The 72089-nt window shown below is 37.7% G+C and overlaps 1 pseudogene; it reads left to right on the forward strand.

Moving 5' to 3' along the window:
- Positions 14759-14865, forward strand: RNU6-99P (RNA, U6 small nuclear 99, pseudogene; annotated as a pseudogene).

Here is a 72089-nt window from a genome sequence, read left to right on the forward strand (position 1 = left end):
GCATCTCACAAGGGCTGTCCTGCTGCCTCATCCCACGGCAGAAGGGGGAGAGGCAAAAAAGAATGAGACAAAGAGCAAGAGGTGGCCAAACCCATATTTTAAAATAAGAAAACCATTCCCATAATAATGGCATTATTCTATTCATGCAGGTGGTGCCCCCATGACCCAAACGTCTCCCATCAGTTTTCATCCCCTAATGCCATCACATTATCAAGTTTCCAGTACATAAATTTGTTACTGAAACACCTGGCATTTTGTCTAGGTTCTGCTGCTCACTGCACAAAAAGCAAATCACAGAGACAAGTATTGCCAAGGAAGAAGGCTTTAATCAGGTGCTACAGCTGAGGTGATGGGAGATCAGTCTCAAATCCATCTCCCTGACCAGCTAAAACTAGGGGTTTATATAGCAGGGAAGAAATGTAGCAATGTTTTGTAAAAGAAGAACTAGGGAAGGGCAAAGAGGCAATCATGATGAATGAGGGGTCCTGCATCTCATTGTCTGAATGCAGTGATCTGGTGAGTTTCAGTTCTTTGAGTCTTTTTTTGAGAGGCCCTAAGGTGGTTTCCTGAGGAAGGAACTCAGATAAAACAAATGTAAGGTTCAAGCTTTAAGACAAGAAGGGTCAATTTCAATGTTTATTTGAAAAACTATCTATGTGACTATTGGGTCAGTTTCAGAACTTTGGGGGACACATTCAAACCATAACAACTTCCAGTGAGGAATTACACTTGCTCAAAACTATCACTCTGAGGTAGGGTTCAATTTATCCAAAGCCATTCCCCAGAGACTGGATTCTGAAAGAGATAGCCTCTTACAGAACATCAGGGAAACCCACTATGGAATAGTTTTTAAAGTAACTAACCCTATAGAGTTCTGACATGGAATATCAAGACTGGGAACAACTACAATGCTTGCATCCCCGCTGATTACATCAAGTCTGGAACCTACACTCTCATAAACATTGAACAATAAGTTGATAGAATAGGGCTCAAGATCAGTATTATGCTCAACCCTTCTGATTATGGATTCCAGTCACTGCCACATCAAAGGAGGGAATGGCTCTTCCCGAATCACACACGACAGAAGGGAAGTCTCTCATGGTGTCTAATGTCTAGCCCTGTGTTCTGTCCCATAATGCACTGGGTAGTGGGAGACCTGCACATGGGAGATGTGTATATTTGATACAGGCAATTGCCCTTGTTGACATAAAAATTTCATTCAATGCAATTTCTTAATTCTAAAATTTCATGGAGAATATGTTTTTTTTTTAAGTTTGATTTTGAAGTTTGTATTCTCCATAGTTCTAGAGCAAGGGTTTTCTAGCAGTGTAAAGAAAAATATTTTCGTATGATATCAAAATATTTTGTAATCACTATAATCTCCATTGTCAACCAGGCATTCTGTGATAGATAATAAAAGAATGTTGTTTTAGGTAACTAAATAGTCTGAGAATGTGTTACCTAATCCATGAGTAAATATATTAAAATGACATCTGAAAAAAATCTATTGTTTAATAACTTGTGAGGAAAACAAGAGTTGAAAAAAATGTTGATGACTTAGAATCCATCAACATAAATCATTGGCACAAATGAAAAAGATTAAACTTTCAAACAATTAAGAATTGTGCTTCAAGGCTATACCATTTTATCATGATTGCTTAACCTCATGCTTCTGTAACTAATAAGTTTGGATTTGACAGTCCTCTTTCTACATAGACCACTGCTCTTAACAACAACAGCAAAAATTCTGTGAGCTTCAAAATTTGAGTTATTTTGAATTGAAACAGACCCTTCATTAATTTGTCCATTTATAAATATTTGCACACATTTATACTATGGAAAGCACTATGCTACACTTTTTTTTTTTGAGACAGTCTTGCTCTTGTAGCCCAGGCTGGAGTGCAGTGCCTCCTGGGTTCAAGCAATTCTCCTGACTCAGCCTCCTGAGTAGCTGGGATTACAGGCACCCGCTATCATCCCTGGCTAATTTTTGTACTTTTAGTAGAGACAGGGTTTCGCCATGTTGGCAAGGCTGGTCTCGAACTCCTGACCTCAGGTGATCTGCCCACCTCGGCCTCCCAAAGTGTTGGGATTACAGGCGTGAGCCACCACACCCAGCCCATTCTACACTATTAAAGGCACACGAAGAATCTAACATGCATACTTACTTAAAGAAGACCAGGGAAATGGTTTACAGACAGTGATCACAGCTTTATTTGGTATGTAATCAATTTAGAGTTTCTGTAAGGAATTTTAAAATATTAATTAGAGTAAAATAGGATATGTTAGGATACCAGATTATGAGAAGAGACAGATGGATAAAAAAGAGATTTGGATAGGATAAGGTAGTGAGAAGAGACGAGAAGAGAAAACAAGAGGAAAGGATAGGAGAAGAGAGGAGAGGGGAGAAGACCCATGGGATATGTGTATTTTGCAATAGCCAGTTGTTTTGCTGACACATTAACAAAACTTATTCTCATTCCATGCAGTTTCTTAATTCCAAAATGTCACAATTTTTATCGTGGTCTGTAATAACAGGTATACTGTTCTAAGACTAGAAAACAGTAGACTAGAGTAGCCTGAATGGTAAAGGTGAGAATAAGAATGCATACTCTGGATCACCCTATAAAATGTATTCCTTAGTGAAAGTGTTAGTCAAAAAGTTTGAAAGCTAGTTGTGGTGCAAACTAAATGAATGCAAATAATTATGACATAAAGAAGAAAATATTAAATGTTTAAAGAGTCAAAATATGAGGATTCAGAGATGGGAAAAGATTACTTCACTTGGAGAAATATGATGATCATTCAAGTACCCTTGGTAGCACTTCTCTGAAATAGGAAAGACAATTTCTTCAGAGAATTAAGGGGAGGAGGCAGTGAGATAGTTTCAATGGAATAGGAAATGATCACCCTATAAATTTTCCTTTTAAAAGACATTATTTCCTATAAACATCAATAATAGCAAATACATACATAGAATTAAGATCAAAGATTTGATAAAATGTATTTCTTTACATTTTAAGTCTGCTTTGTAATAATAATGCCATAAATAAAAATAATTATCACTTTTCACTCCCTAGTATGTCTACAATATCATCCTAGATACTTTATGTAATTCATTCCGTACAAAACCATTATGAGGTAGGTATTTCGTATAACTCCCACTTCAGGTGATGAAAATTAACTCTGAAAGCTTGGGAAACTTACCTCTTGGTCACTCATGTAGCATGTGGATGAGTGGGTACAGATTTTATATGCAACTATATTTCTCCCAAGCTGCTGTTCTGAACCACCACATTCTTCTACTCTTGGCAAGTATAGGGATAATTGACTAGAGAAAAAAATGTTTCTAAGTACATACAGATGCATTAATACAGTGATGCTTCAGTTATAAAGAAACTAGAATATGTGAGAGCTGCCTACTCTAAAGAATCTCACAGTAACTAATCTACTCGTATCTTTTTATAGGTTTTCCAAGTTGGTTCAAACTAATGTGAACTTTCTGGATCTGGTCCAGTAATCCACAATGCACACACAATATGAGGAATAGTAGCTTAACCTCACTTTTCTCTAGATGGATTTCTGGGTATGAGTTTCAAGTCTTTTGGCATCAAATACTAAAACCTCCAGTAATCCCAATACACATGTGCAACAAGACAATTTTAGCTACAGCCTCATGCATAAAATACAGCTCAATTTTTATTAAAAAAGTTTGGAAGAAACATATTGGGATATCTATTTACATTTTAATGGGATATGGGTCTAGGGCTACAATTTCCATCATATGGAACTAGTTTCCTAGTAAAGTAGTTTGAATCCTGCTGACATTTTGCCTTAGTGCCTCTCAATCATTTAAATATAACATTTAAGTTTATGTAATCTTCCAACATTTTTAATTTTGTTCCGAAACTCAAAAATTAGCCCCTAGAGTATAAGTGCAACATGTAAATATGCATCTTACAAAATGCCAGAAATAAAGGATCGATGCCAATAGAATGAGAGAAGCATATTAATAATTTTCACAACTACTTACAGAGCAGTTTGTAAAGAGCAGCCTGATAGAAGCTCAGCCATTTCTCTGGCACTATGATCCTTAAATCTGGGGGAGATTTAAAGTAATGAGGTCGCCAGTATTTTTTAATATGCTCCACTCCAGTTAGAGCCTTGGGTTTTTTCTTCAATGTGACATAAACCTATAAAATTCTCTTTCATTCAATCCTGCTCCTTTTTACCTAGGTGACACCTATGAATTAAAAAAATAATTTGTGCAATATGCATCTGTATAACTTTTCTAAAACAGTTGAAGCCTCACTGTGCATGTCCTCCTTCCTCAGCATTTTCTCTTCACACCTTTCAGAGAAATTCACAATCTTGAATCTGTTTTTATCATTACCAACATATCTTTATAATTGTCCCACCTATCCGTTGTTTTGAATGTTTTGATAATATTTTAATGGTATTATTTTATACATATAAATTCATATCTATAAAAATTAACTCTGTTCTTTTCAGCAACAACTTTTGAGCAATTTTCAGCAATGAATTTCAGCATTTACATTGAATTGACTTATTTTAATTTTTGTATAGTATATTATTGCAAAAACATTCCTATATTAAGTTGTTCTCTTCTTAAGTAAACATTTAAACTTTTTCTAGTTTTATAATAATGTAAATGTCATTCTTGTGCATGTTTCCTTGTTCACGTATGTGGAAAGTTAGTGAATAAACAAAGTGAAATGGCTGAATTAAGGATTATTTGAATATATGAGTTGATTAGATATTGCTATGCCTGTATTTCTCCCCAGTGTATTTAAGTCAATTTACTTAGCTTCAGTCAATGGATGAGCATATTGGATTTTTTATTTTTCATTTCAGGTGATGTTTGCAAAAAGTTTGTTTCTCTTTTACTTATGTGATGTTTTATGTTTTGTAGCACTTTTGATCTGTTCTGAATATGAATCTATGTTCAGTTACAGGCATTGCAATATTTTCTTCCAAATTTGTCTCTAAAACTAAATTATAAAGTCTTATGATAGAATTCTTTTTTCTTGATATTGTTTGAATGTATTCAAATCAGGAATCTTTTTAAAAGTTTTATTGTGAAATAATTTTAGATTTTCACAAGAATTGTAAAGACATTGTAGAGTTCCTATAGATCTTCACTCAGCTTTCTATACTGTAAATATCTTAATTAACCAGGGCACATTTTTCAAAACTAAGAAATTAATATTGGTCAAATGCCATTAACTAACCTACAGACTTGATTCCACCGAATTTTTTACGAATTCTATTTTTCTTTGCCAGGATACCATGTTGCATTAAGTCATCTTGTCATAGTCTTCTTCAGTCTGTGACATTTTCTCATCCTATTCATGTTATTTATAACCTTAACACTTTTGAAGGGTAATTATTAAGATTTAGTAGAATAGTTTTCAATTTGGGTTTATCTGAAGTTTTCTCATGGTGAGACTGAGTATATGGATTTTGAGAAAACTGTCCTACTCATTGCATCAAACCAGGGGTATATGATATTTATGATTTAGAAACTTTGATCATTCAGTGAAAGTAGAGGTTGTTAGGCATCTCTACTTTAAAGTCAATATTTTACCTCTCCATACTCCATACCTTAGAAATTCTATTCTTTTTAAATTTTTACTTTACTTGTGTTTCTTTAGAAAAAGTTGCCTATACTGATATGATAAAATATTATTCTAGTTTTGCTCTCTCTGTTTATTAAACTACATGAAATTGGTGTTTGCTATTGATGAGAGTTATAGACCCAGAACATTCTCAAAAGAGATAATCAATTTTTCCATCAGTATTAATTTCTCTTTTTCTTCCATTCTGATCTGCAAGTGTATTTCTGCCATGTATGAAGTTTCCATAGAAATGTGGATATTTCTTTCTTGGATTTCAGTTCTGTTTAATTGGGAAATGTCTATATCCCTCCAGGATTTTGACAGGATGGTAACTAATATGATTTTATAGTAAGTTTTCTCATGTTGTGGAACAAGTTCCTCCATCATGTGCAATTTAAACATTGCCTTTGTTATATTCAGTCCTTTGCCCATGCAGATCAGTATTAGAAAGATCTGATAAACTGATTTCATTGGCAGATTAAGTTAAGGAGAATAAAGGCTTTTCTAATTTTTTAAATCTTATTTATAAGCATAGCAAATTCCTTCTATTGACGTCATTTTCTTAGTTATTTTATTTCTATCTATATTTTAATTAAAATCAATAATATTACAGGCTTTATGATTTTTTAGATTTATTAATAGACACTTTATATTTTACTGTTATAACAACAAAATGTGTCACATTTTAAAACCGTATTTTTAAAATATTTGCTGCTAGTGCAGAGGAATGCATTTGATATATTATGTTTATTGTACATTTGGCAAACATGTTAAATGGTCTTAATAATTTAAATAAATTGTTTACATACTGTCTTGAGTTTTTTACTTTGACAGTTATATCATCTAAGAAAAATAATAATTTCTTTAACTCTGTAATTTACCTTCTGCTTATTTCATTTTTATTATTATAACGACTAGGTATCCAGGGAATTTTTACATAGAAACTGAAATGGTGTGCATTTTTGATTTGTTCTAGATTTTAAGTGGAAAGCTTTTAACATTTAATAACTATATTTAATATATTATGTAGATTTTGAAAATTTTTATTAGAATAAAAATATTTCTGTTTTATATAATATGGTTAAGATTTTAAAATTCATTAGGTGTTCAATTTGATCAAACACTTTAATAAAATAACTATTTATTCCTCATTGTTCTCCCATTTTGATGAAAAACTCTGATACTTTTTTTTTTTTTTTTTTTTAAGACAGAGTCTCACTCTGTAACCCAGGCTGGAGTGCAGTGGCACGATCTGGGCTTACTGCAACCTCCGCCTCCTGGGTTCAAGCAATTCCTTGCCTCAGCCTTCCAAGTAGCTGGGATTACAGGCGCCCGCCACCATGCCCGGCTAATTTTTTCTATTTTTAGTAGGGACAGGGTTTCACCATCTTGGCCAGGCTGTTCTTGAACTCCTGACCTAGTGATCCACCCACCTCAGCCTCCTAAAGTGCTGGGATTACAGCCATGAGCCACTGCGCCTGGCCAAATTTTCTTATTTAAACACAGCATAATCATTATGCATTACTTTTATATCCCTTATTAGACAAGTTTTTAATATTTATTTAGAATTTTGCTTATATTTTATAAATGAAATTGATCTATAATTTTCCTTTTATACTGTCATTACCTAATTTTGATATTAAAGCTGTAATCACCTCATAAAGGAGAGTTTTTCTTTTCTGATGGGTTGTGTTCTGGTACATCCTGTACAAGTCTGAAAAAAAGGACCATCTTAAATTAGATCCCTGAATAAAAAAATATTATTGGCCTGGTATATTTTTGGCTAGATAACTGCACTATGAATTAGTTTGAAAAGAGTTATATAGCCATTCAGGTTTAATTTTTATTCCAAATAGGGTTGGTAATTTTCATTTTTTTTTCTGGAAACTTGTTTCCTTTTTATTCTTTGGCTGAATTCTAAATGCATGCTTATAGCAGAGGAGAGGCAATTGCTTCTTGGCCTTTTGGCTGAAGTCAAGTGGAGGAGAGGCAATATATCAATGCTAATTGCTGAGTTTCTCCAGGAAGTAAAATATGTAATAATTATTTGAGATATCTTCAAAAATCCATGTTTAATCACTGAAACCTGTAATTATGTTATCTAATACGACAAAGGGATGTTGCAGATGTGATTAGGTAGATTGAGGTAATTATTGTGGATTATCTGGGTGGCTCTAATATAATCACAACATGTCCTATTAGAGAGACATGAAGGGAGTGAGAGTAGTGACAACAAAAGCAAGAGATTGACTCAGGGTTTTCCTCAACCTCCTCAGCCTAATCTGGGAATATAGATTGGATTATCAAAAAAAAATGTGAAGAAATCTCATGTTTATTGAGAAATCCTAGTGATATATTTGCAGGAAACTATAAAGGTCTGGGGGAATGGGGGAATGTTATGCCAGAAGAAGCACTGCCAGATTGGACTAAGAGGGAAAGGCAGAGAGAGAGGGTGGGGGGAGAGAGAGAGAGAGAAACTTCTAAGCCATCAGATCTCATAAGAATTCACTGTTACAAGAACAGCAAGGAAGAAAACCTACCTCCATGATCCAATCACCTCCTAACAGGTCCCACCCTCAAAGGTGGCGATTACAATTTGAGATGAGATTTGGATGGGGACATGAGCCAAACCATATCATTTCACTCCTGACGCCTCCAAAACCTCATATCCTTTTCACATTTCAAAATCAATCACGCCTTTCAAACAGTCGCTCCGATCTTAACTCATTCCAGCATTAACTCAAAAGTCCAAGTCCAAAGTCTCATCTGAGACAAGGGAAGTCCCTTCCACTTATGAGCCTGTAAAATTAAAAACAAGTTAGTTATTTACAAGACACAATGGAGGTACAGACAGTGGGTAAATGTTGCCATTGCAAAAGGGAGAAATTGACCAAAACAAAGGGGCAACAGGCCCCATGCAAGTCAGAAACCCAGCAGGGCAGATCTTAAAACTTAAGGCTCCAAAATAATCTCCTTTGATTCCATGTCTCACATCCAGGGCATGCTGACGCAATAGGTGGGCTCCCAAGCTATTGGGCAGCTCTGCTGCTGCAACTCTGCAGGGTATAGCCCCTGAAACTTCTTTCACAGGCTGCTGTTGAATGCCTGGAGCTTTCCCAAGCACACAGTGCAAGCTGTCAATGGATCTACCATTCTGCGGTCTGGACGATGATGGCCCTCTTCTCATAGCTCTACTAGGCAGTGACCCGGTGGGGACTCAGTATGGGGGCTCCAATCCCACATTTCCCTCCTGCACTGCCCTAGCAGAGGTTCTCCATGAGGGCACTGCTACTGCAGCAGACTTCTCCCTGAGCATACAGTTGTTTCCATACCTCCTCTGATATGTAGACACAGGTTTCCAAACCTCAGTTTTTGCCATCTATGCATCCACATGCCCAATACCACATGGAAATTTCCAAGGCTTGGGGTTTTCACCCTCTGAAGCCACAGCCTGTGTTGTACCTTGTCCTATTTTAGCCTCGAGTAGAGCTGGAGCACTGGGGACACAGGGCTCTATATCCCAAAGTTTCACAGAGCAGTGAGGGCCCTGATCCCAGTCCACAAAACCATTTTTCCCTCTTAGGCCTCTGGGCTTGTGATGGGAGGGGCTTCCATTAAGATTGCTGAAATGCCCTGGAGACATTTTCCCAATGCCTTGGCTAATAATAACAGGTTCCTCATTACTTTGTGCATATTTATGCAGCTAGCTTCAATTTCTTCCCAGGAAATGGGTTTTTATTTTCTATCACATAGTCAGGCTTTGAATTTTCCAAACTTTAATGTTCCGCTTCCCTTTTAAACATAATTTCCAATTTCAGACCATATCTTTGTGAACACATATGACTGTATGCATTCAGAAACAGCCAGGTCACATCTTGAATGCTTTGCTGCTTAGAAATGTATGCTGCCAGATACCCTAAATTATCTCTCTCAAGTTCAGAGTTTCACAGATCTCTAGGGCAGGAGCTAAATGCCATCAGTCTCTTTGCTGAAGCATGGCAACCATGGCCTTTGCTCCAGTTCCCAATATGTTCCTCTCTCCATCTGAGACCACCTCAGCCTGGACTTCATTATCCATATCACTGTCAACATTTTGGTCAAAACCATTCGACAAGTCTCTAGGAAGTTTCAAACTTTCCCAAATCTTCCTGTCTTTTTCTGAACCCTGAAAACTGCTCCAACCACTCTGCTATAAAGAACTACATGAGACTAAGTAATTTATTAAGAAAAGATATTTAATTGACTTACAGTTCAGTTAAACCTGGAGGACAGCAGACCTCTTCTCACAGACCACTAGGCAGTGCCCCAGTAGGGACTCTGTGTGGCAACTCCTACCCTACATTTCCCTGCTGTACTACCCTCGAAGAGGTACTGCATAAGAGCCCCGCCCATGCAGCAAACTTATGCCTGGATACCCAGGCATTTCAATACATCCTCTCAAATCTAGGCAGAGGTTCCCAAACTTCAGTTCTTGACTTCTGTGCACTCACAGGCTCAACACCACATGAAAGCTGTCAAGGTTGGGGACTTGTACCCTCATAAGGCATGGGACAAGCTTGGCCCTTTTTAGCAATGATGGGAGTGGCTAGAACACAGGGCACTAACTTCCTAGGCTGCATACAGTACAGGGACCCTGGGCCCAACCCATGAAACCACTTTTTCCTCCTAGGCCTTCAGGCCTATGATGGGAAGGACTGCTGTGAAGACCTCTGACATGCCCTGGAGATATTCTCCCCATTGTCTTGGAGATTAACATTCAGCTCCTCATTACTTATGCAAATTTCTGCAGCTGGCTTGAATTTCTCCTCAGAAAATGGGATTTCTTTTTCTATCACAATTGTCAGGCTGCAAATTTTCCTATTTTCCTAACTTTTATGCTTTGCTTCCTTTATAAAACTGAATGCCTTTAACAGCACCCAGGTCACTTCTCATATGCTTTGCTGCTTATAAATTTCTTCCACCAGTTGACCTTAATCATTTCTCTCAAGTTCGAAATTCCACAAATCTCTAGGACAGGGGTAAAATGCTGCCAGTCTTAGGCTAGAACATAAGAGGAGTCACCCTTGCTCCAGTTCCCATCCCACCTCTTGCATCAGTATGACCTGGATATGAGTCACGGAGTCAAAGGAGATCATTTTGGAGCTTTAAGATTTGACTGCCCAGGGCCAGGCGTGGTGGTTCATGCCTGTAATCCCAGCACTTTGGGAGGCCAAGGCGGGTGGATCACGAGGTCAGGAGATTGAGACCATCCTGGCTAACGTGGTGAAACCCTGTCTCTACTAAAAATACAAAAAAATTAGCCATGCGTGGTGGTGGGCACCTGTAGTCCCAACTACTCAGGAGGCTGAGGCAGAAGAATGGTGTGAACCCAGGAGGAGGAGCTTGCAGTGAGCCGAGATTGAGCCACTGCGCTCTGGGCTGGGCAACAGAGCGAGACTTTGTCTCAAAAAAAAAAAAAAAAAAAAAAGATTTGACTGCCCAACTGGATTTTTAGACTTGCATGGGGCCTGTAGCCCTTTGTTTTGGCCAATTTCTTCCATTTGGAATGGCTGTATTTACCCAATGCCAGTACCCCCATTGTATCTAGGAAGTAACTAACTTGTTTTTGATTTTACAGGCTCATAGGTGGAAGAGACTTGCCTTGTCTTGGAGTAGACTTTGGACTGTGGAGTTTTGAGTTAATGCTGAAAAGAGTTAAAACTTTGGGGGAAAGGCATGATTGGTTTTGAGATGTGAGGACATGAGATTTGAGAGTGGCCAGGGGCAGAATGATATGGTTTGGCTGTGTCTCCACCAAAATCTCATCTTGAATTCCCATGTATTGTGGGAGGGACCCAGTGGGAGGTAATTGAATCATGGGGGCAGGTCTTTCCTATGCTGTTCTCAGGATAGCGAATAAGTCTCACAAGATCTGATGGTTTTAAAATGGGGAGTTTCCCTGCACAAGCTCTTCTGTATTCTGCCACCATGTGAGATATGCCTTTCACCTTCTGCTGTGATTGTGAGGCCTCACCTGCCTCACAGTCATGTGGAACTGTAAGTCCATTTAACCTCATTCTTTTGTAAATTGCCAGTCTCAGTTGTGTCTTTATCAGCAGCGTGAAAATGGACTGATACACATGCTTTGTGCTTAAAAATTACTAAAATTCTACTTTAGCTCAAAGAAAGAGGGCAAAAAGGGTGTAGCAGGAAATGAAGTCTGAGAATTAAAAGGCTGAGGCAGATCCTGAAGAACTTTTGGGGTCATTTACATGGATATTGGCTTTTAATCTGCACAACTTAAAAAATATTAGACATTTTTGAGCAGGAATAACACAGTGAGACTTCCATTTAAAAACACAACTTTCAACTGCTATGTTGAAAAAAGACTGTAGAAGAGAATGAAAAGATCATGGAAACCAAGCCAAAAAATATTGCTGAAATTTAAGTGAAAGAGGGTGACTTGGGCTAGTGTGATAATGGTGGAGTTGGTAAGAACTAGCCAAATTTTTTGTATTTTTAAATAAGATTTTTTTTATGAGCATGATGTGGAGTAAGAGACAAAGAGAGGAATCAAGAATAATCACAACATCTTTGGTCTCAGCCAAATAATTGATCTGATATTTACTGAGTTTAGAATGAGTACATAAGATGCAGATTTAAAGAGAAAAATCAGAATTTCATTTCCAAACCTTTTACTTTTCTAGATAGATATCTAAGTGTGGATATCAAATATGTAGTTGTAGACTAGAATTTAGCAATGTGATCTAGGCTGAAAACAACTTTTAATCCTTAAAACAGCATTTTCCAAAGTGTATTCCGTAAGTGTCTATTTCTGCAGCAGGTTAATAAGTACTAAACACACAGCTTATTTAATCAATATGTTTTAGAAATGTTGAATTACTATAAACAGGTTTCCTTACTTTAGTACTGCTCAGAATCATTAATATAATAATATAATTTTGATATCTAATGATGATAACATAGTATATAGAGTTTTCCAAACGGTTCTATCTAAAATATATCTTTTCTAGGAAAATTTGGGATAATTGTTTCAAAGAAGCATTTTGTGTAAAACAATGACAACCACCCTTGGCCTTATTTAACAAATGAAACAATTAAGTTTTAAAAAACTTGAATAGTTATTCAAGGTTATATAGCTGGCCTTCAAACCCATGTTGATCTTTCTTACTGTTTAATTGAACTCATGAAAAAGAAAAGGGTGGCAATATACTCAAGTGTGATTTCATTCCACATACAAGTAAGCAGAGTAAACCAGACAAAATTTCCCAGGACTTGGTAAAAGAGCCCTAACGGAGAAAATAAAAGTGCAGGGGCTTAGTAGATGCAAGACAAAGTGTCCTGTTCGATTCTATTTAGTTCTGACTGGAATTATTTTAATTAATAATGGCTGTATAATCCAGAGGCTTGTAGAGAGCTTGGAATATATTTTTGCACCAGTATGGATTTTTTTTCTAGCATTTATAGACTGTATGGGTTATTGAAAGCTTTTCCTAATTCAAGGTACTCTGTATATCTTTAAACACAATATTTCTGAGATGTGTGTCAACAAGGTGACTTTCCTCCAGTTAGACAGGAATCAGAGGGGTGGAGGAATGGTGGATAGTGTTAAACACAAAAAGGAATAAAATATTGGGAGACCGAGGCAGGCAGATCACCTGAGGTCGGGAGGTCGAGACCAGCCTGACCAAAATGGAGAAACCCCATCTCTACTAAAAACACAAAATTAGCCAAGTGTGGTGGTGCATACCTGTAGTCTCAGCTACTCGGGCGGCTGAGACAGGAGAATCACTTGAATCCGAGGGGCAGAGGTTGCAGTGAACCGAGATTGCACCATTGCACTCTGGCCTGGGTGACAAAGTAAAACAGTCTCAAAAAAAAAAAAAAAAGAGGAATAAAGTAGTCAATCAATACAAAGCTAATGTGAGGAAATTACTATTCTTTTTAACAATTTTGAAATGTTTAAAATTAGTATCACCTCAAGTTTTGGTCAAATTAATATATCTGACCTGTTACCCCATAGAATTATAAGGTGGTAGACATCATGGTGGGCTGAAAATTGAACGCCCAGTGACTTTAGCTTTTGCTAACAACCAATTCTTTAGATTTTAATATTGAATTCTGAACTTCAGAATATTTGCTGGTAATGTACTGAGTGATTAAGGATTATAAAATTTGCTATTAATAAGCTAATACTTTTCACATTATTATCATGTCCTGATGGCTTTAATTCCATGTTCTACAAAGAAGATTGCCTGCCATGCAATATTTGGCAACGTTACAAATTTTTTTTTTTTTTTTTTTTTTTTTTTTTTTTGAGGCAGAGTCGCGCTCTGTCGCCCAGGCTGGAGTGCGGTGGTGCAATCTTGGCTCACTGCCGCTCTGCCTCCCAGGTTCACGCCATTCTCCTGCCTCAGCCTCCCGAGTAGCTGGAACTATAGGCGCCTGCCACCAAGCCTGGCTAATTTTTTGTATTTTTAGTAGAGGCGGGGTTTCACCACGTTAGTCAGGATGGTCTCGATCTCCTGACCTTGTGATTTGCCCACCTTGGCCTCCCAAAGTGCTAGGATTACAGGTGTGAAACACCGCGCCTGGCCAACGTTACAAATCTATGTCTGTACATGTGCCAATACAAGTAACAGAAACACTAGAAATTTCAGTTTGTTGTTTGAGTTATAGAAAGTAATATCTTCAAAAATTATACAGTACTGTACTGATACCTCAGCCTGTGAAGACTCTTCAGGATATTCAGGGTAAATTTTACATTCTCCAGTTATCTATTTCCTAATGCTGTAAATTCATATTGTCACTACTACCATAGTGACAAAGCATGTGTAAGGAATCCACCCTAAAAATATACATATAAAACAAACTTAACAACGAGTACACTTATATGAGGTAATGGATATTGACTCATGAAGGGAAAGAGTTCTTTAATAGGCAGTCTAGTAATACAAGTAAGAGTATAAGTTTTGATATCAGGAAAGCATGAGTCAAAATTCTGGCTTTATAATTTATTATCTGAGTGTTCTAGGGTCAGTTATCATAACACTGTAAGCATTAAATCTCTGATATGTAAATCCAGATACAAATCACTGCTTTATGGAGTGTTAGAGTTATTGCTTACTTTAGTAGCACATATACTAAAATTGTGATAATACAGAGAAGATTTGCATGGCCCCTGTGCAACAACAACACACAGATTTGTGAAGCATTCTATGTTTTACAAATTGAAAAAAAAGGCACAGACAAAGAGAGAATTCTAAAAAGAGCAAGATAAAAGCTTCAAGTCACCTGTGAGGGAATCTCTATTAGACTATGGGAGGATTTTGCAGAAAAAAAAAATCACAGACCAGGGGGAATGGGTTGCCTTATATTCAAAGGGTTGCGAAAAATAAATACATAAAACCCTTATCAATCCTGAATACTATACCCAGCAATGCATTCAGAAATAAAAGAGAAATAAACCCTGTCCCAGAGAAACAAAAGCTGACATAATTTATCATCACTAGACTGGACTTAAAACAAATGCTTAAGGGAGAAGTTCAACTGAAAAAAAGGGATAATTACTATCATGAAAACATAAAAATGTATAAACCCAATTGGTAGAGGAAAATTCATAATCAAACCCAAAGTACTCTATTACTGTAATGGTGATGTGTTAATTTTTCAAATCTCCAGTACAAAGGTTAAAAGTCAAAATAATATAACTGTAGCTACAGTTATAGTAAAAAATAACTATAGCTACAATAAGCTTTAAAATACAAAATATAAAAAGATGTAAAATATTCTCAACATAAGCAATCACCAGGGAAATGCAAATTAAACCATTATGAGATATCATCTCATACCCATAAGGATGACTATTAATTAAAAAGAAAAAGATAAATGTTGGCAAGGGTTTGGAGATAAGGGAACCCTGGTATACTGTTGATGGGAATGTAGTTTGCTATAGCCATGATGGAAAGCAGTATGAAGGTTCCTAAAGAAGTTAAAAATAAAACTACTATGTGACCTGGCAATCCATTTTCTGAATACATACACATAAGAGATAAAATAGACACTTGCAAATATATCTGTACTCTCAAGTTGATTGCAGTATTATTTACAATAGCAACACATGTAAACAATATAAATACACATAGACAGACAAATGGGTAAAGACAATGTCACGAACACACACATAAACACACACACACACATTTCTGTGATTATTTCTAATCACCCCTAAAAAGAAGGAGGTCTACAACATGAATGGAACTACTATAGACGACATTATACTAGGTGAAATAAGCCAGACAGAGAAAGAAAATTATTGCATAATCTTACTTATATGAGGCATTTTTTTTAAATAAAAAGAGCTCAAATATGCAAGGATGATAAAGCAGTGGTTACCAGAAGTGAAGGGGATAGGAAGGAAATAGGGAGATATATGTCAAAGAATACAGAATAACAGATGTATAGGAAATGTAGAGTGTTAGCCTGTTTTCACGCTGTTGATAAAGACATACTGGAGACTGGGCTATTTACAAAAGAAAAAGATTTCATTGGACTTACAGTTCCATGTGGATGGGGAGGCCTCACAATCATGGCAGAAGGCAAGGAGGAGCAAGTCATATCCTACGTGGATGGTGGCAGGCAAAAAGAGAGCTTGTGCAGAGAAACTCCCATTTTTTCACACCATCAGATCTCGTGAGACCCATTCACTATCACGAGAACAGCATGGGAAAGACCCACCCCCATAATTCAGTAATTCTCCACCAAATCCCTCCCACAACACTTGGAAATTATAGGAGCTACAAGATGAGATTTGGGTGGGACACAGAGCCAAACTATATCATTCCACCCCAGTCCCTCCGAAATCTCATATCTTCATGTTTCAAAACAAATCATGCCTTCCCAGTGGTCCCCCAAAGTCTCAACTCATTTCAGCATTAACTCAAAAGTCTACAGTTTAAAGTCTCATCTGGGAAAAGACAAGTCCCTCCCACCTATGAGCCTGTAAAATCAAAAACAAGTTAGTTACTTCCTAGATACAATGAGGGTGCAAGAATTGGGTAAATACAGCCATTCCAAATGGAAGAAATTGGCCAGAACAAAGGGGCTACAGGCCCCATGCAAGTCCAAAATACAGAAGGGTAGTACAGTCTTAAAGCTCCAAAGTGATCTTCTTTGACTCCATGTCTCACATCTGGGTCACACTGGAGCAAGAGGTGGGTTCCCATGGTTTTGGACAGCTCCATCTCTGTGGCTTTGCAGGGTACAGCATCCTTCCCAGCATATTGTTTCTTTATGACAGACGTGTTATGAACAGCATGGGATTGGGATTGCTATCATCTATCCTTAAACTGGGTGAGATGTTCCCAGAAAGAGAGACGACATCATTGTAAGACAAACCACCTATCTTAAAATGCTGAGAAATATCAGTGAATTGGATACATGCTGATGGCCAATATTTGGTGGAGGAAGGAAAAAAAGAGAAACAAACAGGGATGAAAAATAAAATAGGGAGAACACAATTTAGAATATAGTAAAAAGAAAGAGGAGAAATAAAGGAACAAAGAGAAGAAGATTAAGAAAAGACAGAGAAATATAAATATAAAGGAAGAAAAAGAGGCAGAGAACAGAGGGAAAAAGGAATCAGAAAAGAAGAGAGAAATTTAAATTTAAAGAGAGTGAAATATGAAATAGAGCTGAAAGCAGAAATAGAGTTTGAAGAATATTATACGGAACTCAGATTTGTTTTAAAAAGAAATGGGACACTGTGTCCTCTAAGCTTGAAGACCATGAAGGACAATGTAAAGAAGCTTAAGGTACAGATTTTCAATTCATGGTTTCAATTAAAAATAATAAGTTATAGTAAAAAAGCCCCAACTATTCATGATATTCCTTGGCTAAATCTGATATTAAGATTGAATTAGGTAACCCCAAAGCAAACTGCTCAGAAGAGTGCCTGACATCTAGTAAGTACTCAATAATTGTTGGATATTATTATTTTTTATGATATAGTTTAGAGGTTTTTCAGACTGTGACCAACCAAGGCAGAATATAATTCAGCCTAAATAAATTCCAGGCAATAATCTGCAAGTGAAACAATACTCTAAATACTCTTATAACCTGAAATGTACATTTTAACGCTCTACATTTTTCTCAAAAATTTTAGAGTTATAAGCATAAAGCAAGATTCTTCAATTATATTAATTTGTAATAGAAATTATGTGATTTTATTTCAAAATTACATAATATAGGGAAGGAAATTGCTATTCTTAAATAAACATAAACTTCTAGGGTAATTTTAGTGGTAATTTTGAAGAAGAAATTACTAAAGCATGTGAGCAAGACTAAGTGGCTTCCTACATACCTCTAATAGAAATTCCTCCTTGAATTTTACAGACTTCTTTAAGGAAATAAAATAATTTTTATTCTAAAAGAGTGTTTCTTGATAGGACTAGGGTTTATTTTTCTCATGCAGTTAAAGGAATATCTTTAGAGATAAAAATTTGCAGGTATTCTAATGACTGTTATTTTCAGCAGCATCATTCACATTTTGTATGTATCAATTCAAAGAAACAGTTGCAAACATTTACTTGTCAATTATCAACAATCGGTGAGAGGGTTCTTCAAGCCTCATTTTCTTAAAGAATTTGAAAAATGGAAAAGGAAAAAAGAAACCAAAGTGAAATTATTTGTCTTGTAATTACAGGAGAGTGAAATTCATAAGAGAATACAATTTTTTATTTTTAAATTTTATTTTTAATTGCCATGTAATAATTATATATATTTATGGGGTACAGTGTGATGTTTCAATACATGTTTACATTGTATAATGATCAAATCAGGTTATTTAGCATATTTATCACCTGATACAGTTATTATTTCTTTGTGGTAAGTACATTCAAAATGCACTCTTCTACCTATTTTGAAATATACAATAAAATACTATTAACCATGGTCACCACAGTGTGTACTAGAACACCAGATCTTATTCCTCCCATCTGGCTGCAACATTGTATACACTGACCAATCTCTCCCCATTGCCAGTTCCCCCACTACCTTTTCCAGTCTCCAATAACCACTATTCTACTACGTCTATGAAATTATTATTTTTTAGATTCCATATGTAAGTGAGATCATGTGGCATTTGTATTTATGCACCTGGCTTATTTTAGTAAACATAATGCCCTCCAGGTTCACCATGTTGCCAGAAATGACAAGATTTCATTCATTTTTTATGGATGAATAATATTCCTTTGTGTATGTATACCACATTGTCTTTATCTGTTTAACCATTGATGAAAATATGTTGATTCCATATCTTGGCTATTGTGAATAGTGATGGAAGAAAACAGGGGAAACACTTTATGACATTGGTCTGGGCAAGGATTTTTTGGATAAGGCCTCCACCAGAAAGGCAACAAAAGCAAAAACAGACAAATGGGATCACATCAAACTACAAAGCTTCTGCAAAGCAAAAAAAAAACAAACAAAAAAACAAACAACAACAACAACAACAAAATATATGGAGTAAGGAGAAAACCTACAGAATGGGAGGAAATATTTGCCAACTATCCATCTGACAAGGAGTTAATATTCAGAATATAATGAACTCAATAGCAGAAAAACAAATAATCTGATTTAAAAATAGGCAAAAGACCTGAATAGACATTTTTTCAAAGGAAAACAAACAAATGACCAATAGGGATGTGAGAACATTCTCAGCAGTAATCATCAGGAAAACACAAATCAAAACCACAATGAGATATCATCTCACTTAGAATGGTCATGAATAAAAAGAAAAAATAACAAATGCTGGCATAGATGTGGACAAAGTGGAACTCTTATACATTGTTGGTGGGAATGTTCATTAGTAAGGCCATTATAGAAAAAAATATAGAAGTACTTCAAATAATTAAAAATAGAGTTGTTTTATGATCCAACAATCACATTTCCTAGTATATATCAAAAGGAAATTAAATTAGTATGTCAGAGATACCTGTACTCTCATGTTTAAAACAGATTTATTAATAATAAAATTGTCAGCAAGCAAAATTTAAGCCATTTTCAATGGAGAGCCACATTGATTCATTGTGGTTCAAAGTCCTTCAGAATTAAATGCATTACCTCTCCCATTAGAGTTCACTGAAACACGCAGCTCTCATGTCTATGTTGCTCTAATTCTTGTGATAACCTAAAATTGAAAAGGTTATGATTTTTATCCAACTCAATACAATTTCTAAGTTAGTGTTTTCTTATGTTCACCTATCAAGTTTCTCGGAACCACTTCTTATTCTGTTGGTACTTAGCAATAATTTTTATGCATTCTGAATTATCAGGTGTGATATCAGTTTTGCTACTCCAAAGGAAGGGAGATATGTCTATAGAGCCTGTGGGACGAATTGCTGTCTTAAAGGTCATTCTGTTGATATCTAATTCTCACAGCAGTCTTGAAAGGTGAGAATTTCAACCCATTTCACAAGTGAGGAAACTGAGTTTGGGGTAGTGAGTTGCTAAAGTTCATTTAGCTAGTGCTAAAGTTCATTTAGCTAGTGCTAAAATTGGAATCCATTCTATTATCTATCATAAGATTTTTTTTTTTTTTTTTGAGACGGAGTTTTGCTTTTGTTGCTCAGGCTGGAGTGCAATGGTGCCGTCTCAGCCAGCCACAACCTCCGCCTCCCGGCTTCAAGCAATTCTCCTGCCTCAGCCTCCTGAGTCGCTGGGATTAGAGGCATGCACCACCACACCCAGCTAATTTTGTATTTTTAGTAGAGACGGGGTTTCTCCATGTTGGTCAGACTGGTCTCGAACTCCCGACCCCAGGTGATCTGCCCGCCTCAGCCTCCCAAAGTGCTGGGATTACAGGCGTGAGCCACCGAGCCTGGCCAATTTCCTAGTTCTTATGCTTTTAACAATACTACATTATTTTTTTAATCAGCAGAAGAGATCATGAATTAGCTTAGAGTTTTATTATTTAGGATTCGAGCTTCTTAGTCTTTCATATGTTTCAACTAATTATTACCCCTTTTTCTTGGACGTGTCACCATAATCACATTTCTCAGTTTAAAATTGGGGAAGCTTTTTGTAGTGTCTACAATTTATTTTGAAATATATGACTTACTACTTATTCAAGTTTTGTGTGGGCAATTTAGGTTAAGCGATAATCCAGAGCAGCTAATATGCTATAAAGAAAGCAGTATCCACAAGCAATCTGTCATCCATTTATCAATGAAAATCCAATGTTTTGCTAATTACTATAATGAATGCTCAAAAATGGATTTTAAACAGTAAAAATAATAGTTTTTTGTTATGATGAGAGTATTAGAAATGGAATACCTCTGGCAAAATTAAAGGTATGCAGGTTATTGTAGATTAGCTGAAAATAATTTGATAGTGTTTATTAGTTGTGTCTATTTATCTATTATTGTAGATTGGCTGAAAATATTTTGAAGGTGTCTCCTAGTTTGTGTCTCCTAACACAGGATAAGAATTCAGTAAACCTCTGCCGGGCGTGGTGGCTGAGGCCTGTAATCCCAGCACTTTGGGAGGCCGAGGCGGGTTAATAACGAGATCAGGAGATTGAGACCATCCTGGCTAACATAGTGAAACCCCGACTCGATTAAAAGTACGAAAAATTAGCCGGGCGTGGTGGTGGGCGCCTGTAGTCCCAGCTACTCGGGAGGCAGAGGCAGGAGAATGGCGTGAACCCAGAGGCGGAGCTTGCAGTGAGCTGAGGTTGCGCCACTGCACTCTAGCCTGGGCAACAGAGCGAGACTCCGTCCAAAAAAAAGAAAAAAAAAAAAAAAAAAAAGAAATCAGTAAACCTCCATTCTTTTACTCTCAAGGATGTATCACAACGTGTGATTCCTAACTAAACGTATTGTTCACATGTGGAAGAGTCCTGTTTGCTAGATGCTAACTATACATCACAGAACATCGTCTATGGAGATTTGTTCCGTCTGCCACAGGAATAGAGCACCCGAAAGGACAAAATGAAGAGACTTCACCCAGCAGTTGGGTTAATATTTATTTTGTAAATGTTTGCTTTAATCAGACAATTTATTCTTTAGGCTTACACTTTTAACCTGGAGGTGTGGGGAGCATGGGTACACTTCATTCACCTAAAATATTGTTGGTGCTTACTAATTATCTCTTGAAAATAACTTCATAGAAGTACAGACTCCAGTTGCCTTAAGGCAGTTTGCAACAGTTTGTGCAGTGACCCATACGATACTTTCAATATATTTAGAAGCAGGAAGCAAACGCTAAAAAGTCTTTTGGTTTTAGAGAGAAATTCATTTTTTTCTCGTGTTAAGCACCACAAAGTTTACTATTTAACTGTCAATTTTGTGTTTTCTTTTTCTTTTTTTCAAACCTTTTGTTTTTAATGGCACTCTCATTGGCATAATTCCCTATTATACAGACACACTTATACCTCATAAAGCAATTTACTGACTGAAGGATTCCTTATCACTTCTGCTTCCTTACAGCAGGGCTGAAGTTTTCTAATTATGACAACATGGAGAGGAAAAACATCTGTGCAGCCAATGTTGCACAGCAGCCTCTAGTAAGTGAAGAAAAGAGCCTTCAGATACTTTAAATATTTGAGGGATTTAATGAAAGTTTGCTACTGATGTCTCCTTGAACAGTTTTTGGGAAGCCTGTGTGCATAACAAAATTAGTAGGAAATTAAGAAAAAGAAAAAAAGGAGCATTTATTGCACAATGATTTTTAATAGCCATTTACAGCCCCATGAATAAGGTTTAATAGATGTCGTCAGAGATACCAGGAAATCCTTCCACTAAATTCTATAGGCTCAGCTTTTGATTCATAAAGACATTGCAAAATGTATTAGAATTAAGTCAGATTAGTGGACCAATATGCCTTAACTGACATCCTCAATGCATACATACGTCCATTGTTCCCTATATTACTTCAGAAAAGTCCTAAAATCATTATTATGAAATGCATCACCCTTAATGATGAAAGGTGAAAATTTGAACCAGCACCTTACTGGTTTCAAACTAAATTTATTCACTAACCCAGAACTGTAAATTGTCCCCTTTCTAGTTGGAGTCCTATCTCCCTAGCAATTCACTGTATTGATTTCTTAGTCACAAAATCTGGTTGCATGAAACTGTGTGCACAGTGGCAACTGGCAGAGACACTACCACTGGCTATATTGTAATGAATACATCCTAAGCGACTATATTTTCTATGATACTAATAAGTGAGTTGCATAAATCAGCAAACGAGCAGGTGAATAATAATACCATCAACATTCTCTTTGATTAGTCTTGTGAGAGATAAAAAGCTTATCATTGTGGTAGAGCTTGGATTACCTTTCCAAATATTTTACCTTAAACTGTACTTGTACTCACTAAAACATACCCATTCCTACACATCAAATCCAGACAGCCCCAAAATACATCTCTACAGTGTATTATTAGCTACTTGACATTTCCTTACACCAAAATACAGTCTGCTGCAAGTCTGGAAATTTCTCAGTAAAACACAAATTATTTATAAGAAATGTTAAATAAAACTGTTCATATTGCTTAATCTAAAAATGACAATTTCTACATTTGTAGAACATACTGTAGAGCAAATCTACAAATTAAAAATATGAGAGAAAACATATAAAATAGTCATAAAAGGCCAAATGTGGTGCCTCATGCCTTTGAGAGGACAAGGTGGGCAGATTGCTTGAACCCAGGAGTTCCAGACCAGCCTGGACAACATGGTGAAACCCTGTCTCTACAATAAATATAACAACAACAACAAATATCAGCTTGGTGTGGTGGTGTACCCCCGCGACCCCAGCTACTTGGGAAGCTGAGCTGGGAGGACCACTTAAGGCCAGGAAGTTGAGGCTGCAGTGAGCTGTAATTGTGCCACTGCACTCCAGCCTGGACAAAAGAGTGAGACCCTACCTCAAAAAAAAAGGGCCATCAATATGTAAAGCCTTATTCTAATGTAAAATATGATAATTATAATTTGATTATACCTAACCCTCATATATTCTTTAAACAAGTCCCATGCAAGGGAAAACTGCCCAATAATTAAAGGCACCATATTTTTAAGATTGTTTTAAAAAGAATATGTACATTAAATTCATTGGATCCCGCTTGTAGTCATTCATATTTATTCTTGATTATTTATCAGGCATGAGTTTCCTACCAACTTCCAAGATGGTTCAATATTCCTTTTCTTTATCAGTATGCATGTGACATGATGGTACAGATATATTCTGAGCTTTTTCAGGTAAAAGAGTTATGATGACCAAATATAATAAAGTTTTAGCAGAAAGAATAATGTGCTCAGTGTCAGAAGGCCTAGATTCAGGTCCTGAACTTTTCATTTTCTGTGTGTGTGAATGAATGGTGATGAGGGTGATCACTTTACTTATCTGAGCCTCAATTTTCTTGTTTGTTAGTTGTAAATGATGATGCTAAACTCATTTTTATGCAGAAAAAAATTATGTATGTCAAAATGCTTTGGAATTTGTAATATATAAATATTATATATTACTATTGATTGTATTCTCCAGTCTCAGCATATATTGGAAAAGTTTAGAATAAATCAATGTCATTTAAGTCATATGTTGCATCAGATTTATTTCAGGCCAATAGAAGTAATCACTGAGTGCTCCATATGTGCCACACACCAAGCTAAATAGTTTACATGGATGATCTTAGTCAAAACTCATTAAAAACCTTTAAGAAAAATATTATCATAATTCCATTTATATTAAGTCATAGCAAGCTTAATTAATTAACCCAAATGTTGAACTAACATATTAAAATAAATTGAACCTTTTATTTATTTATTTATTTTGAGACGGAGTCTCAGGCTGAAGTGCAGTGGCATGATCTTGGCTCACTGCAAGCTCCACCTCCTGGTGAGAGGTGAAGCCAGCTGGACTTGCTGGGTGGAGTGGGGACTTGGAGAACTTTTCTGCCTAGCTAGAGGATTATAAACGCACCAATCAGCACTCTGTGTCTAGCTAAAGGATTGTAAATGCACCAATCAGCACTCTGTAAAAACACACCAATCAGCACTCTGTGTCTAGCTAAAGGATTGTAAATGCACCAATCAGCACTCTGTAAAAACACACCAATTAGCACTCTGTGTCTAGCTAAAGGATTGTAAATGCACCAATCAGCACTCTGTAAAAACACACCAATCAGCACTCTGTGTCTAGCTAAAGGATTGTAAACACACCAATTAACACTCTGTAAAAATGTACCAGTCAGCACTTTGTGTCTAGCTAAAGGACTGTAAACACACCAGTCAGCGCTCTGTAAAATGGACCAATCAGCAGGATGTGGGCGGGGCCAAATAAGGGAATAAAAGCTGGCCACCCAAGCTAGCAGTGCAACCCCACCGGTCCCCCTCCACACTGTGGAGGCTTTGTTCTTTTACTCTTCACAATAAATCTTGCTGCTGCTCACTCTTTGGGTCTGCACTACCTTTATGAGCTGTAACACTCACCAGGAGGGTCTGTGGCTTCATTCCTGAAGTCAGCAAGACCAGGAACCCACCAGGAGGAACAAACAATATGGACATGCCACCTTTAAGAGCTGTAACACTCACCAAGGGGGTCTGCAGCTTCATTCCTGAAGTCAGCAAGACCACGAACCCACCAGGAGGAATCAACAATATGGACGTGCCACCTTTAAGAGCTGTAACACTCACTGTGAAGATCTGCAGCTTCACTCCTGAAGTCAGCGAGACCACGAACCCACTGAAAGGAAGAAACTCCAGACACATCTGAACATCTGAAGGAACAAACTTGGGACACACCATCTTTAAGAGCTGTAACACTCACCGCGAAAGTCTGCGGCTTCATTCTTGAAGTCAGCGAGACCAAGAACCCACCGGAAGGAATAAAGTCCAGACACACTGGGTTCACGCCCTTCTCCTGCATCAGCCTCCCGAGTAGCTGGGACTGCAGGTGCCTGCCACTACGCCAGGCTGGTTTTGTTTTTGTATTTTTAGTAGAGACGGGGTTGCACCATGTTAGCCAGCATGGTCTTAATCTCCTTACCACGTGATCTGCCCACCTTGGCCTCCCAAAGTGCTGGGATTATAAGTATGAGCCACCCTGCCCAGCCCTTATTTTTTTTATTTTTTATTTTTTAAAAAATATATATAGGCTAAGATGTTGACGTACTTTCACAGCCAGGTAAAAGGAAGTTAAATCTTTTATGTGTGGTAATGACTATCTTCAGAAATGAGACACTTTAGAAACACAAAATAAAAATAAAAATGATTTATTTAATGCAAAACATGCAAACAAATAAAAAGAGAATTCCAGTTTCTGATATTTAATTAGAAATGCAGTTATTGTAAAATCACGTCTCAGGGGTTGTATGGCCTTTAGAGGTTACTTGTCCAGTGCCTTCTGTTTTCAGCTCATAGCTCCATCACCTTTGAAACATTCTCCAGAAACAGGCTTCTAGATCACTCATTTTCAGCTGCTATGTTTCTCTCCACCATACGTGATAAGATATTCACAGGCATAATAAACACACATAGACTCAAGAGCTGAGGCAATGAAAAGAAAAAGTTATGAGTTATATGCAATTCTTGCCAAGATTATTAAAATACTCCTTTCACATCTAAATGATAGCTATATCTTTATATAAAAACACTATATTTCATTTATTTTAAAAAGAAAGGCTTCTGAATTTTAGTGATTCAAACTATAATTGTAGCAATTTCCCTCCAACACAGCAGTCTGTTATGATGCTAATTTTAAGAATCTCTGTCCCAGCCTACATGTCTGCAAGTCAAGTGTCAGGTTATGTTAGTTTGCTTTTGGTTCCAAGTGACACAGAGCTTCAATCAAACTCACATAGAAACAAACTGGAAATTTACTTGCTGATGTAGTCACTAAGTTCAGAGATATGGCTTATTTCAGGTATTGTTTGATCCGGAGGTGCACCACGGCATCAGGCCTCCAGTTTCTTTCTTATGATATTCTTTCCTGTCTTTCCTCTTTACCCTCATCCTCATATTGCCTTCTCCTCGCACTCTGTAGCAAGCATGTTTTCAATAGTTTCAGACATTCTACTATCATACATATTGATCGTATTGTCATATTGATGAAAAAGTAGAGCACATTTGTCACAAAAGTTCCAGAACAGATCCTGAGACTGATTCTGTTACTTGCCAAACAAACATAAGCCAATAATTATACACATGAATGAAATGCATTGATCGCTTAATTTTTTTTTTTTTTTTTTTTTTATGATGGAGTCTCACACTTTTGCCCAGGCTGGAGTTCAGTGGCACGATCTTGGCTCACTGCAGCCTTTGCCTCCTGGGTTCAAGCAATTCTTCTGTCTCAGCCTCCTGAGTAGCTGGGACTACAGGCACCTGCCACCACACCCAGCTAATTTTTGTATTTTTAGGAGAGACAGGGTTTCACCATATTGTTCCGGTTGGTCTCAAACTCCTGACCTCAGGTGATCCCTCAGCCTCGGCCTTCGAAAGTGCTGGGATTACAGGCATGAGCCACCGCACCCGGTTGATTGCTTAATCTTGATTACATGTTTACACCTGGAGGAGTAAGTTGACATCCTGGTAACCACATAGACCTTCTCCAAAACTTAGAGGCTATTGGAAGAAGAAAAAGAAAGTCAGTGCTGGGAATATGAACAGAAAAGTCCACTCTTAAGAACTCCGTCTCTTGGAAAGAAAGTCTTTCTCTTTTAAGCAGCCTGATATAAAGTCCTTCTCTTCTTAAACTTAATTGTTTGCCCATGGATTGCACTCATTAGTTCATGTTTTGTCTCTGCAAATCCACAGAACAAGTTAAATCCTTGGTATACACTGAGTATGGTTGATGGATTAGGCAATTTAAGCTACTATAATAAAATATCATAGAACAGGTAGGTTATACACATCAGAAATTTGTTTCTCACAGTTCCAGAGGCTGGAAGACCAAGATTAAGACATCAGCAGAGTCTGGTGTCTTAATCTGTCTGGTGAGGGACCCATTCCTCAAAGATAGTGCCTTCTCATTGTGACCTCACATGTTGGAAGGGGTAGCTAGCTCCCTGGAGTTTCCTTTATCAGGGAATTAATCCCAGTCATGAGGGTTTTACCCAAATGACCTAATTACCTCCCCAAAGCCCCACTTCCTAATACCATTATCTCAGGGGTTAGGATTTTAGCATGTGAATTTTGAGGGGACACAGATATTTACACCACAGTAGTTGTAATTTACTAATAGGATATCTTACTCTCATAGTTTACTTTGTGAATAAACCTCCCTAGAATAGTAAAGGCTTAGCATCATGTATATTTGGTGCACTTAAATAAGAATATCCAAGGAAAATAAATGCTATATGAATATTCCACTTATGTCCTTATTTCCAAGGAAAACTAGCAATTTATGAGGTCCTATCTTGACATTACATAGAAAGAGTGTACTTACGAAATAAATATTAATCAAAATGCATTCAATATTCTCTAGCTTATGGGACAGATTATGTGACTAGGACCTTTATTTCTGGATTGGGAAAAGTAGACTTTAGCTTATTTAATGCCAGATTAATAGAGGCTCATTGGAGCAGATTAAGTCCTTGAACCTTGAGTACAATCATCTTAGGCCTTAGTTTTTCACAACAGGCAATCAGAGAAAGTGTTGTCAGTTCTCTCTTCAATTTATCGAAAGGCCTTTCCACTCTGCAAGAGTTTAGAGATGTAGCTAGATCCTTACCTCTTTCTAGGACTACAAAATGGCATCCCATTGCGGTTAATCTTTTAAGATTCCTTTATCACAGTTTAATCATTCTCTTAAAAGGGCTGTGCCTTTCTCACACGAGGTTCTGTCTCATTATTAATGGAAAGAAACTATATTTTCCTTTTCTGTGGTAGAAGAGGAATTGATCTTAAAGGAAGCAAGAAACAGAGTTAAAACTGAGGAGGCTCCTTAGAATGTTGCTATTAATTACATTGGATGTTAACCCCAGCAAAGTATTTAGAATTACACTAGTGATTTTTCTTCATCCCAAACTTGACAAATGAATTGATAGATGTGTCACAAAGAATTTCCTTCCTGGTTAACAGATGGCATGTTCCAATTAGATGTTAGAACATTTTGAATTGTGATAGGGCTACTGAAAGGAAAATCTGTGGTGTCTCAACCATAAAAAAACTACTCTAAGTTCTTTTTTTGAATAAAATGCCCTTTTTCATTCCTACTATGGGTATAACTAGCGATCAAACCTGTCCTTGCACGCACACAGAAACACATGCACACATATTTATACACACAAACTATATACTTTTAATTAAATTACTAACTCATGATAGGACAGATTCATGTATTCCATTATATAAAACATGGCATTTACCAAGAACAACATTGAAAAATTAAATCATTTAATGACTTATCAGGGAAGGAAGAAACAGTACAAAGGTGAGTTCTAGGTGTCTAAACTATCATCATTGGAAACATAAATGGACACCAAGACGACAACTTAACTTTTAAAAATTGTTAGTTCAACTCAGAATAGGCTGTTAATGGCATTGAGTTGGCAGTTTATTGTAATTAGATTAGAATACGCCTGTTTTTAAAAAGTATATAGCTGTAATTTTTGTATTGTCTATTTTAAAATATTCATTTTTAAAAGACTAGTTAAGATTATTCTATCTTTATTGAATGAATAATTAAGGCAGATATTAAAGTTCCAGAGTCCTAAAAATGGTCTTTATTATTTCTTCCTAATAGGAACAGTGAAATATATATCGTAATGAAATAAATGTGTCAGACTCCTGACGAAATAACATTCTTTACATTTGTGAGTGCTTAAGACTCAGAATACACAATTTAGACACTTTACAACCACAAATCAGCATTTTGTCTAACAACATGAATTAAAAGGTGTTTACAAGAAACTGTTTTCAATATAGTGAAACTAAAGGTACACTACTGTGATTTTTAGCTAGCTAAAACAGAAAATAACTTCTCCTGTGAACTTAGTGTTATGAGTTGAATAATGTCCTACAAACAGACATATTGATGTCCTAATATCTAGTGCCTCAGAATATAATCATATTTGTAAATAAGGTAGTTGCAGATGTAATTAGTTAAGATGAGGTCATACTGGAACAGGATGAGCCCTTAATCCAATATGAATTGTCTCCTTATAAGACAATGTGAAGACATAGAGGGAGAATGTGATGACAGAGATTGGAATTTTAAAGCTGCAAGCTGACAAACTTCTTGGATTTTTGGTTACACCAGAGCTAGGAGAAAGGCATGAAAGAGAGTCTTTCCTAGACCCTGCAACAGAGTATGGCCCTTGCCACAGAGTTTATAGTAATTTGTTATGGCAGCCCTAGGAAACTAATGCAGATTTTAAAGCAATGGAAATTTGTCCTTGAGATTTGAATTCCAAAATCAAGTTCTCAATGGGGTCATCCTTTCTCCAAACCCTTTACAGAAGGGTCCTCCTTTTCCCCTTCCAGCTTCTGGTAGCCCAGACATTTCTTGGATTTGGCATCATAACTCCAATCTCTGCCTCCATCTTCACGTAGTTATCTTTCCTCTTTGTCTTTGTGTATTCATATGGTGTTCCCCCTGTGTCTGTTCTCATATGAGGACACCAGTTACATTACATTAGGGCCCACCTTAGTTGAATATAAGCTTATTATAGTTTAATTCTATCTACAAAGACTACTTGCAGGGAAGCTCATATTCACAGATTCCTAGGGTAGGACTTTGACATATATTTTTGTGGGCCAAAATTCAATCCATAACACATAAACAAAGAAAGGTAAGGTTAAAATAGAATTTTAGTATGTTAACTTTTAGTTATCCATCTAATTTAACTGTATGCTCTTCACCACCTTCTTTAGATGGTAGCACAGTATAGAACCTAAATCATATTTCATAAAATATAAGATTAAATTGCTATTGAAGCATAAGTTTATTTACCATTTGAAAGATAAAAAAGAGACACTGCCAATTAAACTTTGATACAGTGTTTTCCCAGAATTTAAGTTCTATATTTATTAAAGCCTTTGTCTAGATTTAAGTAGTCATCATTTTTTATACATTACCTTTGAATAACATCAAAGGAAAATAAAAACAAAATAATTGGTTACACAATTCTAAAACTTCTATACTCCCAGCACCTTATTTATTTGAATTAACTAAAGATTCAAATGCTTATTTTTTATATTTTTTTCACACAAAATAATTTTCTGGTTATCAAAAGTATTGGCAAGACAGCATCACTAACCTATTTCAGGACTTCTACTATACATCGGATCACCATCTCCCTTCCTATTTCCACAGCCCCATTTAATGCCTGGCGTGACTCTGCAATTATCTTTCAATCCAGTGATAAGTATTCTTAAGTTTAATGCTGATACTGTCTGATGGCCAGGAATTCATGGAAAGTAACAACTACAATAGCAATTTTAAGACACCATCACATGAAGGAGGCATTCCAATTTCAGAGACTTTAGAAAGTGAAAATAAGAGTGTTCCTATGAAACAAAGAAATTAGGTTTATTAACATATATAGTGACCAAAAAAATCAGCATTTCAAGCAGTAATCTATTATTCAGATAATTATTCCACTTAGAAACTTTCCCAAATATTTAAACTTTGACCTGGTAGCTTTAATTTTTTTTTCTAATTCTGCAGCTTGCTATCTCACCAAAGCCACTTAATAGATTTTCTAAGATAAAGCCCTCCAAATATTTTAAACAACGTACTCAATGTCTACCCATCTACTCCCAAGAGTCTTCTGTCTGCTTAAGCATACTCATTTATTCAAAAACATTCATTGCATCATTTATTAAACAAGTACTTACTGAATGGGTCATACATTACAGGTACCATTTTAAACGTTGGGGAAGCAAGTCTTGACACAAGTGTGCCAGTGTGTGCACATGCATACAAGCATGCAAGTAAGTGCTTACATGCACCTTTGCATCTCTTTGGAAGAACTGAGTTGACTGGTTATACTGATGATAGGGTTAGAAGGGATGGAAAGTTAAGGAAGAGAGAGGACCAAGTTTAAAGTTCCTAAGACATGAAAATGTTTGGTGTTGTAGAAAACCAGATAGAAGGTCTATAGCACATTCTCACAAATTAGGATTTAATTCTAGACCAATAGGATGCCAGCCACTATCGATAGATGTTAAGTATGTGACGTAACTTTAAATCAACTGCCTGTCCTGTCTTTATCCTGTAAAAGCTCTGTAACAGTGAAACAGTGAAAGAACTAACCATTATGTTACCTCCATTTTGGTTAATCGGCCTTTACCTATTCCTGCATGTAGGCTAGGGTAGTTTTAGAGAACTGAGATGATATGCAAAAACAGCAATCTTGTAGTTTTTAAAACTCACTCTGGGATTAAAGGGAAATTAGGTAAGCAACTAACTATGTTTTGTTAAAGATTTATAGGAGCATTGTGATCTGACCAAGGACAAAAGATTTCCCAATCTTTTCAGATGCTTGCTGGTGCCCAGATGTGGGCAGTTGTTAGTCATCTCTTGACTGCAACTCTCTCTTCTTCCTCCTGCCCTTAACATAAAAAGAGCCTGAAATGTATATTGACCTAAGATGATATTGTAGGATGCTAGTTCACCACCTTCTCATTTTTCCGGCTGTCTGAATAAAACTGCTTGTCTTCCCACCAACTCTTATCTCTTGTGCTTGGCTTTGAAGTGGCAAATCACAGAACCTAGGTTCAATTACAATTTAATGGCATACAACGTGGGACTGTGTGGCTTGCGTTTTCCAGCCTGCTGTGTTTCCAAGGGACCAAGCAATTGACCACAGCAGCGTGCCCGGGCTTAACCATTCATGCTATGGGGCAAATCAAAAACCATTCATGAGTGCCTGCTGCTCATGACTAGGGACATATCGGCAGCTGTTAAGAACATTTTGCCTTAGGAATTCTCCCTTCCTTCCCCTTCGTGTCATCACTGACTGCAATGCCTTGTTGGTATAAGGAAATGCGGTGTCTGGTGGAGTCCACAGGCTCCAAGACTGGGTAAATGACTCTAGTATGCACAACTGGCAAGCGTCTTTCCTTCCACTTAGGCTTTTCCTTAGAATAAACTACTCCGTGTATTTGATTGGGGTACCTTGTTGCAGAAAGGAATAGTTGTTGGACTATTACCTAATTTGAGAATTGGTCGTTTGCATTTATGTCGGTTGCTTTTGTGGGACCTGGACTTACATGTTTAAAAACATGGGCAAGTTTAAAGGCACGTTTAAATGTCAGGTTTTCTGGGACTCCAACTAGTTACATATTATGGCCTACTTTTATACACATTTAAAAACTAATGGACAAATTATAGTAAGAAACATTCAGGGCTCAAATAGTTAATCTGCAATTATAGTTAAGTAGAGTGTTCCAAATATCTCTATTTCTCTTTTCTTTTCTGCCTACTTTAAATCCACTGTTACGGAGCTACTAGTGTGGAGATAAACCTCAGTAATTCAATGTTACTTGAAAATTTTGTTTTTCTTATATAGTTCATCCAGTTCTAGCTAATATATAAACATTAAAAACTAAAACTAAAAAAAAAACTAAAACTAAAAAAAAAAAGTAAAAGAGGGTTTAAAATCAAACTGCCATGGAAACTATTTTACCCAAAATTTTAGTCGACAGTCTTCACTTGATTACCTATAATGGCAAAATACGTTTAGACATATAAACAAGTCCCAGTTTTGTCAGAAATACCATTTGGATCCAGCTATCTCATGTAAACCTGTGAGTTCCTATCTCATGGCTAGAGTTCCAAGGGGAAAAAAAATTAAAGTTCTTATTTGGGTGTGTGTATATGCGTTTAGGTATGTTTACATTATATATATATGTATTATTTTATTTCCTGTATCTACATAGTAATAAATTGACATACAAATAAGAGAGCACATACAAATTAAGTAAATAAGTCCAAATGTTTTTCAAATTCACAAGACTTTAGTGAATCCTTAATAAATAAGATGTTTTTAAAATTATTGGTAAAATAAAAATTTAGAAAATATATTCAAAATTGTTAGCACACATTTTTGTGTGTTAAGTATTATATTTGCCTCTGCTAGATATTTCAAGGAGTCAAGGTTTGGCACAAAGATTACAAGATTGTAAACCCAGCCAAAACCAGAATAATCTTTGTGTGATCCTTTTGACAAGTAAGAATAATTTAAAATTGTGGTTCAGTGAAAACAACTGAATCTTCTGAGTTACTGGCAAAATGCCTGTGTGTTTAACTTAAAGTTCTTAGGGAAACAATTGATGATCATAGGCTTTTAAAATGGTTAACAGAGAAATACCTTTAAATAATGGCTAGCTTTGTCTAATATCTCAGTTTTCAGAGAAATTCTAGGGAAACTATTCAAAAAATTGAGTATATGTAAATGGGATCAATGCTTATAGGTAACTTTTTGTATAATTTAAGATCTTAAAGTTATTTTGAATTGAATAATAAATGCTCATTGTATGTCTGGGTCATTTCCAATTAAAAAAGGGTTATAAAGTTGAGAAACATGTTTTTAAAAATTGTGGCATTGTTTTATCTATAAAATGCTACCATCTCATAAACACTTCAGAATTTCTTCCTAGGTTTTTATCAACAGTTAAGATTACTAAGAATAATAATTCTAATTAAAACATAAATTCTGTAAGTTATGTTCTTATTGAGAAAAAGAATAATGGTATGTAATTTGAAAGTTATATAAAAGTTATTTGAAAAATAAGGTAAAAGGGGGCTGGGCACGGTGGCTCACGCCTGTAATCCCAGCACTTTGGGAGGCCAAGGCGGGTGGATCATGAGGTCAGCAGATCCAGACCATCCTGACTAACACGGTGAAACCCCGTCTCTACTAAAAATACAAAAAATTAGCCGGGCGTGGTGGCAGGCGCCTGTAGTCCCAGCTACTCAGGAGGCTGAGGCAGGAGAATGGCGTGAACCTGGAAGGCAGAGCTTGCAGTGGGCCGAGATCGCGCCACTGCACTCCAGACTGGGCAAAAGAGTGAGACTCCATCTCAAAAAAAAAAAAAAAAAAAAAAAAGAAAAGAAAAGAAAAGAAAAATAAGGTAAAAGTGAACCAGAAAGTAGGAAAGTGAGATGTGAAAAGAGCTGCAGCAATAAAGATGTAGTTTTGGTAAGAAAGGTTATAAAGAAAAGAGAATAATTTTGTATGAAAGGGAATCTTGTATGGTAAATTTTTCTGCTAAATAAAACGACTAGTTATTTTAAAAAGAGGAAACATAGGATGAATCAAAAACATCCAACCAAGTTGTAGTTAGTCTTTATAAGTCATATTATGGTTCGTGGAAGGTATTTTATGAAAGAAATGTTGTATATGATTAAGCTGCTTATAATTAAAGGGAAATTATTTATGATAGTATTATTATATTGTAATATGTTAAAACAAGGTTTCTTAAGGTATTGATTTACTTTTAACAAAATTATAAGAAATTTTAATTTTTAATTTTGTAACTTAATTCTTTTGAAAACTTCTCAGATTCATTATCTCAGTAGTTCAACTTTTGTGTGTCTCTTTGCTTTCAGCTTTTTTGCCCCTTCAGAAAACCTAAGATTATAACTGTTTTCTTCAACATTTTTGTCAGTTCCTGCAACTTTTTTCCCTCTGGTCCTAACTATTGTTGTGGCCTGATGCTGAAATATTTTATCCTGAAGAACTAGAAAAATCAATGTTTTCCTCCATTATAACTTGATTCTATACTCTTGCTTTTGTTAGTATGTCTAAAGTTTTCAATCTAATCAGAAAACTCATGCAGTTACAAAGAGTCACGTATTTCCCTGCGATACTCATAACCTTAAACACACTTTTCCTATACCTGATTAAATTTGAGTACTCATTTCATCAGGTTTGACTTCTATGTTATCTAAATAGGCTTCTCGTAAGTAGAAGCACTCACACTGCAGAAAGTTTTCTATTGCCTTTTTGATAACCAGCTTAAAAAACAAGATTTTACATTTTACCAAGATAATTACTACGTTGTCTTTATTAGGTTTTTGATTACTTAGGAAAACTGAGATTTAAAATGTTTATGGTTTTTACATTCATGTAAATATCCGCATGGCCTTTAAGATCTTTTAACTATAACTTAGCTAAATGAATGACTATTGTTTTACAATAACCTATGATTCTGTTGTAATTAAATGTTTTCGGCCTTTTAATATCTTTGATTAACATCTTCAAAACCAAAATTCTAAACTAAGCCTTTGACTTATTACAAAGCTATAAAAATTAATCACTGCAAGGTTGTAGACTATTTTTATAACTTCCAGTCAGGACGTGGACTCCAGTATCACTACCTCCAGCCCCTTGAAAGGGTCTGTATCAGGTGCTATTAACGAATCCTGTGCTGTTAAGTTACAGGGTTTTGACTTCTGGGTATATCCATCTCATCTAAAAAGGCACAGACTGCTGCTAAATCTTGAATGTCACCACCAAAATTAACCAAAGCTGCATCTTCAGGCCCAGGAAAGAGTGACAATCAAAATAAACTGCTTTAATGAGACACAGGGGCAGAACTATATGTAAAAACATGAATACCTGTTTAATAATTTTGCTTCTATCTAAATTCTTTATGCTAAAAAAATGAAATGTTTAGCTACCTGTTAGCTTTCTTTTCCTGTCTTATCAAAACAAGGCAGGGCTTATGACCTTTTTGTTTAAAATGTTGCCAATTCTTTGTGGTTTTTGCATTCTACAATCAAGAAAACAGTTTTTTTTCTTTTTGAACTATTTATAGCTTACAGAAATTGAATAAAACAACAAAGATTGCCTTTCTCTTTCTACCTAATATCTTCAGAATTTTAAAACTGTTCAATTCTACTGGGCTAATCTGTTTTATATTGCCAACATGCTGCTGTTAAAGCTACACAATATTAATCACCCTCCTTTTAATCCCAGGGACAATCTCAGAAGAGGTGGGTGCATGAGATTGCAAGGGCCAGTTTTGTGGGATAAAATTAGTTCAGACACTCCAAATCAAATATGGGCACATAGGTGCCTAAACAGCCGATGGCTCAACACATAGAACTAAGTCAATTTTATAATCTTGCTTTTTGGCTTTTGGTTTTTGGCTCTTATGTTAGTTTAAAACGTTCTAAGGATTAATGAGCACCTAGCCACCTCCATTCCCATTTGGATTAGAATGATTCATTGTCTATCAGTCTTTTGACTCTAAGTCAGTTAGCAATAGGAGTTCCAACAGTGGATGGGATGGACCAGGGCAATGATATGGGACAAATTAAAGGTTGGTCATTGATATTGCCTCTGGCATATGCTGACAAAAAACAGGGAAGATATAAACTAAAAAAATAAAATCCTAAGACCCCACAGATGAAATGGGCCCCTCACTTTTCCAAAGAAAAATGAAACCTTAAAAACTTAATTCCCAGTTATGTCAGGCATGGTGACTCACACTTGTAATCCTAACACTTTGGGAGACTGAGGTGGGTGGATCACTTGAGGCCAGGAGTTTAAGACAAGCCTGGCCAACATGATGAGATCTTGTCTCTACTAAAAATACAAAACTTTGCTGAGCATTGGTGGCACATGCCTATGGTCCCAGCTACTTGGGAGACTGAGGCACAAGAATTGCTTGAAGCCAGGAGGCGGAGGTTGCAGTGAGCTGAGATCACAACATTGCACTCCAGCCTAGGAAACAGAGAGAGACACTGTCTCAAAAACTAAAACAAAAACAACAACAAAACAAACAAACAAACAAACTTTGATCTCATCCATGATGGGGTGGGAGGTTAGACATGCCTTATTCTTCTCGTTCCCTTCTATGGTTTAGGCACAGCAACTGACCAGCATTATTGTTAAAATAGAGATTATAAGACTGACAGAACAGACTTTTTATGACAATAAGATAGCAAATTATAAACAAAACCTAAGTCCACACAGGCAAGGGTTAAGTCACACACCCCTACACTTAAATAATAAACTATGTTCTAACAGTCAGGAGGTTTTTCTTTTTTCTCTAGCAGGTACACAAGCATTGGCTTCATATTAAGCAACATTAAAACAATTTTCAGCTTCACCAGATCCTGACTAACTGACCCCAAGCCCCTCCCTGTTCCACCAGTGAAAAACTACAGCTTTCAGTAAATAAGAGATGGATTACAGTAACTTTCTCCTAATATAAAGACCACTGACCATAAACTAGTTCAAAGTGGCTTATAGAAATTTTGCATTTGTGTGCCTTTGTGTCTTATATATATGGCTGAATTGTAATACATATAAACGTTAAGTCTCCAAGGTGAATATGGGTTGCATGTTATATACATGCTTGTTCAGTATGTATGTGTCAAGATTACTTTTATAAATATTCATAGCTTCTCCTATAACCTATTAAATATATATGTTTAGTCAACCTGTCATCATATTCCCACAGGAGCCCTTGGTGTATAATTGACAGTAAGGATATTAGTCTGTTCTCACACTGCTAATAAAGACATACCTGAGACTGGTAATTTATAAAGAAAATGAGGGTTAATGGGCCCATAGTTCCAAATAGCTGGGGAGGCCTCAAAATCACTGCAGAAGGCAAAGGAGGAGCAAAGACATGTCTTACATGACAGCAGGCAAGAGTTTGTGCAAGGGAATCCCCATTTATAAAACCATCAGATCTCGTGAGACTTATTCACTACCATGAGAACAGTATGGGGCAAACTCCCCATGATTCAATTATCTCCACCTGGACCCACCCTTGACATGTGGGGATTATTATAACTCAAGGTAAGATCTGGGTGGGGACATATCCAAACTGTATCATTTGGCCCTGGCTCCTCTCAAATCTTATGTCCTCACATTTCAAAACCAATCATGCCTTCCCAACAGTCCCCCAAGTCTTAAGTCATTCCAGCATTAACAGTCTGAAGTCTCATCTGAGACAATGAAAGTCCATTAAGCCTATGAGCCTGTAAAATCAAAACCAAGTTATTCACTTCCTAGATACAATGGAGATACAGGAATTGGGTAAATACACCCATTCCAAATGGGATAAATTGGCCAAAACAAAGAAACTACAGGCCCCATGCAAGTCTGCAATCCAATGGGGCAGTCAAATCTTTTTTTTTTTTTTTTTTTTTTAGATGGAGTCTCACTCTGTCACCCAGCCTGGAGTGCAGTGGTACCATCTTGACTCACGGCAAGCTCCATCTCCTGGGTTCACTCCATTCTCCTGCCTCAGCCTCCCGAGTAGCTGGGACTACAGGTGCCTGCCACCACGCCTGGCTAATTTTTTGTATTTTTAGTAGAGATCAGGTTTCACCTGTTAGCCATGTTAGCCAGGATGATCTTGATTTCCTGACCTTGTGATCTGCCTGCCTCGGCCTCGCAAAGTGCTGGGATTGCAGGCATGAGCCACCACGCCCGGCCAGGGCAGTCAACTCTTGAAGCTCTAAAATTATTTCCTTTGACTCCATGTCTCATATCCAGGTCATTCTGATGCAAGAGGGGTCTCCCATAGCCTTGGGCATCTCCACTTGGGTGGCCTTTACAAGGTACGGCCACCCTCTCAGATGCTTTCATGGGCTGGTGTTGAGCATCTGTGGCTTTTCCGGGTGCACAGTGCAAGCTGTCAGTGGATCCATAATTCTGGGGTCTGGAAGATGGTGGCCCTCTTCTCACCGCTCCACTAGGCAGTGCCCCAGTGGGGACTATATGTAGGGGCTCTGAACCCACATTTCCTTCTGCACTGCCCTAGCAGAGGTTCTCCATGAGGGCTCAACCCCTGCAGCAGACTTCTGCCTTGACATCCAGGTGTTTCTGTACATCCTCTGAAATCTAGGCAGAGGTTCCCGAACCTCAAATCTTGACTTCTGTGCACCTGAACTGCAGGCCCAACACCTGTGTAAGCCTCCAAGGCTTGGGGCTTACATCCTCTGAAGCAATAGCCTGAGGTCTACAATGGCCCCTTTTAACCACCCCTGACATACAGGGCACCAAGTCCCAAGGAGGCACAAAGCAGCAAGGCCCTGGACCCAGTCCACAAAATCATTTTTTTCTCCTAGGTCTCCAGGCCTGTGATGGGAGAGACTGCCATGAAGACCTCCGACATGACCCAGAGACATTTTCCCCATTGTCTTGGAGATTAAGAGTTTGCTTGTCACTATTTATGCAAATTTCTACAGCCAGCTTGAATTTCTCCTCAGAAAGTGGGGTTTTCTTTTCTATCACATCACCAGGCTACAAATTTTTCTGAACTTTTATGCTCTGCTTCCCTTTTAAACATAAGTTCCAATTCCCAAGCATATCTTTGTGAATACAGAAAACTAAATGCTCTTAACAGCACCTAAGTCACCTCTTGAATGCTTTGCTGCTTAGAAATTTCTTCTGCCAGATGCCCTAAATTTTCTCCCTCAAGTTCAAAGTTCCATAAATCTCTGGGGCAGGGGCAAAATGCTGCCAGTTTCTTTAATAAAACATTGAAGAGTTACCTTTACTCCAGTTCCCAACAAGTTCCTAATCTCCATCTGAGACCACCTCAGCCTGGATTTTGTTGCCCATATCGCTATCAGTATTTTGGTCAAAACCATTCAACGAGTCTCTAGGAAGTTTCAAACTTTCCCACATCTTCCTATCTTCTTCTGAACCCTTCAAACCATTCCAACCTCTGCCCATTACCCAGTTTAAAAGTCTCTTTCACAAGGGTATCCTTATAGCAGCATTCCACTCTACTCTATTAACTTACTGTATTAGTCTGTTCTGATGCTCCTAATAAAGACATACCTGAGACTGGATAATTTATACAGGAAAGGGATTTAATGGACTCAAAGTTCCACATGGCTAGGGAGGCCTCAGAATCATGGCAGAAGGCAAAGGAGAAGCAAAGGCACATCTTACATGGTAGCAGGCATGTGCAGGGGAACTCACATTTATAAAACCATCAAATCTCATGAGACTTATTCACTACCATGAGAACAGCATGGGGGAACTGCTCCTATGATTCAATTATCTCCACCTGGCCCCACCCTTGACATGTGGGGATTACTATAATTCAAGGTGAGATTTGAGTGGGGACACAGCCAAACCATATCAGGGGGAAACAAACTTATTGACTTTCTTATTGACATAGGTGCTATGTATTCTGTAGTTAATGCCTGCCTATACCCTTATTTGATAAAGACTATAATAGATACAGGAATGCCAGGGAAAACTGTGACTTACTTCTTTCCACAATCTTTAGATTGTCATTTTGGAGAACACAATTGATGAAAAAAACTGGTAAGTCATGTCCTAAAAAAAAGGTATTGTCCAAATACGTCAAGAAACTAATCTGACTTGGGATAAGGTGTTTCCAGTTGCTCTGTTGTGTATTAGAACAGCTCTCCAAAATAGGCTCAAATTGAGTCTCTTTGAAATATTATATGGTAGGTCATTCCAGGATTCTACCCTGGTGGGAAAACCAACTGAGGTGTTAAGAAAGTTAACAATTGCCAAATATGTTAAGACACAGGGCACTATACTAACTTCTGTTCGTGTTTGCTTCTTGCAAGACCACTCATCCCATAGATGTGGCCCTACATCCTTTTTGACTTGGAAATTGAGTCTTCATAAACATTTAGAAAAAAACAAGAATCTGGCATCCAGTTGGTATTCAGGTCCTTGATTTCATTCCACAGTTGCCCCCTATTGATTTTTTGAAGCAGGAAGTAGGCAGATGAAAGACGACATCCCATTTCCAAGGTACCACAAGATAGTGAAATGAGCCTTTGGACAGTGGGGAATTGTAAAAGTGAACTTGCAAAGGAACTAGCAAAACTAACTCCATTTTTAAGGGTCCCTTGCCCATTCCTGCACATAGGCTAGTATAATTTCAGAACACTGAGATAATATGCAAAAACAGCAGTCATGTAGTTTTTAATATAAACTCTAGGATTAAAGAGAAAGTATGCAAGCAACTCACTTTTTTTTTTAAAGATTTACAGGAGCGTTGTAACCTGACCAAGGACAAAGAAGTTCCTAATCTCAGATCCTCACGGGTGCTCAGATGTGTGTGGTCATTGATCACCTCTTGATTACAACCTCTTTCTCTTCCCCTCCCCTTAACAAAAAACGAGCCTGAAATTTGTACTGACTTAAGAAGCTATGTTAGTACACTAGTCCGCCATTTTCATGGTTTGAGGAATAAACCTGCTTTTCCTTCCACCAACTCTCATCTCTTGTGCTTGGCTTTCAAGTGGCGAGCAGCCAAATCTGGGTTAGGTTACACTTAGATCCTCCTTTGCATCTCTTCAGAAACACTGAGGTGGCTGCTTGAACTGATTATAGGGTGAGAAGGGATGGAACGTTCAGGGAGAGAAAGGAGCAAGTTTAAATTTTCTGAGACACAAAGGTGCTTGTTGTGCTTGAAAACCAGAGAGAAGGCATTGTGGCACATGCTTACAATTTAGAATTTAATTCTAAGACCAGTGGGATGCCAACCATTATTGATGGGTGTTAAGTATGTGACACAGCTTTAAATCACCTGCCTGCCCTGTCTTTATCCTGTGAAAGCTCTTGAATTGTCAATGATCTTTTTTTAAATGTAACATTCCAAATATCAGTGCAGTACTGCCAGGTTTTTTCTGGGCATAGCAACACAGAATGTGATTCTCATCATCTTACATTTACAATGTTGAAATTGTGAGATAAATCTTTTCCTATTTAATTTTTTGTAGTTTGCCATAGTAGATACTTAAGATAATTTTGGATTCTGATTCTTTCATGTGTTGAAACCCAAACAGTCAATTTCTCCCATCAGCTTCTTACTACCTGCTGATGTTTCTCATTGACATTTTAAATCATTGATTACAAAAAAAAAAACTTGAATGAGATATTTTTAAGGACAAGTTCTAGAGATGTCACTTTAAAGTTGCCAGTGTACTAACATTGATCAATAATTGAATAATTTTTTGGCAAGGCCATTCAAAAAGTTGAAAATTCATCAATTTATACTACAGCAAAGTCACTTCCTTTCACCTCTTTTTCAAAGACATCATAAGGACAATTGATGGATTTTACCACATTGTATAATTATGTTAATTTATTTTAATACTCTTTTATGTCTTCTTTACTAAGATGTGAATCTAATAAACATTTTTTAAACTTTATGATATAACTAATTCTGGGGGAGAAATGTACCATCGCGGGGAACATCTTCAAAGGAAGCTTCCTTAAAATTGAGTTATTCCTTCTGATAGTCTAGAACTGAATTCTTTACTTGTGACAGTCACAAAGATATGCTACTCAAATCTCTTCATGAGATCTTTCTGTAAGGAATCAGCCTGCAGGCTGAGACAAGTGTTTCCCAAACACTGAGGTCATGTTCCTCAGCCATTAACTAATCATTAGCAGGGTCTAGAACTTTACTGTTTTTGCTTAGCAAAGGACTTGGGAAATCTTTGTTTGAGTGTTCCCTATCATTATGCCCCAAATGTTCTCAGAGCTAGACTACACTCTGAGGCTCCTTCTATATAAACTTCTCTCTTTCCATCATTTCTTTAACAGGTTTCAGCCCTGCATTGAGGCCTGAAGTTTCTCTCTGACTACTAATTGCTTGCCTACATTTATCTTTCACAAAGAATTCCTTATAAAAGTTATCTTTCACATCAAATTCTATCCTGCTGTGTGCAAGATAGAACTCAGACTGATACAGGTAACTTCTAAAAGCCTATCACAATTTAGACTACCATACCTCCCAGATATGCTTACTCAAATCATTGCTAGAAGGGTAAGCCTCTCCTACATTCAACTGTCTTTCAGACATTTACTCCCATTCTTTCCTCTTAATGTGACCAAATAATTCAGATAATTCCCCCACACATTCCCTTTCTTCAAAGCCCTTCCATTGTGTCCTCTGGATTCCCTAAAAGGTGATGATACAATTTTCCTACATTGCAACTGCTTCTCAAATATTTATATCATCTCTTTTACTGAAATGCAGCTGCTGTCAGACAGCACTGCTTTCTCTACTGGCACCTGAAGTGCTGGCTAATTTTTTACATAAATTGATAGGGCAATTATATATATTGTTCACCACTTAAATTTTAGAACACCAACTTTCTACCCCCTTGAAAAAATCCTACTTGCCTGATATTTGCAACAATCAGAGATACCCAGCTTCTCCCTTCCTTCTCTACAGACTCCCTGGTGTCATCCTTTGGCTTCAGTGAGTAACCCTACTGATTCAAATAAACTTCAGTTTTTAAAATGGTTCAAACTGGTTCATAGTTTTTCTTTCTCTTTGAGCTCCTGTAATTATCAGTGGAGCCATAGTTATCTGTCTCAATCGATTTTGTATTGCTATAAGGGAATACCTGAGGCTGAGTACCTTCTAAAGAAGGGCTTATTTTGTTCATGATTCTGATGGCTAAAAAGTTCCAGATTGGGTATCTGGATCTGGTGAGGGCCTCAGGCTTCATCCACTCATTGGGAAACATGAAGGGGAGCTGGCTTGTACACAGGTCACATGGAGAGAAAGCGAGAGAGAGGGAAGAGCAATATATCAGGCTTTGTAACAACCAGCTCTTGGCAGGAATGAATATAGTAGAACTCACTCAATACCCCCCATGGAAGGCATTACTATACTCAGGAGGGATCCACCTCCATGACCCAGACAGCTCCCATTAAGTCTCACCTCCAACAGTAGATATAAAATTTGAACATGAGGTTTGGCAGAGACAAACCTTCAAACCACAGCAACATCTTTGTAAATGATCTCACCAATACTCTGGTCTCAGGTTATTCACCTCTTTATCATTAATCATCAATGACCTTCTCTCCTCCTCTTCCCCAATCATCGTATGTCATAGTCAATTCCAATGACACTTTTTAGGATTTATTAGCACCAAATTCTAAGTATTGTCAAATTATTGAATGTATGCCTTCTATTCTGGCACCATAATTCCCTGTCTTTTCTCTCTACTTACTCAAGTAACTCCACTTAAATATTTTTGAACACGTAATGACCTTCACATTATGTTACTGATTTATATCTATCAAGAAATGCCTATCTTCACTTTTCATTTTATCCACGTTAATCTGCGATTCATCATTTTGACCGCAACCTAATAACATAACCTGGCAGACTGGATTTACTTTAAAATTATAATTCCATGTTTCAAACAAACACTCAACACAACTTGGCAATCCCAGTGCCATGTTTCTTAAGAAAATTTACATTTCATACCAGACTCTCCCAATTTCTACTCTCCATCTTTATATCAAATGATGACATTAATGTATATTTTGATTAGATTAAAATATATGACAGACACATCATTAGCTTTCCTTTCTTAATTAAAGTATTGACTTTGCCAATCTTTACCTTTATCCATCTGATATGGTTTGGCTCTGTATTCCCACCCAAATCTCATGGTGAATTTTAATTCCCAGTGTTGGGGGAAGGCCTGCTGGGAGGTGATTGAATCATGGGGGTGGATTTCCCCCTTGCTGTTCTTATGACAGTGAGTGAATTATCAGGAGATCTGATGGTTTAAAAGTGTATAGCACTTCCTCCTTCACTCTCTGTCTCTCCTGCTCTGCCATAGTAAGATACGCTTTCTTCCACTTTGCCTTCTGCCCTGATTGTAAGTTTCCTGAGGCCTCTCAGCCATGCTTCCTGTATAGCCTGTGGAACTTTGAGTCAATTTTACCTCCTTTCTTCACATATTGCCCAGTATCAGGTAATTCTTTATAACAGTGTGAGAATGGACTAACACATCCTCCTTTCATATCTAAGGATGTATTTCTTCAGTCAAAGACCACTTGCTCAATCTACACTCTTTATCTCATTCCCTCTTGCCTTTTTAAATATTTTTTAATTTTTTTTTTTTTTTGAGACAGAGTCTCACTCTGTCACCCAGGCTGGAGTGCAGTGGCGTGATCTCGGCTCACTGCAAGCTCTGCCTCCCCGGTTCATGCCATTTTCCTGCCGCAGCCTCCAGAGTAGCTGGGACCACAGGCGTCTGCCACCATGCCGGGCTAATTTTTTGTATTTTTAGTAGAGAGACGGGGTTTCACCATGTTAGCCAGGATGGTCTCGATCTGCTGACCTCGTGATCCACCTGTCTCGGTCTCCCAAAGTGCTGGGATTACAGGCATGAGGCACCGCGCCCGGCCAGTATTTTTGAATCTTAACTGGTTTTTGTTTGTTTGTTTTGAGATGTAGTCTTGCTCTGTCACCCAGGCTGGAATGCAGTGGAACAATCTTGGCTCACTGCAACATCTGCCTCCTGGGTTCAAGAAATTCTCCTGCCTCAGCCTCCCGAGTAGCTGGGACTACAGGCATGTGCCACCATGCCTGGCTAATTTTTTATTATTAGTAGAGATGGGGTTTCTCCATGTTGGTCAAGTTGGGCTCGAACTGCCTACCTCAAGTTATCCGCTCGCCTTGGCCTCCCAAAATGCTGGGATTACCGGTGTGAGCCACCATGCACAGTCGAATCTTAAATTTATTAATATCTATTAGTCTCTCTATCCTTTAAAATATATTTTTTTTTTTTTTTGAGACGGAGTCTCGCTCTGTCACCCAGGCTGGAGTGCAGTGGCGGGATCTCGGCTCACTGCAAGCTCCGCCTCCCGGTTCACGCCATTCTCCTGCCTCAGCCTCCCAAGTAGCTGGGACTACAGGCGCCCGCCACTACGCCCGGCTAATTTTTTTGTATTTTTAGTAGAGACGGGGTTTCACCGTTTTAGCCGGGATGGTCTCGATCTCCTGACCTCGTGATCCGCCCGCCTCGGCCTCCCAAAGTGCTGGGATTACAGGCGTGAGCCAAAGCGCTCGGCCTAAAATATTTTAATCAGCACAGAAATGTATGTTAATGTCTGTCATTCTAAAAGCAAAACAATGAAAGAAAATCATTATTTGGTAAATACTTGCTTCCCGTTACTATCCAAGTTTTCTACTTTCCTTTAGTGTTAAAGTTTTCAAGAGTTTTATACATACTCTGTACAAAATCCCATACCCCACTTACTTCTTGACAAGCTGCAGGGAAGCTTATACTCCCACAAATATAATGAAATAGCTTTTCATTTTACCAATGACTTCTAGGTTTTTAAAGTCAGGTAGTGAGGCAGGAATATTGGGTACATAAGCAAGTATAGTGGCAGACCTATCTGATTCTTCTTCTGAATGAAATGAAGTTCTTACTTTCCATACCCTAATGTCATAGATGCCAAGTTTAGTGAGGTGGCAGCTATAGTATTTCAGGATGAGTCTGGGCATTTTATCTGGCTAATTTCTTTAGGGATGTTACACAACCACGCTCAATTCTGTTATCTTCCCAAAGACACTGTAAACTACATAATGTTTTTAAATAAATATCTTTTGGCTTAAACTAACTAGAGAAAATTTACTTGTCTTCAACTGAGAGCCCTTAGTATTAGAGTTTTCAAGATATTACACTCTCCTGAGTGCTTTCTTATAACTGTAGTCATGTTTGGTCTCCTTCCAAATCTCTTTCTTCTCCCTCACCAGAACTATAAATGCTAGAACTCCTCATGGTGTTTTTATGATTTTTCTTTTTCCTATAGGAAAATCATTATTTTTGTAGGTTATTTTGGCCCTTAATATGCCCTTATATTCATTCTCCATATGGTCTGAACATTTAAATAAAACTCCTCTGAGCTCCAATTTGATGTAACAGAATACTGTTTCAGAATTTCCCTGAAGCCCTAAATTTAAGAAAAATAGCCAATAATTATCTCCATATATCAGAAATATGCTAGATAATATTCTGCAACCATAAGTTTCATGACATAATGCCAGACTATTTAATAGATACTATACTAATTACTATATTAGTCTAGTATATATATAGTAATTAATATACTATATTGAATAGATTAAATACTATTAAATAGTATTTAGTAGAATGATTCATTGAAAAAGGAAAGACTCAGTTATGAATTGCAGCCACAAGAGAAGAAGGTCAAAACTTCCCCTCTCTTCCATGTTGAAAATTAAAGAAAAGAAAATAATTTCTCCCTCTTCATAACAAGCATTTGTCAAAAGGAGAGGCTGACATGGCGGTCTGGGCTGTATGTTTGCTGAACTATGACATAATGAGGAATCATTGCCATCATAGTAGTAAGGAGCTCTTGAAAGAGGTGACTATGGATCCTGTGGAGTTTGGAGATATATGTGAACATAGAATTGGAGACTGCTCCTCTTATAAGCTATTATTAAGAAAGGAAAAAAAAAACATGAGAGCAAGAGAGCAGGGCAAATACAGAGTTCAGAAGTTGGCAAGCTGGCTGTCTTCTTTTTGGAGTAATGAAGTTGAGTTAATTTTTTGCGAGTCAGGTGGATGGGACAAATTTAAACCATATTTAAAGAAATGTTCACAAGAAAATGGCTGTTCCGGCAAACAATAGAAATTTTTAATAAATAGAAACTTTAGGTTGAATGACCAATAGTAGGAAGTGCAAAGTACATCACCATCATCAAGAAAATACAGTTTATAAGATCCTGTAGGCCATATCCTCCCGTTCCCCTCCAACCCCACAAAAACTTCCCATATCTGTCTTATGGAAAAAAAAAAAACAACCTTGAGTGACAGCTAGACAGAAGGTACTGATGATGACATTACAATGGCACAGGTCAATGGGAAACTTATTTTCCTTAATTTTTCTAATTGCCTCTTTCCTTGATTTAATCCTAGACAATCCTGCAAAAATAGGGTGAAGCAATAAAGGGAGAAAAAAATCACCACATCCTCCTTACCCACTTTGGGTGAAACCTGAGCTTGAGAAGAGGAGATGCTTTGAACGGAAGAGATAAAGCTTTTTTGACTTGGTGAACTTTTATAATTAATTAATTTATTTTATTTTATTATTAATTAATTCTGAATCAAGTAATTTAATATAAAATATATAATTATAATATAATTAATTTGTATTTAATCATAGGTTATAAGTAGACTTAATTAATTATAACAACATATTTTGAAGTATATGATAAGAAATATACATTATACTAATAATAGTATAAACCACTGGCATGACCTAAAGTGCTGAAGGAAAAAAAATGATCTAAGAACAGTGTATCTGGTGAAAATATTCCTCAAACATGAAGGAGAAATAAACGCTTTCTCAGATCAAATAAAAGCTAAGGGATTTTATTAATACCAGACCTGTGTAACAAGAAATGCTAAAGGGAGTCCTTCAATCTGAAAGAAAAGGACATTAATGAGCAATAAGAAATCATCTAAAGGTAAAAAACTCATTGGTACAGTGTACTGTAAATGTGGCATATAAACTACCCATATCTTAATTAGAAAAACTAAAAGATGAAATTATAAAAAATAATAGTTACAATAACTTTTCAAGATATAGACAGTACAGACAGATATAAACAGAAGAAACAAGAAATTAAAAAGCAGGGGACAAAGTTAAGGTATAGGGTTTTTATTCGTTTTCTCTTTGCTTTGGTTTTGTTTGTTTAAGTAATTGGTATCAAGTTGTCATCAGTTAAAAAAATGGATATGAGATATGATTTGCAAGCCTCATGGTGATCTCAAATCTAAAAACATACGATGAATAGACAGAAAATCAAAAGCTAGAAGTTAATATACCACCAAAGAAAATCACCTTAACTATAATGAAGATAAGAAGGAAGGAAAGAAGAGAAGACCAGAAAACAAATAACAAAATGACAAGAGTAATTCCTTAATTATCAATAATTACACTGAATTTAAATGGACTAAACTCTCCAATCCAAAAACATAAAGTGGCTGAATGGACAAAAAAGTGAGACCCAACAATCTAGTGTTTACAAGAAACACTACACCTATCAAGACAAATACAGACTGAAAATATGAAGAGATGGAAAAAGATATTGCATAAAAATGGAAAGCAGGGCCTGGCACGGTGGCTCACACCTGTAATCCCAGCACTCTGGGAGGCTGAGGCAGATGGATCACGAGGTCAGGAGATCGAGACCATCCTAGCTAACATGGTGAAACCCTGTCTCTCTACTAAAAATACAAAAAATTAGCCAGGCGTGGTGGCGGGTGCCTGTGGTCCCAGCTACTCGGGAGGCTGAGGCAGGAAAATGGCATGAACCGGGGAGGCAGAGCTTGCAGTGAGCCGAGATTGCGCCACTGCACTCCAGCCTGGGTGAGAGAGTGAAACTCCATCCCAAAAAAAAAAAAAAAAAAAAAGGAAAGCAAAAAATAGCAGGAATAGCTATATGTATGTCAGAAAAATACAGAAAAATAGATTGTAAGAAAAAACTTTAAAAGGAGACAAAGAAGGTCATTATATAATGATTAAGGGGTCAATTCAGCAAGAGGATATAACTGTAAATATATATGCACTCAAAACTGGAGCACCCAGATATACAAAGTAAATATTATCAGAGCTAAACAGAAAGATAGACCCCAATGCAATAATAGTTGGAGATTTCAACACCCCATTTTCAGCACTGGACAGATTATCTAGACATAACAGTAAGAAAGAAACATTGGACTTAATCTGTGCTATAGACCAAATGGACATAATAGATTTTTTTTTTTGAGGCAGAGTCTTGCTCTGTTGCCCAGGCTGGAGTGCAGTGGTGTGATCTTGGCTCACTGCAAGCTCCGCCTCCTGGGTTCACACCATTCTCCTGCCTCAGCCTCCTGAGTGGCTGGGACTACAGGCGCCCACCACCACGCCTGGCTAATTTTTTTATATCTTTAGTAGAGACAGAGTTTCACCATGTTAGCCAGGATGGTCTCGATCTCCTGATCTCATGATCCACCTGCCTTGGCCTCCCAAAGTGCTGGGATTACAGGCGTGAGCCACTGCACCCAGCCAAGGCATAACCAGTATTTACAGAAAATTTCATCCAATGGTTGCAGAATACACATTCTTCTCCTCAGCACATGAGTAATTCTTAAAGTTATACCATATGTTAGGTCAAAAAAAGTCTTAAAAATTTTTTAAAATTGAAATAATATCAAGTATCTTCTCTGACCACAATGGACTAAAACTAGAACTCAATAATAAGAGGAATAGTGGAACCTATACAAACACATGGAAATTAAACCATATGCTCCTGAATTACCAGTAAGTCAATGAAAAAATTAAGAAGGAAATTGAAATTGAAACAAATGGTAATCAAAGCAAAATATAACCAAAATATCCCAGATCCCAGGGGATACAGTGAAAACAATAGTAAAAGGGAAGTTTATAGTTATAAGCAAGTACATCCAAAAAGTAGACAAACTATAAATAAACAACATAAAAATTCATCTTCTAGAACAGCATGAACAAACCAAACCCAAAATTAGCAGATCAAATAATAAATAAATAAAGATCAAAGCAGAAGTAAGTAAAATTGAAACAAAGAACACGATACAAAAGATCAATGGAATAAAAAGTTGTTTTTTTGAAAACAATCAAAGCTGACAAACCTTTAGCCTGACCAAATAAGAAAAAAGAGAGAAGATCCAAATAAATAAAATCAGAGATGGAAAAAGAGACATTACACCCAATACTGCAGAAATTAAAAGAATCATCAGAGGCTACTATAAGCAACTATAAACCAATAAATTAGAAAACCTAATAGAGATGGATACATTCCTAGGCATATGCAACCTACCAAGACTGAACCATGAAGATATTCAAAACCTTAACAGACCAATAAAAAGTAATACAATCTAAGCCATTAAAAAAAAAGTCTCCCAGGAGAGTAATTTGTAGAAACTGATGGTTTCACTGCTGAATTTTACTGAACATTTAAAGTAAAGAAAAGCTAAAACCCATCTTACTCAAAACTATTCTGAAAAAGAGAGGCATGAAACTCATTCTATGAGGCCAGTATTACTGGCAAAAAAAAAAAAAAAGATAAAGACACATTAAAAAAAGAAAACTACCAGTCAGTATCCCCAATGAACATTGATGTAAACATTCTCAACAAAATAAAAACATACCAAATTCAACAATAACTTAAAAAGGTCGTTCATCATGACCAAGTAGGACTTATCTCAGGAATGCAAGGGTAGTTCAATATCCGTAAATTAATCAGTGTGATACATAATGTCAATAAAATGAAAGACAAAAACCATACAATCATTTCAGTTGATGCAGAAAAAGTAGTTGATAAAATTCAAAATCCCTTCATAATTAAAAACCCTCAAAAAGTGGGGAATAGAAAAAACATAACTCGACATAATGATAGCCATATATGACAGATCCATACCGAGTACCATACTGAATGGGGAAAACTGAAAGCCTTTTCTCTAAGATCTGGAATATGACAAGAACACTCATTTTCACCACTGTTATCCAATATAGTACTGGAAGTCCTAGCTAGAGCAATCAGACAAGAGAATAAAATAAAGGACATCTAAAATGTAAAAGATAAAGTCAAATTATCCTTGTTTGCAGATGGTATGATCTTATATCTGGAAAACCCCAAAGACTCCACCAATAAAGAAACTTATGAGAACTGATAAATTCAGTAAAATTGCAGGATACAAAATAAACATAGAAAAACAATAGCATTTCTATATACCAACAGCAAACAATCTGAAAGAGAAATAAAAAAGTAATCCCACTTTATATTTATGTATCAGTAGATTGAAGAGATCTGCATTCCCATGTTCATTGTAGCACTATTCACAATTGTTAAGATTTGGAAGCAACCTGTGTTCATCAATAGATGAATGGATAAAGAAAATGTGGTACACATATACAACCTAGTACCATTCAGCTTTAAGAAAGAATTAGATCCTGTCATCTCCAACAACATGGATAAAACTGAAGGTCATTATGTTAGGAGAAATAAGCCATGAACAGAAAGATAAACTTCTCATGTTTTCACTTATTTGTGGGAGCCAAAAATTAAAACAATTGAACTCATGGTAACAGAGAGTAGAAAGATGATTACCAAAGTCTGGGGGTGTAAGTGGGGATAGTTAATGGGTACAAAAACATAGTTAGATAAAATCTAGTATTTCATAGTACACCAGGGTGACTGTAGTCAACAATTATTTTATAAAAGAGTATAATTGAAATGTTTGTAACACGGAGAAAGAATAAATGCTTGAAGTGATGAATACCCATTTACTCTGGAGTGATTATTATGCATTGTATGCCTGTATCAAAATCTATCACATACCCCATAAGTATATGCATCTATTATGTACCAAGAAAAAAATAAAAATTAAATTTTTTGTTAAAAACTAATTGTATAGGCTGGGCATGGTGGATCACGCCTGCAATCCCATCACTTTAGGAGGCTGAGGAGGGCGGATCATGAAGTCGGGAGTTTGAGACCAGCCTGACCAACATGGTGAAACCCTGTCTCTACTAAAAATACAAAAATTAGCCGGGCATGGTGGTGCATGCCTGTAATCCCAGCTATTCAGGAGGCTGAGGGAGGAGAATCGTTTGAACCTGGGAGGCAGAGGTTGCAGTGAGCAGAGATCGCACCACCATACTTCAGCCTGGGTGACAGAGCGAGACTGTCTCAATAATAATAATAATAATAATTGTACAAAATATATACTTTCAGTATAAAATGTATACACTATTATACCATATTCTATATACATAGAATATGTACTATAGGTATAAAATATATGATATATAAATTAAACTTTAAAATTTTACCATTTTATATCTGAAAATGAATGGAATACTCTGGATTTGCCAAGATGTTCTCAGATCAAGGAGCAGTAAATATTTTCTTAAAAGCACTTGTTTGTAGGCAAGAGTTGGAGACAAATTAAAAGTGTTTACTGATTATAGGGTCAGATTTTCCCATTCTGCAGAATAATTTTTTTTTCTTTGAGACGGAGTCTGGCTCTGTCACCCAGGCTGGAGTGCAGTGGCACAATCTCAGCTCACTGCAAGCTCTGCCTCTCGGGTTCACACCATTCTCCTGCCTCAGCCTCCCGAGTAACTGGGACTACAGGCACCCGCCACCACGCCCGGCTAATTTTTTTGTATTTTTAGTAGAGACGGAGTTTCACCGTGTTAGCCAGGATGGTCTTGATCTCCTGACCTCGTGATCCACCCGCCTCGGCCTCCCAAAGTGCTGGGATTACAGGCTTGAGCCACCGCACCTGGCCATAAATTTTATTATAAGTATGTATGTATAGGCAAAAGCATAGTATATATAGGATTTCACATATTCCTTGTTTCTGGCATCACCAGGAGTATTGGAACCTATCTCCCACAGATATGGGTGGGTACTATAATTTAATGCAGGGACTGACTCAGAGTTAATATTAATTAATATTTATTCAATGGAGGCCAGGCGCATTGGCTCATGCCTGTAATCCCAGCATGTTGGGAGGCTGAGGCAGGTGGATCACTTGAGGTCAGGAGGTCAGGAGTTCAAGACAAGGCTGTACAACATGGTGAAACTCTTGTGTCTGCTAAAAACACAAAAATTAGCTGGGTGTGGTGGTGCATGCCTGTAATCCCAGCTACTCAGGAGGCTGAGGCATGAGAATTTCTAGAACCTGGGAGGTGGAGGTTGCAGTGAGCCAAGATCATGCCACTGCACTCCAGCCTGGGCAGTGGGAGTGAAAAAAAAAATTCAGTGGCTATTTAAGGGAAAAAAAGTGACAAGTAGTATTTTTCTGTAATTGCTCCCTAATTATTTCATCTTTCATTTACATACGTTTATGGGGTACAAGTGCAGTTGTGTTACATGCATAGTGGTCAAGTCAGAGTTTTGCGGGTATCCCTCACCTGAATACTGTACATTGTATCCATTAAGTAATTTCTCCCCATCCCTCCTTACCACCCCTGCACCCATCCAAGCCTAACTGTCTATCACTCCATACTCTATGTCCATGTGTACACATTATTTACCTCCCACTTATAAGTAAGAACCTGTGCCATTTGTCTTCCTATGTCTGGCATGTTTCGCTTAAGACAGTTATGTCCAGTTTCATCCAGGTTGCTGCATGTAACATGACTTTACTCGTTTTTATTGCTGAATAGTATTTCATTTTGTATATATACACCATTTTTTGTAATCTAATCATTTGTTGATAAACATTAGGTTAATTCTATCCATTTAGCAATGCAGTATACACTTTTATATGAGATACACATCAACTTAGCAACATTTTGTATAGCAAATTCCCAACTATTGCCCTATCCTCAACCAAACTGATTCTTAAATATCAACTTCTGGAATGTCTTTAAGGGCCACTGTTACGTAAACGTGACATGTTCTAATGGTACTATTGCAAATGTAGCAATAACTACATTACTTCTATGGTGTAAATCCTGAAATAGTTAAGTAAGAGGAAGGTCCAGGCAGACGTTTCTGTTAAGAACTCTCAAGATTTATAGATTATAACTGTAGAGGCAACTTTTTCATAGCCTTGACATAGCTTTGACATAAACTTTATCATTATGAGCTTTGGAAGCTTTTGATACAGTCCATTCTTCATGTTAACAATTGGAAGAGAAGACTGAAAACATCATCTTCCTACAATTCATCAGATATCATTTAGAATAATTCTACTAAACACTAGCATGAGAATTCTTTTACTGTGGGAGATTGATGATTGTCATAAATTGTTGATATTTGTCCCTTTGAGATTTGGGGCCTAACTCTCTACCCCTTGGTCTCTGTAAAGCTTTCTTCTGTTTTCACAAACAGATAAGTTACACAGTAACATTGCACCAGTTTTCAAGTATGAGCCATAAAGGTTTGACAGCTTCCACTTTCTGTTTTTTGGAACACTTGCTCTTAGAAGCCAGTCACCTGGTAAGAAAACAACTGCTCTGGGACCTCTGGACTGTGAGAAGAGATAATCAGGCCATGTAGATTCTCTGGAGGATAAGATGTCTTCTGTAGAACTGGAGAGGCAAAGGAGGCTAAATATTCAGATGTGGCGAAGAAGCCACATTCAATATAGATTTTCTATTTCTTTTTTTTTTTTTCTTGAGACAGAGTCTTGCTCTGTCGCCCAGGCTGGAGTGCAGTGGCACAATCTCGGCTCACTGCAAGATCGGCCTCCCAGGTTCACACCATTCTCCTGCCTCAGCCTCCCGAGTAGCTGGGACTACAGGCGCCCGCCACCACACCTGGTTAATTTTTTGTATTTTTAGTAGAGACGGGGTTTCACCTTGTTAGCCAGGATGGTCTTGATCTCCTGACCTTGTGATCCACCCGCCTCAGCCTCCCGAAGTGCTAGAATTACAGGCGTGGGCCACCGCGCCCGGCCATAGATTCTCCATTTCAAATCACTCTAGTTGACACTGCTTAAGTCAAACTGCCTTAGATGAGTTCTGCAATTCTTTACCATCAAAATTATGAAGAAAAATCAAAGTGATTGTTTTAAGCCACTAAGAATTGAGGTAGTTTCTCACTAAGCAAAAGATAACAAAATAATTATAAAACAACCTAAAGATAACTTCAGAGAGTGACAACTTTTCTCACTCTCAGATTTATTTTGTCCTATAGCTATCTTCTTTTTTATTTATTTATTTTTAGTGAGCTATGTTTAAAACCTCATGACTTAGAGACAGACCTGTGCTTTCTGACGACTGTTAAAATTGCTAGAACCACAAGGGCACAGCTAGACAGCAGTGTTGATGTCACCTTAGCTCTTTAACAAGGAAGTGGCTTTTTTTTTTTTTTTTGCAATAGAAAGGAATAACAATGAGTGGTGGGTTTAAAGTTGCAAATTAACAGACGATTATAAAAAGCTTACTTAGCTGTGAAGGCAGAACACACTTGGGTAATAATTTGACATAAATATTTTCAGTTAAGAATCTCGGCCAGGAGCGGTGGCTCATGCCTGTAATCCCAGTACTTTGGGAGGCCGAAGTGGGTGGATCACGAGGTCAGGAGATTGAGACCATCCTGGGTAACACGGTGAAACCCCGTCTCTACTAAAAATACAAAAAATTAGCCGGGCGTGGTGGCGGGTGCCTGTAGTCCCAGCTACTCGGGAGGCTGAGGCAGGAGAATGGCTTGAACCCGGGAGGCAGAGGTTGCAATGAGCCGAGATCACGCCACTGCACTCCAGCCTGGGTGACAGAGCGAGACTCCGTCTCAAGAAAAAAAAAAAACAAATCTCCACAGAGCACTGCCGTGGTACCTATCACCCACAGTATCTTGGTGCTTGGCTGGGTTCAGTGGCTCACACCTATAATCCCAGCATTTTGGGAGGCTGAGGTGGAGGATTTCTTGAGGCTAAAGTTAAAGACCAGCCTTGACAATATAGTGAGACCTCATCTCTACAAATTATAAAAAAATTAGCTGGGTGTGGTGGCACATGCCTGTATTCTCAGCTACTCAGGATGCTAGTTATCTTCTTAAATACTCCAGTTGTGAATAATTGGCCTGCAGATATTTTAATTGTAAATGCTTCAATTTCTATAAAATGATGATTGTTTAGGTTGCTAATGCAAATTAAGCAGTTGCTTATAAAATGAAGATGAAGAGAATGACTATTTCAGAGTGTTTTATGATTTTTAGATGTGAAAAAGGAAGATGTGATAAATAGACTCACATTGTATTTGGATGTGAATTTTAAACAAAGCTAATTTTATACATAACAGTTGTTCCAGAAAGATTCTATTTACAGAGATTATGTGGTTAGCAAGAAACTCTCTCTCCTTTACAAGCTTACCCAATGAAAAGATGCAGTTACAGTCATACTTAACCAACTATTATTATCAGTAATACATACTGCGTTATATTTGTAAAATAAATAAAAACTCTTCCCTTTGAATTTTAATTTTAAGAAGGTTAAGTGGATAGTCATTACTAAGTGAGGACTGCTAGAAATCAATAAATTTGAATTTCCAAATGTGTATGTCAATTAAAACCTTAGCAAGAACAGAGAAAACCTTTGAAATGAGGTAGGATTGTTAGTAAAATTGCTTTGCTCGGTGTTCTGCTGTGTCCTATTTACTTGAGATAAGCCTTCCAGGATGCAAGTTAAGAATAGAGATGGGTTGCCTGGATGCAAAGGAGAATAAGAAAAAACAGCAACAACATCTAAAATATAAGACTGCTGATATCACAGTAAGTTTGTGTATAGCAGTGGTTTTGGAAGGAGAGAGAAGAATCTGTAAGTTAGGCTTTCTCTGAGTATTTGGAATACTCTTCAGACTTTATATTATCTTCTGGAAGGATATTGCGTAGATTAGATAGTAGCCATATCATTCTCATCCATCCCTTTGGGGGAAAAAAGTGTTCTATCATCACAGAAGTGTGATTGTGGGGAGAAGAATCTTTAACGGATGAAAGCAGATTACTTTTAGATTTTTGATTTGTCCATGAAGAACTCTAATAAGGGCACTGGTGCTGCAAAATTGAGACTGTCACATAAGTCACTTCAATACCATCCTCACTTACCCTGGGAATGGCTGTAACATTACTCAATAAATCATTTTCTGCTAAGAAGCAAAACACTTAGAAGGCTATTACAGTAGCTTCAGGTATTCAGTGGCAAGGAAAAGATCAACAAGACTATGTAAACTGTATGTATAAAAAATGATTTATACCCGAAACCCCTCCAAATTCCAAACTTTACACATTGTGAAATACAGTTAGTGTTTTTTGTTTGTTTGTTTGTTTAACTGAAAATAGGAGCATAGCTATTCACTAGAAGGTGCCAAGTCTGCAGTTTCAAAAACTCACCAAAGATAGGACACAGCATTTTTAATGTCAAGGGGGATTTAGAGGGAGATTTTTGATGAGAGAGGAGTCACCCTACTCAAGGTCTCTTTGAGGGAGATGGCCTTAGTAAATAGCAATGAAGCACCACCTCTCAACGGATATTAGGTCACTGATCTGGCATGAATCATTCAACCCAGGTTTCCAAAGTCCCTGCTACCCTGGGGTTGTAGGAATTCATGGTGAATAGGAAATGAAATAAGGGTCATGTCTGTTTCTTCCTGTAATGCCTTATAGACCTTTTTTCCAGTAGTTTTAAGAAATATTTGCTGGGAGCTATGCAAGCAAAGTAGAAACTGCTGCTGCTCATATAATTGTTTTCTTCATGAATAAAGACATTTTCTTTGCTGAGGTTGTCAATTCTATATCTTTCAAAAGCACAGTAATGACATAGAGAATAATAAAACAGTTTTTCCTGATGCAGAAAATGAAAAGAATATAACAACTAATAAAATGGGGAAACAGCAGTGTTTCATTACATTTCTTACTTTTGTATGAGTCTTTTAAGTTTTACATGTGGTATCACTTAATTCAATTAAATAACTTAGCCAAGCTGAGATACAGCCTCTAGCATTTTAACATTTACCCACCAGTCAGATTCAGAACATCAAGATTAGCCCCAGATTGTTGTCAATCTTGGGTACGTGGAGAGATTGATCATTTTTGGGTACACAAAAATCCCATGGAGTCTCTAGTAAAGCTTAGAGATTTAGGTGTATTAAAAGTGTATCGGGTCAGCTTTATACACCATTTGGCTTAACAGAGTCTAAAGATGGGGGTGGGAGGTGGGGAGAACAGACGTTTCATAATAAGAGGTGGCCAACCTCTCAGAAGTCTTGTCCTTCTTTCAATTTATCCTAGATTTAAAGAGTGTAAGTCATGCTACATGAGTTCATTGGTTTCATCTCTGAAACCTTAGCATGAAAATCTTTTAATAAATATTTATCTAGCACATTTGAGCAATTACAGTTAACAACCAGGGAAAAGAAAATTTGCCAAAAAATAGAAAATTAGATTGGATAACTTATAACAAATTATAATTTGACTGTTCCTAATATAGGAATTTCTAATTGAATGATGGCATCCTTTTCATTTACACTCCACCAAATTCCTTTAACTCATGAGTCAGTGGTCTAGCACCTCCATATTTCACTTTCCACATGGGATGCAATAACCTCAATAAAATGAGCATTTTTTTAGTCTACTAAAATAAAGTCAAGTTTAGATAAATGAAGTAAAGATACCAAATCCTAATATATCCCCAAAGAGGGATTATATTAGTTCTAGTATTTAAAAAGCAGTTTAGTGGGGTTCTGAATTCAACTCATGTCTCAGATTCAACTAATGTCTAAATTCAGTTGGTGACTCAGATTTAACAAGTTAATATATTTAATTGTCAAACGATTGTGGATCTTTTATAAGAGACATGAGAATATTGTCATGGTGATGGTTATTTTATAGAACAACGAAAGCTGGGAAAATAGGAATTTTGGCTACTTTCCCACAATACTCCAAAATAGGATGAAAAAGCCGTAGGAGGTTTCACTTCTTTAACAACTACAGGATTTCCCTTTAAAGGATTTTCACCTTCAAAAATAGAACTAAATGCCTAATCTCTGAATATAAATAGGACGCAGCTTGATATCACAAGTTAATTCTAATTTTACACAAAAACATAGTGGGATATAATATAAAACAGATGAGGTTAGGAATGAAGGGCTGATAAAACTATAAATATAATATTTATATCATAAAATTAGTGAGAATTGATTATAAGTGGACTATCCTAAATAGCTTTCAAGGATCTTGATCATAAGTGATGTAATCTCCTGGTTGTGTAGGGATATGCTCTTTAGCTAGAAGTGAGTGATCAGAACATCTACTAGAGTATTCTCTGCATTAACACCTCTCATGGTTCCCATTCTTCTCTGGAACGCAATTGCATCTTCTGAAAAATGGCAGAAAACAATTTGCTTCATGGAAACAGGCATGGCCAGGTTGTTTGACTCCTTTAAAAATATAGAGTGAGGGATTCCATCATCCTACAATAAAAAACGTAAGATAGGTCCTGTCATGCATAAATCCAGCTGGCAGAAGTTTACTTTCTAGTTTGCCTGCGTGGATTGATTTTGCACAAAGTTTGCTATAATTCCAAGTGGTAATAGCTACTCTGGAGGTGAAGAGGAAGAGAAGTCCAAGATTAGTTCCTGGAAGAAAAAAAGACTGAAGAGATAATAGGCCTCTGAACACCACACAAATCAACAGAATGGAAAAGGGCCCAAGGGGAGTTACCTCCATGCAATTGTTTGCAGAGTGATTATCAAGCCCTGGCATCTGGAGCTTAGAATGATTACTGAATTTCTTAGAATTCAACACAGAGCTGAACTGAAATTTGCAGGTTGATTTACTGAGGAAGCTCCCTGAAATCCTTACCAACTTAAGTTGTGGGAACTTCAGACAAAGCTCCTTGTCCCTTCTCTTACCTCCTTATTTAGAGTTTTCTTTCAGTTCCTCACTTTTCAATGCAGTATGTAGATGCCTCAACGTCCTGGAAAAATTACTTCTTTTTTTAATTATTATACTTTAAGTTCTGACATACATATGCAGAACGTGCATGTTTGTTATGTAGGTATAGATGTGCCATAGTGGTTTGCTGCACTCATCAACCAGTCATCTACATTAGGTATTTCTCCTAAGGCTATCTCTCCTCTTGTCCCCTACCCCCCAACAGGACCCAGTGTGTGATGTTTCTCTCCCTGTGTCCATGTATTCTCATTGTTCAACTCCCACTTATGAGTGAGAACATGCAGTGTTTGGTTTTTCTGTTCCTGTGTTAGTTTGCTGAGAATGATGGTTTCTAGCTTCATCCATGTCCCTGCAAAAGACATGAACTCATCCTTTTCTATGGCTGCATAGTATTCCAGGGTGCATATGTGCCACATTTTCTTTATCCAGTCTATCATTGCTGGGCATTTGGGTTGGTTCCAAGTCTTTGCTATGGGAAACAGTGTTGCAATAAACATATGTGCATGTGTCTTTATATTAGAATGATTTATAATCTTTGGGTATATACCCAGTAATGAGATCCATGGGTCAAATGGTATTTCTGGTTCCAGATCCTTGAGGAACCACCACACTGTCTCCCACAATGGTTGAATTAACTTACACTCCCACCAGTGGTGTGAAAGCATTCCTATTTCTCCACATCCTCTCCAGCATCTGTTGTTTCCCGACTTTTTAATGATTGCCATTCTAACTGGTGTGAGATGGGATCTCATTGTGTTTTTGCTTTGCATTTCTCTAATGACCAGTAATGATGTGCTTTTTTTTCATATGTTTGTTGGCTGCATAAATGTCTTCTTTTGAGAAGTGTCTGAACAGACACTTTTTGATGGGGTTGTTTGTTTTTTTCTTGTAAATTTGTCTAAGTTCCTTATAGATTCTGGATATTAGCCCTTTGTCAGATGGATAGATTGCAAAAATTTTTTCCCATTCTGTAGGTTGCCTGTTCACTCCGATGATAGTTTCTTTTACTGTGCAGAAGCTTTTAAGTTTAATTAGATCCCATTTGTCAATTTTGGCTTTTGTTGCCATTGCTTTTGGTGTTTTAGTCATGAAGTTTTTGCCCATGCCTATGTCCTGAATGGTATTGCCTAGGTTTTCTTCTAGGGTTTTTATGGTTTTAGGTCTTACGTTTAAGTCTTTAATCCATCTTCAGTTAATTTTTGCATAAGGCGTAAGGAAGGGGTCCAGTTTCAGCTTTCTGCATATGGCTAGCCAGTTTTCCCACACCATTTATTAAATAGGGAATCCTTTCCCCATTGCTTGTTTTTGTCAGGTTTGTCAAGGATCAGTTGGTTGTAGGATGATGGTTGGTGTTATTTCTGAGGCCTCTGTTCTGTTCCATTGGGTTATATCTTTGTTTTGGTACCAGTACCATGCTGTTTTGGTTACTGTAGCCTCGTAGTATAGTTTGAAGTCAGGTAGTGTGATGCCTCCAGCTTTAATCTTTTTGCTTAGGACTGTCTTGGCTATATGTGCTCTTTTTTTTTTTTCAGTTTTTTGGGTTTTTTATTTCTATTTCTTATTTTTATTTTTTCCTTTTTTTTAATTATACTTTAAGTTCTAGGGTACATGTGCACAACATGCAGGTTTGTTACATATGTGTACATGTGCCATGTTGGTGTGCTGTACCCATTAACTCATCATTTACATTAGGTATATCTCCTAATGCTTTCCCTCCCCCCTTCTCCTACCCCACAACAGGCCCCGGTTTGTGATGTTCCCCTTCCTGTGCCCAAGTGTTGTCATTGTTCAATTCCCACCTATGAGTCCAATAGCAAAGACTCGGAACCAACCCAAATGTCCATCAATGATAGACTGGATTAAGAAAATGTGACACATATACACCATGGAATACTATGCAGCCATAAAAAAGGATGAGTTCATGTCCTTTGTAGGGACACGGATGAAGCTGGAAACCATCATTCTCAGCAAACTATCACAAGAATATGTGCTCTTTTTAGGTTTCATATGAAATTTAAAGTAATTTAGTTCTAATTCTATAAAGAAAGTCAATAGCAGCTTGATGGGCATAGCATTGAATCTCTAAATTACTTTGGGCCATATGGTCATTTTCACAATATTGATTCTTCCTATCCATGAGAATGGAATGTTTTCCTATTTGTTTGTGTTTTCTCTTATTTCCTTGAGCAGTGGTTTGTAATTCTCTTTGAAGAGGTCCTTCACATCCCTTGTTAGTTGTATTCCTAAGTATTTTATTTTCTTTATAGCAATTGTGAATGAGAGTTCACTCATGATTTGGCTCTCTGTTTGTCTATTATTGGTGTAGAGGAATACTCATGATTTTTGCGCATTGATTTTGTATCCTGAGACTTTGCTGAAGTTGCTTATCAGGTTATAAGAAGATTTTGGGCTGAGGCAATGGGATTTTCTAAATATGCCATGATGTCATCTGCAAACAGAGACAATTTGACTTCCTCTCTTCCTATTTGAATACTTTTATTTCTTTCCCTTGCCTGATTGCCATGGCCAGAACTTCCAATACTATGTTGAATAGGAGTGGTGAGAGAGAGCATCCTTGTCATGTGCCAGTTTTCAAAGGGAATGCATCCACCTTTTGCCCTTTCATTATGACATTGGCTACGGGTTTGTCATAAATAGCTCTTATTATTTTGAGATATGTTCCATTAATACCTAGTTTATTGAGAGTTTATAGCATGAAGCGGTGTTGAATTTTATCAAAGGCCTTTTATGCATCTATTGAGATAATCATTTGGCTTTTGTCAATGGTTCTGTTTATGTGATGGATTATGTTTATTGATTTGCATATGTTGAATCAGCCTTGCATCTCAGGGATGAAACCAACTTGATCGTGGTGGATAAGCTTTTTGATGTGCTGCTGGATTTGATTTGCCAGTATTTTATTGAGGATTTTTGCATAGATGTTCATCAGGGATGTTGGCCTGAAGTTTTCTTTTTTCTTTTTTTTCTTTCTTTTTTTTTTTTTGAGACAGAGTCTCACTCTGTTGCCCGGGCTGGAGTGCAGTGGTGTGATCTTGGCTCACTGCAAGCTCTGCCTCCCAGGTTCACACCATTCTCCTGCCTCAGCCTCCCAAGTAGCTGGGACTACAGGCGCCCACCACCATGCCTGGTTTTTTTTTTTTTTTTTGTATTTTTAGTAGAGACGGGGTTTCACTGTGTTAGTCAGCATGGTCTTGATCTCCTGACCTTGTGATCTGCCCGCCTTGGCCTACCAAAGTGCTGGGATTACAGGCATGAGCTACCACGCCCAGTTAAAGTTTTCTTTTTTTTTTGTTGTGTCTCTGCCAGATTTTGGTATCAGGATGATGCTGGCCTCATAAAGTGAGTTAGGGAGGAGTCATTTTTTTCTACTGTTTGGAATAGTTTCAGAAGGAGTTGTAACAGCTCCTCTTTGTACCTCCTGCAGAATTTGGCTGTGAATCCATCTGATCTTGGGCATTTTTTGGTTGGTAGTCTATTAATTACTGCCTCAATTTCAGAACTTGTTATTGTTCTATTCAGGGATTTGCCTTCTCCCTGGTTTAGTCTTGGGAGGGTGTGTGTGTCCAGGAATTTATCCATTTCTTCCAGATTTTCCAGTTTATTTGTGTAGTGGTGTTCATAGTATTCTCTGATGGTAGTTTGTATTTTTGTGGGATTGGCGGAGATATCCTCTTTATCATTTTTTATTGTGTCTACTTGAATCTTCTCTCTTTTCTTCTTTATTAGTCTGGCTAGCAGTATAGCTATTTTGTTAATCTTTCCAAAAAACCAGTTCATGGATTCATTGATTTTTTTTTGAAGAGTTTTTCATGTCTCTGTCTCCTTCAGTTCTGCTCTGGTCTTAGTTATTTCTTGCCTTCTGCTAGCTTTTGAATGTGTTTGCTCTTGCTTCTCTAGTTCTTTTAATTGTGATGTTGGGGTGCCTATTTTAGATCTTTCTCGCTTTCTCCTGTGGGCATTCGGTTCTCTAAATATCTCTACAGACCATCAAAACTATGAAGAAACTGCATCAACTAATGGACAAAATAACCAGCTAGCATCATAATGACAGGATCAAATTCACACATAACAATATTAACCTTAAATGTAAACAGGCTAAAGGCCTCAATTAAAAGACACAGACTGGCAAATTGGATAAAGAGTCAAGACCCATCTGTGTGCTATATTCAGGATACCCATCTCACATGCAGAGATACACATAGCCTCAAAAAAGGGGATAGAGGAATATTTACCAAGAAAATGGAAAGCAAAAAAAAAAAAAAAAAAAAAAAAAGCAAGGGTTATAATTCCAGTCCCTGATAAAACAGACTCTAAAACAACAAAGATCAAAAAAGGCAAAGAAGGGCATTACATAATGCTAAAGAGATCAATGCAACAAGAAGAGCTAACTATCCTAAATATATATGCACCCAATACAAGAGCACCCAGATTCATAAAGCAAGTTCTTTTGAGAGGTGACAGCATGCTGGCAGTCCTCAGAGCCCTCGCTTGCTCTCGGCACCTCCGCTGCCTGGGCTCCCACTTTGGTGGCATTTGAGGAGCCCTTCAGCCCCCCCACTGCACTGTGGGAGCCCCTTTCTGGGCTGGCCAAGGCTGGAGCCCACTTCCTCAGCTTGCAGGGAGGTGTGGAGGGAGAGACACGAGCAGGAACCGGGGCTGCGTGCGGCGCTTGCGGGCCAGCTGGAGTTCCGGGTGGGCGTGGGCTTGGTGGGCCCCGCACTCGGAGCAGCCAGCCAGCCCTGCTGGCCCCGGACAATGGGGGACTTAGCACCCGGTCCAGTGGCTGCGGAGGGTGTACTGAGTCCCCCAGCAGTGCTGGCCCACTGGCGGGCGCTGCACTCGATTTCTCGCCGGGCCTTGGCTGCCTTCCCACGGGGCAGGGCTCGGACCTGCAGCCTGCCATGCCTGAGCCTCCCACCCACTCCATGGGCTCCTTTCCAGCCTGAGCCTCCCTGACGAGCGCCACCCCCTGCCCCATGGCGCCCAGTCCCATCGACCACCCAAGGGCTAAGGAATGCGAGTGCACTGCGCAGGACTGGCAGGCAGCTCCACCTGCAGCCCCGGTGCGGGATCCACTAGGTGAAGCCAGGTGGGCTCCTGAGTCTGGTGGGGACGTGGAGAGTCTTTATATCTAGCTCAGGGATTGTAAATACACCAATCAGCACCCTGTGTTTAGCTCAAGGTTTGTGAGTGCACCAATCGACACTCCATATCTAGCTGCTCTGGTGAGGACGTGGAGAACCTTTATGTCTAGCTCAATGATTGTAAATACACCAATCGGCACTGTGTATCTAGCTCAATGTTTGTAAACACACCAATCAGCACCCTGTGCTTAGCTCAAGGTTTGTGAGTGCACCAATCGACACTGTATCTAGCTGCTCTGGTGAGGACGTGGATAACCTTTATGTCTAGCTCAAGGATTGTAAATACACCAATCGGCACTCTGTATCTAGCTCAAGGTTTGTAAACACACCAATCAGCACCCTGTGTTTAGCTCAAGGTTTGTGAATGCACCAATCGACACTCTGTATCTAGCTGCTCTGGTGGGGCCTTGGAGAACCTGTGTGTGGAAACTCTGTATCTAACTAATGTGATGGGGACGTGGAGAACCTTTGTATCTAGCTCAGGGATTGTAAATGCACCAATCAGCGCCCTGACAAAACAGGCCACTCGGCTCTACCAATCAGCAGGGTGTGGGTGGGGCCAGATAAGAGAATAAAAGCAGGCTGCCCGAGCCAGCATTGGCAACCTGCTCGGGTCCCCTTCCACACTGTGGAAGCTTTGTTCTTTTGCTCTTTGCAATAAATCTTGCTACTGCTCACTCTTTGGGTCCACGCTGCTTTTATGAGCTGTAACACTCACCGCAAAGATCTGCAGCTTCACTCCTGAGCCCAGCGAGACCACGAGCCCACCAGGAGGAACGAACAACTCCAGACGCGCTGCCTTAAGAGCTGTCACACTCACCGCGAAGGTCGGCAGCTTCACTCCTGAGCCAGCGAGACCACGAACCCACCAGAAGGAAGAAACTCCGAACACATCTGAACATCAGAAGGGACAGACTCCAGACGCGCCACCTTAAGAGCTGTAACACTCACCGCGAGGGTCCGCAGCTTCATTCTTGAAGTCAGTGAGACCAAGAACCCACCAATTCCGGACACACTTTGAGACCTACAAAGAGATTTAGACTCCCATCCAATAATAGTGGGAGACTTTAACACCCACTGTCAATATTAGACAGATCAATGAGACAGAAAATTAACAAGGATATTCAGGACTTGAACTCAGCTCTGAACCAAGTGGACCTAATAGACATCCACAGAACTCTCCACTACAAATCAACAGAATATACATTCTTCTTAGCATCACATCACACTGATTCTAAAGTTGACCACATAATTGAAAATAAGACACTTCCCAGCAAATGCCAAAAAGAAATGGAAATCATAACAAAGAGTCTCTCAGATCACAGTACAATCAAATTAGAACTCAGGATTAAGAAACTCACTCAAAACCACATAACTACATTGAAACTGAACTGATCCTGAATGACTACTGGGTAAACAACAAAATTAAGGCAGAAATAAATAAGGTCTTTGAAGCCAATGAGAACAAAGACACAATGTACCAGAATCTCTGGGACACAGCTAAAGCAGTGTTTAGAGGGAGAAATTACTCCTTGAATAGTTTAAGATCTCTTTGTGGTTCCTAGAGATAGTAGAAGATTTTTGTTTGTTTGTTTTTTGAGACAGAGTCTTGCTCTGTCACCCAGGCTAGAGTGCAGTGGCACCATCTCGGCTCACTACAACCTTCACCTCCTGGGTTCAAGTGATTCTCCTGTCTCAGTCTCCCTAGTAGTGAGGATTACAGGCATATGCCACAACGCCAGGCTAATTTTTGTATTTTTAGTAGAGAGGTGGTTTCACCGTGTTGGCCAGGCTGGTCTTGAACTCCTGACCTCAGGTGATCCACCTACCTTAACCTCCCAAAGTGCTGGGATTTCAGGCATGAGCCACTCCACCCAGCTGGAAAAACTTTGGAAGAAGACATAATTTCAGATCCAGAGGACTATTTTTGAAGACCACCAGTCACGATTAATCCTGGGAGTTCTCTTTGGATTGCCTCATAAGGAGGTAGTTGGGAAATATGGCTTTCTCTCTTCCAGCAGGAGAGTCTAAAACTTCCCACATTACTTAAGACTTTCCTTTTTCTTCAATAAGAGGAGGCACATTCAAACTCAATGTGCCATTTGTTCAGGGACCTTCAAGTTCTCCAGATGCTACACCTCTGGTTTCTGTATTCAATCCTATAAACCTCTGGAAGCAAATATCAGGTTGCCTGGCGACTGGACTCAAACTGTGTCTGTGACTCCCAAACTCTTGCATGATGTGTCTCACTCTTAGTCTACAAAAAGCAGAGAAAGTGAGAGGTAGAGCAACATCTTCTACTGGGGTCCATCTCGATGATAGATTCAGCAAGCCTAAGCATGCCTTTTCATGGGATGCCAAGAAAAGAGGAACCCCTATATCCTTTTAGGACTTTCTGACTCTGAGCCCAGAGTATACTAAGTAATGGCCTGAGTATCAAATTTAAAAAGATACTAGTTCAAATTCTGAGAGTCTGCCTTAGTTTCTTTTAAAAGGATTCATAAAACAGAAGGATAAAAGGATTATAATTCAAATGCCAAACCACACAAAACTATTCAAAATTAGGAGGCCTATTTGACCCAATAATTCCTCTTCTGAAATTGACCTTATTAGGAAGAAATAGATTTATGTAAGAGAAAAAGTGGGAGGCTGACTACAATTTTCACAAAATACAAACTGGAAAAAGATCACTTTTTAAAAATAAAAATGAATTAGAAATATCTAATTTATATCATTATTTTGGCTTCAGCCATATAACAAACACCTCTGATTACTGAAGATAAAGGGCTGGGTAATTATGATAATAGAAGAAAGAATATCTGGCCCGGCGCAGTGGCTCACGCCTGTAATCCCACCACTTTGGGAGGCCGAGGCGGGTGGATCACGAGGTCAGGAGATTGAGACCATCCTGGCTAACATGGTGAAACCCCGTCTCTACTAAAAATACAAAAAATTAGCCGGGCGTGGTGGCGGGCACCTGTAGTCCCATCTACTCGGGAGGCTGAGGCAGGAGAATGGCTTGAAGCTGGGAGGCAGAGCTTGCAGTGAGCTGAGATCGCGCCACTGCACTCCAGCCTGGGTGACAGAGCAAGACTCTGTCTCAAAAAAAAAAAAAAAAAAGAATAGCTGATATATATGTATATATATGTGTGTGTGTGTGTGTGTGTGTATGCATATGTTTATATTTATATGTGTGTATATATGTAAATACATATGTATAACATTATATTAATGAAAAGCAAAATACAAATTTTTGTACTTACTACTAAGTATTTTATGAAATATATATTTAATGAAAGTGTAAAAACAGTGTAAATACTCCAAAGTGTTAACAATGGCATTTCTGAAATTGTCATATATAACTCTTTTTTATTTTTATTTTCTTAAAAAGACATAGTCTTGCTCTGTCACTTAGGCTGGAGTACAGTCGTGATCATAGCTCACTGCAACCACAAACTCCTGGGCTCAAGTAATCTCCCACCTCAGCCTCATGAGTAAATAGGACTACAGAAGTGGGCCACATGTTTGGCTAATTTTTAGATATTTTTTACAGATGGGATCTCACTGTGTTGCCCAAGCTGGTCTCGAACTCCTGGCCTCATGCAATATTCCAGCCTTGACTTCCCAATGTGCAGAGATTATATGCGTGAGCCACTGTGACGGGCCTACTATGTATAATGATTAATTCTGCTTTTTTGTTGTTTTCCAAATTTCTGGTAACATTATTTCCTTTCTAACTAAAAATTTAATTGAAAAATGTTTTAAATAGAAAAACTTATGTTTTGTTGTATTTATTTATTTACCTCCACCTCTGGGTGGCTCATTTGAGTATGATATTGACAGAATAGCCTAATAGCTGAGCGTATTTTCTTTTTACCTTGCAGCCTACATTCAGATTCCATCTCTGCTTGATATTAGCCACGTAACCTTGTGAAAATTAAGTTGGTTTCACAGTGCCTTCATATACTCATTTGTGAAAGAGAAAAAGGTATCTACATATTAAACATGTAGCCTTGGAAAAGTTAATTGACCACAGACTTTTCAACTGAAAATAATGCAAATAAAAGTATCTAAATTGTTGAGTTCTAGAAAACGATTGAGTTAATATGAATCAAGCAATTAGCTTCTGGCACATAGTAAACTCTCAGTTTTTATTTTGAGACAGGCAGGTTGTTCAGGCTGTTATTCAGTGACACAAACACGGTTCACTGCAGCCTCCACCTCTAGGACTCAAGCCATCCATGCACCTCAGCCTCCTGAGTAGCTGGGACTACAAACTCACACCACCACACTCAGCTAATTTTTGCACTTTTTTGTAGAGATGGGGTCTCACCATGTTGCCCAGGCTGGTCTTGAACTGATAAGTTCAAGTAACCCTCCTGCCTTGGCCTCCCAAAGTGCTGCGATTGCAGGCATGAGCCACCACACCTAGAACCCCAATACATGTTAACTCTCGCTTTTGCTGTCAAATTTTAGACTATATATTAACCTATGTCATGTGTAATATTTAGATACAAATAACATCATCACACAAGAATATTTAGATAATGCTAATAATTCAAATGATTTTATGCTAAAATTTGGTACTATAACTTTCTTCTTCAGGTTTAATTGCCAGAAGTGAGTTTTTACACCAAGTTTTCACCTACAGTGCTATGCCACAGTGTAGCACCAAAAAGGGTTACTATGATTTCAAAGTATATTTTCTTGCCTGTTCATGATAGTATCTAAAATCAGGAAAAAATATTTTCTGAATACTTACAGAAATAAAAAATATTCTATAACATTGATAGGAGCAATCTACTTTCATACAAAAATGAGTCTTGAACATATACAACCTTGTATTAGTCCATTTTCACACTACTTTAAAGAACTACCTGAGACTGGGTCATTTATAAAGACTAGAGGTTTAATTGACTCATAGTTTTGCATGGCTGGGAGTCCTCAGGAAACTTACAATCATGGCAGAAGGTGAAGGGGAAGCAAGGTATGTCTTACGTGGTGGCAGGAGAGAGAGGGAAAGAGGGAGGGAGGGAGAGAGCGGGATAGAGAGAGAGGAAACACCACACTTTTAAACCATCATATCTTGTTAGAACTCACAAGAACAACATAGGGAAAACTGCCCCCATGATCCAGTAACCTCCCACCAGGTCCCTCCCTCAACGTGTGGAGATTGTAATTCGAGATGAGATTTGGGTGGAGACACAGAGCCAAATCATATCAAACCTCATTAAATATTTGTAGAATGAATGGAAGCAAGATTTCTTATTCGCTCTTCACACCAACGTTGCAAGATAAATATTTCACATTAATGTAATGGGGAAAATGAAAGGGTAGCATGATTTCAAAAATTCCAACTGCACCTTTGCAGACTCCCTGTGTGACTCTCACTTCGAAGCTTCCTGCCCTGCTCTAGCCATGTTGTGGGCACATGATCTAGAAAAATCAATCAATTTCTCCTCTGGGAATTTTAATTTTAAGAGAAGTTAATATCCAGAAAGAGGTGTATGGAATCCAACAATAATAGTGACTTCAATCCACTATCAATGTGGAGAGTAGCTGTTGCTACCTATGCACACCTGGATATAATTCAAGGACAAAAGGACATTCACACTGTACTTTACTTATTCTATCTTCTTGAACAGATAATCTGCAAGTCTTGATCACTATGATTGAAGTTATCCAGTCTATTATTTCTTTCTGTGTAACATGGAGAATACTTCTATAATAGAATTTTAATGCTATGGGTGGGAAGAGAGTATTCCTGAGTCTTCCTAGAGACTCAGACATTGTCAATCCATATTGCCTGCACATGACTTCAATGTGCAGGTAAAGTTTCTGTAGCAGGATCCTTTTGAACTCTCAATAAACTATGAACAGAATGAATTTTATGAGATCAGGCATCCCCTGTGCTTGGCCAAACTTCAAATTAAGACCAAGGTCATTAATTCAAAATGTAATATTGGTTTCTTATTCTTTTCTTTAAAATAACTTTTATAAAACTAAGCTGTTCTTGTAAAAATCTGAACGTAAAGAACTTTTAAAAGAATTTCAGAAGTGTGTTTTCATCACATCATGCGAATGTATTTATCAGAAT

Source organism: Homo sapiens, chromosome 11, assembly GCF_000001405.40.
Source record: "Homo sapiens chromosome 11, GRCh38.p14 Primary Assembly".
Taxonomy (NCBI): domain Eukaryota; kingdom Metazoa; phylum Chordata; class Mammalia; order Primates; family Hominidae; genus Homo; species Homo sapiens.